Source organism: Panthera pardus, unplaced genomic scaffold (assembly GCF_024362965.1).
Source record: "Panthera pardus isolate Hobbes unplaced genomic scaffold, ASM2436296v1 HiC_scaffold_6, whole genome shotgun sequence".
NCBI classification, from domain to species: domain Eukaryota; kingdom Metazoa; phylum Chordata; class Mammalia; order Carnivora; family Felidae; genus Panthera; species Panthera pardus.
In genome coordinates, this window is record NW_026526991.1 from 32,413,331 (window position 1) to 32,485,419 (window position 72,089).

The window sequence follows — 72,089 nt, forward strand, 5'->3', positions numbered from 1 at the left end:
GCTCAGAGCCTGGAGCCTGCTTCGGATTTGTGTCTCCCTCTCTCTCTGCCCCTCCCCTGCTCACTCTCTCTCTCTTTCTCTCTCTCTTTCAAAAATAAATAAACATTAAAAAAAATTAATTAAAAAAATAAAATGGAAACCAGACTGCTAGAGTTTCTGGAATATTCTGATTATACCAATGAAAAATAAAAGACTACTTTATTTTTTTTTAATTTTTTTAAATGTTTTATTTATTTTTGAAACAGAGAGGGACAGAGCATGAGCAAGGGAGGGGCAGAGAGAGAGGGAGACACAGAATTCGAAGCAGGCTCCAGGCTCCCACCTGTCAGCACAGAGCCCGACGTGGGGCTCGAACTCTCGAACCGTGAGATCATGACCCGAGCTGAAGTTGGACGCTCAACCTACTGAGTCACCCAGGTGCCCCATAAAAGACTACTTTAGATTCAGGTTATACACTTTTAAATCTCAAAGATATTTCTGAATTAATTATGACAAATGACACTAAATACATAGTCACATGACTAAACGAGATCTAGTACTAAATAATACTTAAATATCAGGTATATTTAAATATCCGACTACTTGAGTCTTCAAATATGCCACACACTTTCCTGCCTTGGTGCCTGTTCATTATTCTTTTTTTTTTTTTTTTCCAGTGTTCTCTCCCAGGTAAGCTTATCCTTCAAGGCCCACTTAATTATCAACATTTATCTTAGTCTTTCTGTGATTTTCTTCCCGCAATGAATCGCTTCTGTTTCTCTGCTTCTTTAAAACCTTGTGTTTAACCTCTACTACAACACATTTTACACAGTGTTATAATTATTTCCTTAGGTATTTGTCTCTCCATAAGATTTCATATTTCTTGAAGAGAATGTCTAATTCTGACAGATTTTGAATCCCCAGCTCAAAGCACACAGCCTGCTACATCTTGATTACCTAATGCATATTTGCTGAATGAGTGAATACACAATCAGTCAAGAGAGTCAACCAATCCCAGATTTAAGGCCAGAATGAATGATCACGCTGTGACCTCAGAAGGTTGTTAAGCGAGGTACTGACAAGCCAGGTGGGATTGTTTTGTGGGATGGTAGTTCTTATCTAGCTGTTTGTGGATGTAGTTTATGTGAGCCAACTGGCCTGGCCTGTATATGAAGTTAATACTCCTAACTCTGGCTTTCTTATATGAATCACACTTATGTGCTGCCTAGTGAATGTTCTGAAATACCAGTCCTGACACTTTCTCCAAGTTAATGAAGATAACTCAATGTATAGGATCATGTATTTTATGGTTCTAAATTCATTGATTTAAAACCTAGAATAAAACTATAAAGCATACAACACATAACTATCTTTGTGAGACCCATTGGAATAAACTTATCAGAGGAGGCTGTCAAATGCATAAGTTACTTTTTGAGTATGTCTTTCTCTAAGGTGTTTTAACTCCTATAGGTCTCTAGAAGAGCACTTACTAAATTAATATTATAACCCTTCTGCTCTAATGTATCTCCCAATGAATTTGCTGTATTCTGACACTCTACCTATACCTATGCTATAGTCAGCATGTATAGGTCCAAAATATTCCTTCCCTGAAGGCTTCATTTTTATCTGGATAGAACTGTATTTAGTCAAGATATCCTTGAAAAGCCACTTGGATTTAGAACTCCTAAGGTTTTATATTTTTTGCAGTTACTGAATCTTCACATTGCCCCCAGTCAGTCACATAACTTCTCCATATCTAGATTTATTCTATTGGAGGAGTAGTATAGCATAAAAAAGTCTTTAGATTCACAAATTAAAGGTTTTTACAGAATAAAACCCTCTTTGGTTACTTACACGTAAGAGAAAGATTAGCCCTGCTAATATTACTTAAGTCAGCTCTATATACTTGCCAGCAACCTGAAGCTGGGCCTATCTAGGTGGTTACCTGGCTAACTTTGCTTGTTCTGTTTCAGTTAATGATTTCTGTCTCTATTCTCTGGCATGAGCATACAATGGATACTCAACAAAGAGTTTCTGAATGAAGTAATTAATTCATCACTCATTCATTCATCCAAAAGATACTTAGCAGTGGTAAATATCAAACTGCTGGTGCCAGAATCTTACATTCTATTAATTCTGAGGATTATTTTTTCCCAGCATTTTAAAAGGCAAATTAGTAATTAAATTTTCTGCTAATGTTGAATACTATTGACAAATGTCACAGGGGAAAAGACCTCATGATTTCTAAAAAAATAAGGAAAATATTAAGTGTAGGTGTTGATCATTTGTTACATATAAAACCCCATGGTGAATAATGTATTGATAATATTTCTTCACAAGATGTCTTTATGAGATATTTACAGGTAAAGAAATTAAGATCAGGAGAAGTTAGCAAACTAAGTTCATACAATATGTGATGGTGTTAATATTTGTAAACAGGTAGGTTCTAAGATCTCAATAATCACTGCTGGAAGAGTACTAGTACTTCTGTTACCAGAAATTTTGTTAATATTTGTGTGTGTGTGTGTGTGTGTGTGTGTGTGCACATGCACATGTGTAAGCATTATAGTCATCCTTCCAACTACTAATAAATTGTCAAACAATTAATAGAATATACTTCAACCTGGGTGGTTAATAGACCAGAGCTCTACTCTTAGACAATCTCTTCAAACTTTACCCTTTAGAAAGAAGACTGTAATTATAAATAATTGGACATATTTTTTTTCAAGATTGGAAAAGAGGATTTAATAAAGCAATACCAGGTTAAAGTTAAAGAAATGAGACTTTATTAAAGGTCAAATTAACCAAAGCATTTTTGGGGAATGGAATAGAATATTTTTATTTCTTAGTAAAATTTTATATTGAAGGTGTTGAAATTGATATTTGTTAAAACAAAAAGAGAAATTGTGTTTTCCTTCCAGTGGATTAATATAGAGATGGAGTTAAAGCAGTCCAAATGACTGCTATAGTCCTACAATTAATAGTGTGTATCAGAATAGGTAGTTCTTGCTAAGCTAAAATTCCTCAGATCTTATAGTTTATAACAACAGTAATAATAGAAATAATACAGATTCATTTGTGGTTCATGCTGTGTGTCCATTGATGGTCAGCTATGGATTCTGCTCTACCTTATTCTGACTCAGAAATGCAGGCTGAGGGAGGCTCTATCTCAATGCTTCTGTGATTGCTAAGGCAGGAGGCAAAGGATGAATAAACCACAATTTGGCTTTTAGAGTCTTTTCTGAGAAGGATTGTATATCATTTCCAATCACATTCTTTTGTCCAAAGCAAGAAATACTGCCATTGAAAATTTTAAGAGACATAAATAAGTGAAATATTACTATATACTACTAAAAGAGAAAACTGGGAATGTTTGGGGGACTAGCACACTGAGAAAGAAACCCAGTAAGAATTTTCATGAGGCCAACTGAGGAGAGATGTTCCTTCAGCTAAGTTATCTGGACCACAACCATAGCTGTATTTTATAGTTACTAGAGGATTTGGGATATCAGTTTCTAAAACTTCCTTCCCACTCAGAAGTAAATTTTTATAACAAAAAATTATTATACTTCAATTTTACAAAATTATCAAAGTAACCATCTGCCATTTTTCACTGTTCAGAAATTTTTCCAACACCCCCCACCCCAAGGAACACTCTTCTTTACATTCAGATTTTCATTGTAGAGAAGTGGATGATTTAAGGTAGTCTGCAAATTATAAACAATTTTCAGGGACAAGTTATCATTGCCATTGTATTTTACAACTGATGAATGTACATTAGTTTCTTTGTTTTTATTGAGATATAATTGACATATAACATGAATTTCAGGTGGATAACATAATGATTCAATATTTGTGTATATTACAAAATGATCACCAAAATAAATCTAGTTAATATCCATCTTTATATATAATGGCATTATTTTTTTCATAAGAGACCTTTTAAGATTTATTCTCTTAGCAACTTTCAAATAGATAAGACATTACTATTAAGTATTGTAACCATGCTGTGCATTAAATTCCCATGAGTCATTTATTATATAACTGGAAATTTGTACCTTTTGACCCACTTCACCCATTTTGCCCACCCCAAGCCCCCACCTCTGGCAGCTGTCCATCTGTTTTATGAATGTATGAGCTTTTTGTTGTTGGTTTGTTTCAAATTCCACATATAAATGATACGCAGTATTTGTCTTTTTCTTTCTGACTTATTTCACTTAGCATAAAGACCTCAAAGGCCATCTATTTTGTTGCAAATGGCAAAATTTCTTTCTTTTTTATGGCTGAATAATAGTCCATTGAATCTTGCTCTCTCTTTCTGTCTCATTTTAACCTGATTATCTGTGATGGACACTTAGATTGTTTGTATACTTTGGCTATTGTGAATAATTCTGTAATAAACATAGAGATGCAGATACATTGTTTTGAGTTAGTGTTTTCATTTTCTTAGGTAAATAACCAATGCTAGAATCACTGGTTCATATGGTAGTTCTATTTTTAAGTTTTTGAGGAGCTACCATACTGTTTTCCATAGTGGCTGTACCAATTTGCATTCCCACTAACATTACACAAGAATTCCCTTTTTCCACATCTTCACTAATATTTGTTACTTCTTGTCTTTTTGATAATAGCCACTCCAACAGTGTGAGGTGATATGTCATTGAGGTTTTGATTTGCATTTTCCTGATGATTAGTGATGTTGAGCATTTCTTCATGTACCTGTTGGCCATCTGTATGTCTTCTTTGGAAAAATGTCTATTTAGATATGCCTTTTTTTTTTTAAGTTTATTTATTTTGAAAAAAGAGAGCGAGCACAAACAGGGGAGGGGCAGAAGAGAGAGGGAGACAGAGAGAATCTGAAGCAGACTCCATGCTGTCAGCTCAGAGCCCAATCTGGGGCTTGAACACACCAACTGTGAGACTGTGACCTGAGCTGAAATCAAGAGTTAGGCTGGGTTTCTAACTGACTGAGCCACCCAGGCACCCCTGGATCTGCCCATTTTTAAATTGGATTGTTTTTTGCTATTGAGTTTGTATGAGTTCTTCATATATTTTGGATATTAACCCCTTATCAGATATATGGTTTGCAAATATCTTCTCCCATTCAGTAGGTTGCCTTTTGTTATGTTGACAATTTCCTCTACTATGCAAAAGTTTTTTAGTTTGATGTAGTCCCACTTGTTTATTTTTGTTTTTGTTGCATTGTTCTTTTCCGTTGGTGTTTTCTTGCCTAGGAACTGCTGGTCAATGCAATTCCCACAAGCACAGCTTTTTTTATATATATTTTAATAGTAACATCCTTGAATTCTTTAATCAATATCATGTTTTTGTTTTGTCTTTTTTTGTCTGTGTTTGTGTTATTCTTATTCAAATAATAAAAAAGTGCTAAACTGGACTTTTGCTCTTAGCTACTTGGTGAGTTATGTGAAACAATTACAAACAAATCCATTGATTTTTTTAGCCCTTTTTAAAAAAAATAGTTTTAGGTTTATACAAAAATTGAGAGAAAGTACAGAGAGTTTCTAGATTTGCTCTGTCTGCACAAATTTCTGGCCATACATAATTTCTCCTGTTATTAGTGTCTTGAATTTGTGTGGTATATTTATTATAATCAACAAACCGATATTGATACAGTTATTAATTAAGGACCATAGTTTACATTAAAGTTCATTTGTGTGGTTCTGTGTATAGTTGTATAATGCCATGTATCCACAATTAATGTGTTGGTACAGGCAAAATATTTGTGTATCCTCAAAATTTGTATATTGAAACCCTAAACCCCAGTGTGATGGTATTTAGAAATGCAGCCTTTGGGAAGGCTGGATTAGGTAATAAGGCTGGGGACCTCATGATGGAATTATTGTCCTTATAAAAAGAGGAAGAGACACTCAGAGATTTCTCTTTCTCTACTCCCATGCACCAAGGAAGACCATGTGAGTATATAACCAATATGAGGGCACTCACCAAGAAACCAACCATGTTGGCACCCACATCTGGCTTCCAGAGTCCAGGACTGTGAGAAATAAATGTTTGTTATGTAAGCTATCTAGTCTATGCTAATTTGTTACAGCAGCCAAAGTAAACTAAAGCAAATATCATACACCCTTAGTGTTCCACCTGTTCATCCTGCCCTCCCTCCCTCAAACTCCTAGCAACTGCTGATCTTTTTACTATCTCCATAGTGTTGCTGTTTGAAGGATGTCATGTAGTTGAAATAATCTAGTATGTGGACTTTTCAGATTGTCTCCTTTTATTTAGCAATGTACATTTAAAGTTCACCCATATGGCTTGATAGCTCATTCCTTTATATTGTTCATTAGTATCCTATTGTATGAATACACCACAGTTTATTCATCCACCTATTGAATTCACCTGTTTGCTTACAGTTTATATGGGTTATGAATAACACTACCATAAACATTTATATGTAGTTTTTTTGTGTGTTCTTGTTTGCTTTTCTTTTTCAATGTGGAGATAAATTTTCAAATCAGTTAGATAATATCTAGAAGCATGAATGCTGGATTGTATAGTAAGAGAGTGGGGTGAGGAATGGGCAAAATTGGTGAAAGGGAGAGGGAGATACAGGCTTCCAGTTATGGATTAAATAAATTACAGGATTAAAAGGCACAGCATAGGGAATATCATCAATGATATTATGACAGTATTTGTTGTATGGTGACAGATGGTAGTATAGCATAATGAATAGGGAAGTTGAATCACTGTTATATACCCACAACTATACATTGTGTATCAACTATACTCAAAAAATTGCTTAGACTGTTATAAGGTAGAGGAGGGACAGTAAAGTGTCCTCCAGACAGAGAAGGCCCCCTGCCTTTTATTGTTGTTGTTGTTGTTGTTGAGTATAGTTGACATGCAATGTTACATTAGTTTCAGTAGTACAACTTGGTGACTTGACAAATTCATACATTATGCATGTTCACTACCAGTATAGCTACCATTGGTTCCATTACATTGCTATTACAATATCATTGACTGTATTCCTTCTGCTGTGAGAAGGCAGTTTGAGACTGAAAAAGGAAGCAAGCCACTCGATACCATTCATACGGTTTGATTCAGGGGATCAGGTGGATGGGTAATCCAGGCACTAGGCAGCTATTCTCTGGATTGGACCTTAATCCACAGCTTTTATGGAATTAGACTTGTGTTGAGTCAACATATAGTTATCTAAAGTGGCACCACCTTCCTACATTCCGGTCAGGGCATATATTATAACCACCAAGGGGCCTGGAACTTATAGCCTTGAGAGAGGTCATTGCATGGGCATGAACAGGGTAGAGGGCCAAAGATGGAGTCAATGTTGTCAACACTTCTACAGGTTTGTAGGAAACTGCTAAACTGTTTTCCAAAGCAGCTATAACATTTTGTATTCTCATCAAGAATGAATGAGTCGCTATTGTTCTACATTCTACCAAACTGGTATTGTCACTGTTTTTTGTTTTTTTGTTTTTTTGTTTTTTTTGGAGGTGGGGATGGGATTTGGCCATTCAAGTAGGTGTGTAGTTATATGTCTTTTTGTTTTAATTTACATTTACAGCAAGACAAATGGTGCTGAGCTCTTTTCATATGCTTATATGCCACACACAAATAATCTTTGATATGGTGTTTGTTCAGAACTTTTGTCCATTTTTAACTATTTATTTGCCAACATTTTGTTGACTTTTAAGCGCTCTTCATATATCTAGGATAAAAGCAAAGATTTTCTCTTAATCTGTGGCTTGTCTTTCCTTCTTTTAACTATTTTTTTCACAGAACAGAAAGTTTTAGTTTTAATGAAGTCCAACTTCAAGGTGAGCAGAATATCTCTCTGTTGCTTCTTTTTAAATATTCACCTGGTTAGATGAGGCCCATAATGATAATGTCCTTTATAAACAATGTAAAGTCAAGTAATTAGAAACCTCAATTCTATCTGCAAAATTCCTTCACCTTATCTCATAACCTAATATTAGGATTAATATACCATTATGGTCACAAGTCCTGTTCATGCTCCAGGGGTGGTATTGCACAGAGCATATACACCAGAGGGTAGGAATCCCAGGGACCATCTTAGAATTCTTCCTACCACAGTCCACCCTCTGTCCCTCAACTACCCACAACCTTTCCAAATGCAAAATGCATTCACCCTCTCTCCAGGTTCCCAAGAGTCTCATCCCATTGTGACATCAGCTCACAGTCCAAAGTTTTTTCATCTAAATCTAAATCTCATTAACTCAAAACCTCAAAGTTCAAAATTGTCACTTCTAAAAAGATGTAGGTGAATTTCTTGGGTATAATCCATTAAGTACAGCAATTTAGGGCACAATTTATTTCTCTGCTCATCCTAAGCTATTTATATCATTGAACCAAAGGCACATGGGTTTTCATTTGTTTGGTCTCTCAAAACATTAGTACAGAAACTCAATAATGAAAGGAAGTCAGAAAGTTTCTGAAGTAGAGTATCTGCCTTAATGGAAACTTCTTTGAAAAATGTTGACAATCCATTGAAATAGAAAGTCCACCTTAATGAAAACCTTTGACAAATGTTGACAGAAGAAATATTTCACAAATATTAGTGTCGTTTTCATATACCTTTGAAAAAAAAAAAGGAAAGTTCCATTTCCATACATCATTTAGTATTATTAGAAATTATTGATCCATTGATACTAGAATGAAAAAAGTGGGCCATTTAGTTAAATATGTAATCTGTGTGAGCTTTTATAACAAAGCCCAAATATAGTTTTGACCTTACAGCTTTGTGAGGATATATTTTCATTTTGATGGTGTAGTTTTACGTAGAGGAGTTACTCCCTTTCTTTCTGCGGAGTCTTAAGAATATGTCTGTATATCTACATTGTTTTAAAGTCAAAGTACTGTAAGACTTATGCCAATTAAAAAAACAGGAGACTTACCTTTTCACTCCCTAGGGACAATTATTTTCAGTGCCTACACTTCTTATCTGTGGCATTTGCTTCTGTATTTCTGTAGCTTAACATTTATATATTAGTTTCTTCATTTTAGATAACTATTGAACTTCTGATTCTTTTTTTAATTTTTTTTAACGTTTATTTATTTTTGAGACAGAGAGAGACAGAGCGTGAACAGGGGAGGGGCATAGAGAGAGGGAGACACAGAATCTGAAACAGGCTCCAGGCTCTGAGCTGTCAGCACAGAGCCTGACATGGGGCTCGAACTCACAGACTGTGAGATCATGACCTGAGCTAAAGTCGGACGCTTAACCGACTGAGCCACCCAGGTGCCCCTGAACTTCTGATTCTTAATCCTACTAACCAATAATAGTCTGTGTTGTTTTTACGATACATGATTCTACCTTTTCACATACCCATATTATATTTATATGCTTGGTTTCAAAAGATGGTGTAACTGGATTTTTAGTATATGTCTTAAAAGATTTTCCCATGTTAGTAAGTAATATTCTGGTAAAATTATTTTACTTGATGCATATGAATCAAGCATATGCTTGATCAAGTGCAAGTGCATATGAATCAAGCATATGAATGCTTCATTATTTATTTAAACAACATTCTAGTGTTGGAAATTTACATGTCATTCTAATCAATTCTTTCATTCAATTAGTGACATGTGTCTTATCTGTGGATTACTGGTCTGAAAATTTTAGTTATTTAGGCCATAGCTTAGAAATTGAGCCTTCTCAAAAATGCAACCCCCCCCCACATCATCTCATTCTCCACCCCCCCCCACATCCTCGAATCTGTTAGGACACTTTAAAAAAAAAAAAAAATTAAGAAGGTGGAAACCAGCAGAAACCCACTCAGAGGTTAATTTACCATGAAGTAGAAGAACAACTCTGAGGTTGTTGTGTTCAAAGGATACCCCCAGAAGTAGACACAAAACAGCCAAAACTAAGAAGTAGGAGCCTGACATCAAGGAAGAAGAAAGAAAAGTCTGGAAATCAGAACTCAACATCAGAGTAATCAGAGATTCTTTAACTTAAAATTAAATATTTATACATTCCTGAATAGCCCATCAATGCATCATTAGATTCCAATATGCACATAGAATCTTTTTTTTTTCTTTTCTAATTAGAACCAATTAACCATAAAGGTAGAACTGATTTTGATAGCCACTGTTAAAAAGAATAACAGGGATTTTAAAAAAGGAATGAAGGGAATTATATAATATATCTTAAAGTTCCATATTTAAAAATTCAGGTTTTGGAATATTTTTGACACTTAGGAGATAATATTAATTTCTGAACATTTGATAGTCAACTTTGTGAAATAATAAGAAATAGATACATATTGGTCTCTGCCTCAGGTTCCTGCTAGTATTTTCTGTTTAATCCCATTTCCTGACACAATGTTCTTCAAAAGTATCCTTGTAATTTCCTGAGTGATAGGAATGTCTGATACAAAGCTCCTAAATCCCTTGGAATTCCCTGAGTGATAGAGTTTTGTTCTTTTGTTCTGATGAGGTGACTCTTAGCGTACCTGCTCCTGCATGGGGCTGGTCACCAGAAAAACAACACTGAGTAGAAGTTTGAAACTTTGAGTTCCACCCCCTATTCTCTGGACAAGGGAGAGACACTGGAAATTGAAGTAATAGTTGATCATGCCAATCTGATGAAGCCTCCATAGTAATCCCTAATATACAGGGTTAGAGATCTTCTGTGTTGGTAAGCGCATCCATATGCCAGGAGGGGGCACAGTCTAACTCCAGGAGGATGGAATCTCCTGTGCAAAAGACTCTTCTAGACCTTGCCCCATGTATCTCTTCATCAGGTTATTCATTCATATCCTTTAAAATATCCTTTGTAACAAATTGGCATTAGTAAATATACTGTTTTCTAAGGATTCTGAGAGACACTATAGCAAATTGTCAAACCCAAAGAGAGAGTCTTGGGAACTTAAATTTATAGCCAATTGAACAAAAGTTGTGTGTAACTTAGGTACTGACTAGTTGTGACTGACATCTGAAAGAGAGGTCAATCTTGTGGGACTGAGATCTCAACCTGTGGGGTTTACACTAACTCTGGTTAGTGTCAGAATTGAATTGTAGGATATCTAGCTGATGTCAGAGAATTCGTCAGTGTGGAGAAAGCTTTCTCATAGAACTCACACAGAAGTAGAGAAACACAAGATTATATCTTTATCATGTAAAAAAACAAAACAAACAAACAAACAAAAACAAAAAAACAGAGGCTTTCAATGGCCAGGTCTGTATTTGGATCAAAATCAGCTATGTAACATGGTGCCCATAAATGAATGTCCCCAAATTTCAATCTTTTCAAAATTAGAATGAACGTATTGAGGAATATATCTGTTACACAAAAAATCCTGGCATATAGAAAACATGTAGTAAATGAATCCTATCATAATTATTCACTGACATTAAATTCTTCACACTCTGATAACAATGGAATTAATGTGAAACTGTGACAGAAAAAAAACATTGTTGAAACTTTCTATCTACCTCATAAAATTTTTTAGTTTTAGAATACATGTTAAAAATATTCTTATCAACTTATACTTCAAAATACTTTTAAAAAATTACATGTACATGAAGAAATACTATCTCTTCCTCCAAGGCTGAAGTAAACTGTATTTGACAACATTTGAGCAATTCACAAAACTTTGAAAGTCCCATTTCCTCTTAGCATTTTGTCCTCCACATCAGACAAGTTTATGTTTGTTTCTGTACTGTAGCAATGACGACGTCTCCAATCAATTTACAGTTGCTTTCAGGTTGGATAGTTCACTTCAGTGAATGCTCACATGGGTATTCTGTCCAAACAGCATGAGTGCAAATGCAGCTGGCATATCCACAAGAATATGGTATCATGAAGCTTGTGGTTTAATTATATCAAGTATAGAATTTTAGCCATTCTCTAATTTATTCTAAAGACACATCACTTTAATGGGGTTTCAATGAACTGTGTGCCAAAGGCATGGTTTTAAAAGCAAAATGTGCTGTTTTTTCTTTCCTCTGCAGAACCAAGGGCATTGATCAGGCCTGTGATTAAGTGCTAAGTGAAGAATATATTCCATCAGCATAAGCCCTCATTTATTTCCCTTTGATTACAAAGAAACTATGTGCCAGGCTACTATTTTTGGCTAAGCACTGACATACAGTAAATGTAAGCATGGTCAAGGAGTCTCTGCAGATGAATTGAGAAATTCAGGGAGTATGAACGTGTGTGTGTGTGTGTGTGTGTGTGTGTGCGTGTGCGCGTGTGTGTATCAGCTGTTTTCATCCAGTAATTATATATTGCCTGACATTAATTTTGTCTGTATCAAGTGAGGAATCTGGGTAACTTTATGAATGTGTGTACTGGATGGAGAATGTGAGATATACTGTTATCATTCATTCTTTCATTTATTCAACCATTGGAGCCCTGATCTTATGCTAAAATATGCAGACACTGTGTGAGCACATGAATATATAGGTGTATTTTTCTGAAGCTGAAGTTTATGAGGGAGATGAATCCCAAGAAAGGATCACACACTCGTGGCATTATAGGAGAGTAATATTGAAGAGTTTAATAAAGTCACAGAGCGTAGGATTTCCTAAGACAATAACACTTGAGCTCAAGGAAAATAGCAGTGAACCAAGTAGCAAGACACATGTGTCTACATTTTGGTGACTTGACTTTACTACTCCCTGGGAAAATCACCATTTTAGAGATGACTTCCATGATAAAAGGGGATTATTCTTTTATATGGGGAAGGTCTTTTTAAATTTCCCCTTCCTTGTCTTCTTTGTATCTCCTTCTCGCCTTCAAGAATTTGGATAAATGATTCACTTAAAAGAATATGGAAATAAACTAGTAACGTTCTTAGAAAACCATAAATCCACAGGTAATAACATTAAACTTTGAAATGCTTTCCCCAGAAGCTTTAGCTTCATGTTATGCCTTTGAACTCCTGGCCAGGTAGAAATACAGAACAACATACATAAAGGAACAATCTTTGTAAAGAATAAATGAAAGCAGTTTTCTCTGACAGAAGACTATAATTAACTGAAAATTCAGAAAAAAAAAATCTTCCCTTACAACTTTCTCAACTGGCTTTTGTGTTAAATTTGTGAATCTAGAAGTTTTAGAAGATAGTTTAAATGAATTTTATGAGTTTCTCTAACTACTTACATTTCTCCTTAAATGTTAGATTCATATAGTCTAAAGATCATGCAGATTTATAATTAGACCATATAAAACCTAAAAACATACACCATTTTCTTCATAATCTTCATGAATTTGGAATTGCTATTTGGGAGAACATCAGGAATAATTTGTGTTTATAATATCATTCTATTTAAATATATATTGCATGTTCCTGTATATCTCTGTTACCATGTGATTGCTTTGCATTAACAGGTTCAAATTATAACACTATTTTTTTTAGCTCTTTATGAATTTATGTTTGATTAATTCTTTTCAAATACAAATGTAACTTTGAAAATATCTTATAAGGTTATGTGTTTCATTCTTTTAAACCCTGGAGACTCATCTAAAATTTATAATGTGGTCCTTTGTCTATCTTGTTTCAATTGAAGGTGTAACACCCACTTTTGTCCATGTAACCCTTATTTCCCTAATTCTTAACCAACCTGTCAACACTAATGGGTTTGTAGGGAACCAGATTTGACTGCCATCTTGTCTGTATAATTTAAACAGGCTTTTAAGGATGTCTGGTACTTGGTTGAGGGCATCTGACTTGTGGTCATGAATTTTTGCCAAAGTGACAGACTGGTGAGGCCACAGACAGGATAAGTAAGAAGACCTGTCCTTTCATTGCACTGTGTTGTGTTAGAGATTATCCAAACTGTATGGCTTGTTTCCACATAATTTACAGGATTTTCAATGAAACAGATCTTTCAAATCTAACTCATATTGTCCCTCCACTCTGTAAGGATTATTTGTCAAATATGGGCTGGAACATAAGGCACAACTGAGATAAAGACCCAGTCATATAATCAAAATCACTGTCTCTGATGCGTTCTTTTCCTGGGTTTAGCTTGCTTCCTTGCTTCCTGTTTCCTTAAGAGTCCTTCAAAGATGGGGCGCCTGAGTGGCTCAGTTGTTTGGGTGTCCAACTTCAGCCCAGGTCATGATCTCATGGTTGGTGGGTTCAAGCCCTGCGTCGGGCTCTGTGCTGATAGCTCAGAGCCTGGAGCTTGCTTTGAATTCTGTGTCTCCCTCTCTCTCTACCCCTTCCCTACTAACACTCAAAAATAAATAAGCATTTAAGAGTCCTTCAAAGAGGCTTTGATCTTGCAAGTAAATAAGCTTCTGGTGCGATCACTGCATCAGTTCCCTAGACATACCTAAACATGTTGGAATTCCAGTTGGGACTCAACCTGAGACTTTCACTAAATGCTTACTATGTCTTAACACCATATGTAACCCTAAAAGTTCAGAAATCTGATACGTTGCTCCTATTCTAAAGTAGCTCAAAATCCTACTGGGGATTTTGCAAATAATTTCAATACGGTGTGAAGTCACTACAATAGTTCTTTGAGGGTACATAAAAACTGATGACTAACTTTCCCATAACTATATTCCAGCTTAGTTTTGCTTTTGTTTGTTTTGGTATTTATCTGATAGGTGATCTGCTTCATCTAAGTGTCCCACAGAAGTCTTAAATAATATTGAAGGACCAATTTCTTTGGAAAGACATAGAGATAAACCGATTTATGCAACAACAGCAAACATGTGTGCATGTGTATGTATGTGTGAATGGTATTAGTGTGTGCTGTGTTAAATAGTGTTCCTCCAAATCCACGTCCACCCAGAATCTCAGAATGTGACTTTATTTCGAAATGGGGGCTTTACAGTGTCAAAGAGAGCCAAAGCTATACACTGATTAAAGTAATAAAGATAGGTTTGTTTGTTTCTTCCAAGATTTTATTTAAATTCAAGTTAGTTAACATATATATAGTGTAGTATTGTGTAGTGTAGGTTTCAGGGGTGGAATTTAGTGATTCATTACTTATATATAACACCCAGTGCTCATCATAAGTGCCCTTCTTCATGCCCACCACCTATTTAGCCCATCCCCCCTCCTACTGCCACTCCAGAAACCCTCAGTTCATTCTCTATAGTTAAGAGTCTCTTATGGTTTGCCTCCCTATCTGTTTTTATCTCATTTTATTTTCCCTTCCCTTCTCCTTGTGTTCTTTGTTTTGTTTCTTAATTCCACATATGAATGAAATCATATGGCATTTGTCTCTCTCTGACTGACATATTTTACTTACCATAATACACTCTAGCTTCAGCCACATCGTTGCAAATGGCAAGATTTCATTCTTTTTGATGGCCGAGTAATAGTCCATTGTATGTATGTGTATATGTATATATGTATGTGTATATGTATATAAGCATATACACACCACATCTTCTTTACCCATTCATCAGTAGATAGACATTTGGGTTCTTTCTGTAGTTTGGCTATTGCTGATAGTGCAGCTATAAACATTGGGGTACAGTACCTTCGAATCAGTACTTTTGTATCTTTTGGATAAATACCTAGTAATGCAGTTGCCAGGTTGTAGGGTATTTCTATTTTTAACTTTTTGAGAAAACTCCATACTATTTTCCAGAGAAAAACTGACTGTACCAGTTTGCATTCCCAGCAACAGTGTAAGAAGATTCCCCTTTCTCCACATCCTGGCCAATATCTGTTATTTCTTGTGTTTTTGATTTTAGCCATTCTGACAGGTGTGAGGTGATATCTCATTGTAGTTTTGATTTGTATTTCCCTGATTATGAGTGATGTTGAGCATCTTTTCATGTGTCTGTTAGCTATTGGTATGTCTATTGCAACACAGGGGAAGATACTTTAGTATGGAATAGAGCTCTATTTTGAATATAACAAGTAAGAGTAGGGATATAGAGTTAAGAAGCAGGGTGAGGGAGTCTGAGGGTGGAAAATTGCTAAGAGCATCAAAGGTAAGGGTATTCTTGCTAATCCTGCTTAACAGGATTCTTGCTGAAGGCAGGCCAAGGTGATCAGATATCAAGGATGGGGATGAGGAACATGATCAGATATCAAGGGAGATCATATAACAATGGTATGAGAATGACCTAGCAGGATTTTTTGCTAAGTCTGGGTGGGCAGGCGAAAGAAGGATTTGGATCAATGTTGAAGCCTCATCTAGAAGAGATCTCAGAGGAACCTGACTAAAATTTGGTGGAGAGAGATGTAATTAATTAAGATGAGGTCACACTGGATTGCGGGGGTGGGGCGGGGGAGGCTTAAGTTCAGTATGACTAACAGCAAAGACATGGCCAGACTGGGGAAAATACCATATAATTCTGGGGCAGAGATTAGAGTGACTCACATACAAGCCAGGGAATTCCCAAGGGCAACCAGAAGGTAGACAACAACCAGGAGCTAGAAGAAACGTGAGGGAAGATTCTTTCCTAGAGCCTTCAGAGGAAGCATGACCCTGATAACATCTTGATTTTGGATTTATAGCCACAGAACTGTGAAAGTAAATTTCTGTCATTTTTAACCACCCAGTTTGTGGTACTTTATAATGGCAGCTGTAGGATGCCAACACATAGTGTTATGTTTACGTGAGCCCAAGGAAATGGAGAGTTGAGAAGGATGCACATACAGCACAAACGGTGCTTCTGTTTTGGGAGGGAGGGGGAATGACACTGGAAATGGGGTACAGGAGAGGACTTCACACTGTAAATTTTCTTCTCTCTTTTGGGGGCACACTCTACATTTTCTGTATTTCTTTTATAAGGTGTTTCATCTTTTTTTCAGCTTTGTGTTTTTAGTAGTATGCAAATACAGCATTATGAAGGAAAGAAAGAAAGAAAGAAGGAAAGAAAGAAAGAAAGAAAGAAAGAAAGAAAGAAAGAAAGGAAAAGAATATAGACAATGGACATGGGGAAAGTTTAAAACTTTAGAGGAAGGCTGAGAAAATGTACCTATGCATCAGTTAAGTGAATATCACTGTGTTGGGTTAGGGTTCCTTGGCTTGCCTCTTTACAATTGCCCCGAACAGACCCTGAAGTATCATGAATATACTGATGGGAAGCTTTAGTTTTTTTTTACATTTTCTATATTAATATCTTACTATTTGGGGTTCTATATTTCAAGTGGTTCCTTACATATAAGTACCAATCTGACAATACGTATCAAAAGGGAAAAATGTCAGTGTTCATGCTCACATTTTTGTAACTTATATCTGGTATCTCACCCACTGCAAAATATGCAAGTGCTCTTCATCATTGAAGATCTCTTTTCCATGCTAATGACACTCTGATACTGTACCAGTGAACTGCAAAATTAAATAGGTATGTCCACAAAATGATTTTTAGAATATTTGGACATTTATGTTATAAAGAAACACTATATGGTTGAGCACATATGGTACTGACCTAGAAGTCAAGAGTCTATGTCGGGAGTCATCTCTTTGTCAGGTCTCTTAGTCTCAATATTTATACTTTTAATTGGATATTGTCACCACATATTTTGAATATATGTAAAAAATAAATATTTAAACACTTACCTTCAAAGAAGAAAATATGTACAATCACATGCTCCATGAAGGCAGAGATTGGTATCCATTTTGTTCACTGCTGAATCCTCAGTTCTTTGAACAATATTTTTGCATATGGTTGTGTTCAATAAATATCTATCCATAAATTAATAAATGGACATAATAATGCATATACTAATGCATGACTTAATTTCCACCAGGAATTATTATCTCTGCCTTTTGCCAAGAGTGCTAGGAAAATTATATAAATGACACTGACCCAGATATTCAAACACAAATGAATTCTGCACAATAGCATTCAGGTAAGATCATATTTTCAGTAAACCAAATTTTCGACTAATTTGATTGTTAATTGGTTTTTTACAAGGGTTTTTATTTAACCCATTAGTTTATCTGCCTAGGTAAAATAGAGACCAATTACTATAGTTTGCAAATTTCCAATTACCCTGATTAATTATTAAGGGTGTGATATTCTACAGAGGCATAATTGCACTGACATAATCTCTCAGTGTCCAGAAGACTGTATTTGGTGACTTATAATTTTTCAGCCTTTTAACATACCTATTTCACTGAATATTACTTCCTCTTTATGTTATTGCTCTTACAGCTTGATTATATTTTACTACAAACTATTAGGAATGCTGACATGCTTATTAGACTTATGGAGCTTTAAAAAGCATTTTTTAGATTCATGATGAATGTAAATGCATGTGAAGAAAAACCTTTCGTCTTAACCATTCTTTTCATATGTGTGTGTGTGTGTGTGTGTGTGTGTGTGTGTGTGTGTGTGTGTATGTACGTAAATGGGTTTAGCGATGTCTCATTGCTTACTGGCTGTTACAAAGAAAGCAAACATGATATTTTTCACATAATTCCAGATTTAATAAGTGTCTATATACTTTTTTGTGCTATATTAGAAAATATAGTTGCAGGCTTTTTTGGGTTATATTATATGCCACACTGTCACATTAGAAAATAAATTCCGTCTTTAACATCACTAGAATATGTAATACACAAATTACAGTGCTTAGAATGATTTCTGCCACTGCAGTAAAGATAAGTTCAAAGATAATTAGATAACTTTCATTTCAATGGTTTCTGGATAAAGCTACAGTGAGTTGTTCATGAGAGATCAAATATTAAAAAAACAAACAGATAAACAGAAGCACAGGAAACTCATTGACTTTTCAAGGAAAATAAACATTCATGAATTACTTATTATACCCACAGCATATGGGACCCTCAGGTAAAAGATAACTGAATTGTTTCTGGACTATTTCCCTTTGGACTGAATGGGAAAGTCTTAGCTTATGCACACCATGTGACAGAAGAGTGTTACAACAGTCTAGGGATGAGGCTGGGAACCACACATCCCTCTTGTTGCTGTTGTCACTTAATAGATATTGAGGTCCAAGTGCAGTAGAGAACACATAATTAGGCATGGTTTCAGAGCAGGATATTAACAACTTTTGTTAATGGAAAATGTCTAGACACTAAAACAATTTATTCTCCTTGTCTTTAGCAACCTTAAGGCATATCAGATTAGGTTTCCTATGAGAGATAAGTTTTGTGGAAAGATTGTAAAGTCCAGAGACCTTAAGAATCAGACTTCTTAGAATTACCTTGGTCTCCCCTGTCAAATGTCATTAACACTAAATTATTGCATTCTCTGGATACAAGTTGATTCTATTTTAATTACAGAATATAAATTTCTTCATTGGTTAGCCTCCCTAAAATGTTCAAGCTGTTCCTTGAGCATTTTCAGTAGATATATCTGCCTTTGCCTTAATATATTGGGAAGTACTAATACATAGATGATTAATTACTGTGGACCATCTTATCATATTTTTCTAGTATAGCCAAATGTAATAGAAGGTAGGGTTGACAAAAGAGTAGTCAATGGTGGGGTATTCTTTTGCCATAGAAAACTAATTAACTATATGGACATGAGGAAAAAAAATAATGCAAAAAGATGTAAATAATTGTTGAAAGAAAACTATTTATTAGTATAGTTAAAATTACATTCCTATCTAACATTGAAGACAAAAAACTGTGAAATAAAAATTATTTCATAAGAGATTTTAATAGAAATTTCCTTCTTCATCCACTATGCCCAGGATATGTGCATCTGTGTGTGTGTGTGTGTGTGTACACACACACACATATACATATTTTTTATTATTATAGTGTATATAGATTGTATATTTTTTCTGGAAGGAAATATATGCATATATGTCTATCTATATTTATCTATCTTCCTATTTCCTGGAATAAGATTAAGTTAATCACACCTTCATCAACATGTCATAAGAGGCTGAATGGCCAGTACAGACGTTATTGCAGGTGATAACTGAGTTGAATATGAAATTAAAACATGTATATCATGCAATAGTTGGTTCTCTTAGAATTGGTCCCTCAGACTCCCTTTGTACAACTAATAGATCTTAAAGACATATCTAACTTCCTGCCTTTGTTATTCTAGCTTGAAATTTTACCTAATACATTTTGCATTCTTTAACCAAGAATATGATGTACTGGTTCTAGATAACAGTTTTAATTACTGTTTAGTTTAGAAATAGGAACATAAATCCCAATAGAAATAGAGTAATAGAAATAATTTAGACTCAATTAAATGAAAGCATGTTTTGGACACTTCAGTGATAATACTGGTTGTCTATTGTAATTAGACTTTATTCAGTTCTTCTACTAAATCAAAATTCACTTAAAGATTCTTCAGGAGAATTTCTTTTTTACTAAGCTTACTTTTTGACAACCCATATTGAGAAGAAATATCTATTGTTAGAAAAGGTAAAATTAAACAGCAGAGCCATCATAGTAAGATGGGTTCACAAAATGTAAATAAATATACCACAAAAAGGACTTCACCACAAAAGGGAAAGTATCTTACTTTAACAAAACATTTCTTACATATCAATATGGAGTAGGTGGAAAAATCTAAGATGAGGTGAGAATATATTGAAGACTAGATTACCAGTGTGACATACTTCAGTCCACAAATGCACTATTTTTCTTAGTTTCTAGAATTTAAGAGAAGAATTAATGTTCAATGAGAACTTATAATTTTCTAGATAGTGTGTTACACGATTTCCTTAGGGTGACTGTGGTGGTCCTCTTTTTAAAAATGTCAAGTGTACCTGGTAGTGACAACACAATCTAAGTAATTATCAGATCTCTTTTCCTTAGACCGGAGACTTGGTGGAGCGGAGTTCCCTGGGGAGGAAAATGGGGGAAATGAATAAAGAAATAAAAGGCACACTCAGACAGATTTTGAGCTTGAATCTCACAGGTTAAGTGGGTAAGAATCTAGATTCTCTGTCAATGAAGAAAATTCCTCATGAATATATGAGTGTTATTTTCAGCAGTATTACTAGAAGATGAGGGAAGCTTCTGAACGATGTTAATTTCTGATTACATGATACATATTTCACTCATCATTTTCTTTTATTATTCTTCAAATTATGTACCTTTTTTCATTTTTGCCATCTTAGGAGGCGTTAAAATATACAAGAATTTCGTTTTAGGTGTGGAATCTTTCCCAGCAATGTGGGACCTAATAGATTGGATTCCAAGAATAGGCAAACTGCAAAATAAAGCCCACTTGTGTCAATGGCTGGAGAGACAGAATAACAACCCAAATATCTAATCCACATAGGTCATTTGTGGAGACTAAAGAAATCAAAGAAAATATGTCCAAAGAAAGTATGTCCATGGTTGACGAATGAGGAAAAATAAGTTCTGGGTAATGAGTAGAAGGTGGGTTGAGGTTATCCTTTTGTAAGATGCCATTAGTTCATTGTATCCTCTGTATTGTTAAAAGCATAGTCAAAAAAGGTTGAGTTGACTTTGTGACTCTTTCAAGTTCTAGAAATGTTTTTATGTGCATATATTTGTTCTGATATACATCCCTGGGCAAATGTTTTCAGCCTTTCCAAAAATGAGATTATTAATCTGTAAAACAGGGACATACCACTTAGTGTTCTTAACAGGATTATATAAATGCTGATAAAGTGTTCAACATAGTGTCTGGAACCTAGGAAAGAAAAGAAATTTGTTAACTGTTATTTATGGTTATTAAGTCACATAATAAACTGTTCAATTCCCTATAATCTAGTTCTATAATCAGATTTAATTTGTATAACAACATTTTATTTGAAATCTGTTAGTTTCAGGTACACTGAGATCTGTGTTGGCTTTATGAACAATTTAACTATAATTTGCTTCTGTCTCCAAATAATAAGTTTGCTTTTCTTTTTCTGTTTTTAGATAATACATTTAACTGAATATTTATGTTAGCATTAATGGGCTTAAATTGATATACTAAAGGAAAGAAGATAGACAACAAAAATATTTCCCTTTAATATTAGCAGGAAATGTCATTAAACAGCACTTGTCATATACATGTGAGACTTTATTTTAGCTAGAATGATGGGTTATGTTACTTATGTCTTTTTGTTTCTTCCTTAGAATGAGTCATCAGAGCTTTTTGGTTATAGTTCAATATTAGCAGAAACTGAAAAATGATACCATAGAGGTTAGATACCTAGAACTGTGGGTCTACAGATGGATTATCAAAATGTTCACAAGTTTCTATTAGGCACCTTCCCCAAAAAACAAAATTTGAATTAATGTATCACTTGCCAATTAACTACTGACAAACAGTAATATTAAAACCACTCTTTGGGTACCTGGGTGACTCAGTTGGTTAAGCATCGGACTCTTGGTTAGGGCTCAGATCATGATATCAGGGTTTGTGAGTTTGAGCCCTGCTTCTGGCTGTGCACTGGTAGCCTCCAGCTTGCTTGGGATTCTCTTTCTCCCTCCCTCTTTCTGCTTCTCCCCGCCCCACCCCCCACTTCCCAAAATAAATATATGAACATAAAAAAATAAAAAAAATGAAAGAAAACCACTTGAGGTGTCAAGGGGAGGGAGTTTTCTATGATTCATTCCAGCAAATAGATCAGTAAAAAGGTATAGTCTTTATGCAAAGGTTTGTAGTTAGCCAGGAGACAAAGGAAACATTCTGGCTAGTTATTATGGAACTGCTTTAAAATTGCAGATGCCCTAAATTTATAGCTTCTGCTGTTTTCTATATCACTTTGCAGTTTGCAGTTTAAGAGAAAATGCCATTGCTTAATGACAGAGAGTTATGTTCGGGTTACACTTTCCTTTGTGGAACAGAATTAGCACTCTAGGAAATACAAAATTATGTTTGCTCAGCCTGGTAGCTTCAAAGATGTAGAAAAAACATATAGAATGAAGGTACAAAGGAAAGGTAATGTGGGAAAAATAACAGGTTTGTAAATAAGTAAACCTTTACAAACTTAGGATGTCTATTTCAAGATGTTTTTATATGTCTATGAAGTGACTGCTTGAATAAGCTGCTTACAACACCTCTTCACCTAGGTGTCTGTCACCTTATTGAAAACCAAGACTTTAAAACATGTCTTTAAAAAACACATTGAGTCTTCTAAAGAACTCATTTCTGAGCCTCATTTTAGGGTTGTTTTTAATCTATGTGATACATATTTTTATTCTCTGACATTTTTATAGAAATTTCATTAGCAATGTTATGTGTACTTTTCCTCAATGATCTGTTTCCTTTTTATTTCAGTCAATTTTAATATGGAAGTTTTCTCTAAAAGAAATGTATGCTCATTTTTCATTGCACAAAAATTGAAAATAAACTCACAAAAATTGAAAAGCCAACGTGGCCTGCAAGATTATTATATTGCGGACTGTTTTACTTCCGATGTTTCAGAAAATATCAATCTAGAGCAGAGGTTGGCTAACTTGAGATGTTCAAATGTCAAATAGAAGTATTTTAGGGGTGTCTGAGTGGCTCAGTTGGTTAAGCGTCCAACCCTTGGTCTCAGCACAAGTCATGATCTTGTGGTCCATGGGTTTGAGCCCAGTGTTAGGCTCTGCTCTGGCAGTGTAGAGCCTGTTTGGGATTCTGTCTCTCCTCTCCCCCTACCCTGCTCATGCTCTCTCTCTAAAGATAAATAAACTTTAAAAAAAAAGAAGTATTTTAGACTTTATGTGCCATGTGGTCTGTTTCCATGACTTGACTCTGCTGCTGTAGTACAAAAGGAGTCCTAGACAATATATACATAGTAGGTGTGGCTATGTTACAATTAACATTTATTTACAAAAACAGTCCATAATTTTGTCTGATCTATAGAATAAGGGACTTATCCTAGGTATCAGAACTTGCCTCATTAATATTTTCAGTATCTTCTTCAAGTCACTTTTTCTTGAATAGGAGTAGGTAGATATGGATAATGGATAATTGTATGTGTGTGTATGTGTGTGTGTTTGGCCTGTATCTAAATTTTCTGTTTGTATTATCTTCCACTTTACGAATATTGGGATTTACATCCTACTATAGGAAAGTGAGATACTCACTTTCCCACACTCTCTTACAGATAAAACTAGTATTTTAAATTAGGCATACCTGACAATATAATTGAATATACAAAATTATGTAAATAATTATGTTTCAGGCTGGGGGTGATAGCAGAGACCACGGCAGGACATGCATTAAGTTCCCAGGTGCAGTTGCTTGCAGAGACCAGGACTGTCATAGCGGGCAGTGGGCAGTGTAATCTGGATTGCGCTCTGTGCATTGTTAAGCATTGGAAGATTAATGTATTCATCGGATGAGCATTTTGCTAAAGCCTTGCTTGTTTCTGACTGTTTGCCAGTTCTTATGCTTGTAGGTTTTCTTGTACGTGTGCTCTCTTACCAAATATCCTTTTAATGAATTACTTGTGGAGGTGTTCAACGGGAGGTCTTATTGCTTGAAACTGACATCTCTGATACAGAAATTTGTATTTGGAGAGATCGTGGTGAACTGAGGGAATGTTAGATTGAGGAGTTGGAACCAAAGGTAGTAAAAATAATGCTAATAAACTGAGAAATAGTCTCTGGAATTCCAGAGCTTTCAAGATTGTAACTGGTTAAATTATTACCGAATGTGACTAATATGAAGTGACCATCAAAGACAAAGCTTATCAAGAACTTGTAGCTGCTCTTATAGAACAAAATAAAGTTAAGAATAATTCAGAATTGGTGTGGTAGGAGTTATCACTAACTCCACTACACAATCTGAAGAGAAGAATGACAACATGAGTTTCCAATTTCAATTTTTTATCCTCTGGCACAGACTTTCTCTTATGACACTAAGTAATCTCTTGTAAATAATGTTGAAACACCATAATATCACTTTTGAGAAAAACACCAAAGTTTGATTCTGTAGGCTTCCTTATTGCAATATTAGTGAAACCACAGCCTTATCAAGTATCTTAAATGAAGGTTAGGGCATTGAAGAAAAAAAGAGTGGGACCCAAGGAATAAGAATGTGAATATTTGGAAAGATTGGAGGACTCAGGTTCATCTGAATTCCTAAACCCAATGAGCTTTCCTTGTAAACTGAATAAATTGTCACATTTTTGTCTACTGTGACAGTCCCTTCTTAAAAATGCTGAATGTCTTTGTCTAAGGAATTTTTTTACATGAAGGAGCCAATGTGCTTAATGCACCCATGTCAACAACATGTTGTTTTAGCCCAACTTCTAAACTGAATCAGTTTCCAGCAAGTGCTTGAGGCCACTCAATTGGAGTGTCAAATTGGCAATACAAAACATTCACATGATTTGGCTTACATGATTCATACTTTTGAATACGTATTAGTTTATTTTATTGAATACTTTATTATTTTAAAGAACTATTTGTTCCTCCTTGAGAGGATTATACATCAATATCCTAGCCATGTCTCTTCAACTTATTATTAGGCATAGACACTTTTTTTATTTTGGCCAATGGAAAGTAGGAAAACCTAAATTGTGTTAAATATAAGTAGAAGCTATTAATGTTATTCTGTGATTGAACCTCACACTTTACACTCTGCCCCCTTCCATAAGAACAAATGGTCCCAGATAATAAGTCCTCCTTTAGCCTTGGCCCTAGAATGAGATTATACATAAGCTAGAGACACAGGTGACCCAAAGTCCATGAAGAATATAAATAATGTTTCTGATCGTAAAAAATAAATGTTCTGTTGTAAGCCATTGAGACTTGGTGATTTTTTTGATACTGGAGTAGCATTGGTGAAAATATGAGGAATAGATTTGGTAACAGATTCTAAAGCTGTTTCCAGTGACAAAATTATGGAATGTTAATTTGGACAGAAACCACCAATATACATACATTTCCTACTTATTCTATATTCAGTCTTTTCTAGAAGAGCAAATAATTTGAATTGTTAAACTCATAGGTTTAAAGCACTTAAGTAAATAAGACCGTTCAAATACATTGATCATGTGTAACCTGTCAACCTACTTCTAAATATGTCTCCTGAGAGGGCCCAGAAGACAGTGCTTTCTCTAAGAATACACTAGGGAGGTCATCACTAGCATTCATTATATCCATATTCATATCTTTAATGCATAATATATATTATCTTCAAGGAATATGGGACACAAAGGTGAAATGTGCTTTCTGATTTCAAAAGATACTAGGGTCTCAAGGTGACAGAAGACAAATGGTAATTTAACTTTGGTGGCAAGGTGGGGAGGGTTACCATGACAGGTAACTTAGCCAAAATTTACCCAGTGGTACAGAGATGAGCATGTTGTTAATGTCTTAATGCTTTCTATAAACAAAAACGCTGTACCTAATCCGAGCACTTTTACAGAGTCATGGAACCCTATTTACTTTCCAGTTCTGAGTTTGTCAAAGTCTTAGAGCACCTTGAAAGAAGAAATGTGATGTACCAAATATATAACAAAGCACACAGGAAGCAACTGATAGGATACAGAGTATAAGATGATTAGGTACTTCACATTTCTAGAAGGGTGGTAGAGGAGAAAAGTTATATAACTTTAAATTTCTGGAGATGGGGAAAGCTGGAACAACAGGAATGAATCGGTTTGAATATTCAGGGAAGATAGTACAAGCAATAATTTGCAATCATTAAATTATAAGCTTCAAGAGTAATAAAATATATTTTCAAAAACCTAAACTTATTTATATTAAGAGTTTTGTCCATTTGTCTACCAGGTTTTTAGTAAATTGAAATAATTACTACAATGAGAACAACAAATTTAATTAGTAATGGATGACATTAATTTGCCTTAGACTACATAGATAATTTTAAAAATTCTGAGTGTTGATGTGAATATTGAATGATTCATATCATTACATTGATTTAATTACTTTTTAATTATTAAAGTCCATAAAGCAATCACATTTTTAATCTTCTTAAATTAATAAATTCCCATTTAATTTAGAGAAATAATTTTGAAGATATATTTTTTCTGGCTATGACTGAGATTTATGAATTGCTGCTTTAGGCATTTTACTTAAAGAACTACTAGAAAAAGGACATTTTTTTTCTGGTATCAGCTTTAAAAAAATATTGTGTTTGTATCTTGCGATATGTTTTAATTTTAAATCCAGTGAATGGTTTCGACTTTGCTAAAGTTGCAGGAATCCCTTTGATTGGGTGGAAACAATATCACATGATGGGTAACAACATTAAATATGGGGACAGATTGTCTAGGTTTGCACCCCAGCTCCAACCTTACTATTCCCTAATATATTTACGTGTAATTTCCTCTTAATGTTGTTGTTATAATGAAATGAATAATGCATCTAAAATATTTGCAGAAGTGCTCAGTACATATTAAAGAGTGCCTATGTGTTAGATAAATCTTAATCTTGACAAAAATGATATGTGGAATTCAGATATACTTGAAAAATTCAGGTATTAAAGTTTACATTTATATAAAGAAATACTTGACTGGCATCAAAATACCCAGATGATTCCTATGGTATGTAGAAAGGTCTTGTTAGGATACATGAATTATCATGACCTTATTGTTTACATGCTTTGTAATTTCAAGGAAGCAAAAGTCATTCTTTAAAGCAAAAACAATAATATTGAGCTTAAACCATAGGACTGAGATAATTTAATGGAATAGCTTCACTCATGTGTCTTACGAATTTCTGATGGGAGTCCACAGATCAGTTTCTGTAGATGGGATTCTAATAATTAGGGCTAGATATGATAATGAGTGGGCCTGGCCCATACTCTCAGGACAAAAAGCCCATGTAGGATTTTAAGGTCAGTTTTCAAGCCACAAATGCAGGACAGGCCAGTGGAGAGAAAGAACACAATCATAATAGGTGGCTCTGCAAAGGACAGGCAAAGTGAAAGATACAGGTTCAAAAAATAGTCTGGAGAGACTGAGAAATGGAAGGCTTTTTAAAGCCCATGAATGGCAAGAAAGTGCTTTACTATACTAAATTAGATTAGCCAGCACACTGGAAAGTACCATCTAAGTTTATAAGTCATAAGTATTAAACAGCAACCTCCACCCACTGCTGTCCCAGGTAGACATTATTGTTCTCTTCACAGAGTTTTAATTAAAGCAACCACTGTGGTCCCCCATTAATTCACTGTTATGAAAGACTCATTACTTTAAGATAGGGAGTTTTCCTAAGCTCTATGTTGTAGATCCCTTGTTTTTTGGTGCTGATTCCTCTTCAGGGACCTTAAGTTGCAAAAGAAGCAGAAGAAGTAGTATGTGGCATTGATTCTGGATAATTTCTCATCATAGCAACTATCAAAATCTTCCTGGATCCAAGTCACTTTCAATTAGTGGCTTCCTTCACTGACCTATTGTTGATCCTGATCCCCTGATTTCTCCTTTAGACTAGGTTGCATTCATATTAATTATTTTTTCTTTCAGCATTTGTCTTTCCACTTTCGACCTTAAGGCAGATGATATTTTCTAAAGGTGTGCACACCGATATATATCCTACTTGTTCTTCTAATTTTATGTTGACACCCTTCTTTTGAGAGATGGAGGTCTGTATTTTCTATCCTTGGAATTGGTGACCAATATATTATGAAAGTGATGCTATGTGACTTCTGAGGCTTCTGTCTGCCTCTCTCTTGAGCAAGTATTTGAGGAGCCTGGGTTGGCATATACTAAATCAGGTTACACTGAAATCACTATCCTGGGGGGACCACATGAAGAAGCCACATAGAGACAGAGAGAGCTGCCTAAGGAAATCCAGATGTTCCACACTTCATGTATTCTGTATGTTCTCAGCGTGCCCTTAAATGATTCTAGCCCCATTCTCCAAGCCACTTGAGGTGACGCTCAGTAAAACAGAGATAAGCTGCCGTAAGCAAAGGAAATATTGTTGTTTTAAACTACTATGTTATTGAGTAATTTGTTATATACCTCTAATGACTGGGACAGGGCCCTTCAGAAATTGGTATGTGAGTCTAATGAAAGTCTATATATGTGACAGCATAACACTGTGTTCTCCATTCCATTTTGGCTCTCTCCTATGTGTCATTGAAGAAAAAGACCTAACTATTAAAGCTTCTTCAGTTTAAGGTCATATTTGAACATTACAATTTTCATCTTATATCTAAACTTTGTTCTCTCCATTCTATGACCAATGCATGGAGAGGTGTCATCCGTGCATGTTTAAATTTTTCATATATGTTTCTCACAGACCTAGTAGAAATTTTTTAGGTTATTGAATGTTGTGAATAGTACCACTGGATCATAAGATACTTTTGTTCAAATCATTTAACCTGAACATGAGGACAGCTTGTCCAGCTATTAAAACATTAATGTACCTTAAATAATACCATGCATAAGGAAATGATGTATTTAGCTTGACTTGCATTTTTTTTTCTGGATAAGGTCCAGTTTTCAGTTTATCAGTTGCCTTCTGGCTTGCTGTGTATAGTGCAATTGAACAACTCTGCAATATTCCAAAGGCAAAACCTGAAAATAATATAATATAATTCAGTCTGCAGTATGTCATTTTTATTAAAGAATAAGCTGTTAAAAATAAATTCAAAATTATATGTTAAATATTCGTTTTTATTTTCTACATATTTTCCTGGTTATATTAAAACATGTTTTAAATCTGTAAGACAGATTTATATATTTTATTTGATAAAATATTATACTAATCTCTCAAATAATAAAGTATGAGGTTGTTTATGCTTTGGCAAAAAATCAAATAGAGAGATAAAGGGGATAAGGACGATTTGTAGAAATCTGCCTGATACAGTCTAGGGTGAACTTTCTCCTGGTCAATTATATGTTATTAATTGGAACTTGGCAAAGGGATGTAAGATGTAGGCATCTTTATATCTGGACACAGATATGTTTCTTTTGAAAAGCAGAAGTTGGATGAGGTCATACTGTCAACAGAAGAGAAAATCAATTCTTATCCTTATTTAACTTGTGATAAGTATTGAACAGTGTGTTGGACTCTTAAATTCAACTTCAAAAAGAATATAAGGTATATGTAAATATATAACATTTTTATAGTTAAAATTTTAAAACATATACTCTCCTAAGAAATATTATTTGGTTTCAATGTCAGAAAAACTCATTTCTTATTTGGTTGAGTGGTAGAATGGTAGCAATACTATAGTATAGGATTTCTCTTATTTTTAAAATATCTATGTATCTATCATCTATCATTTGATTCATTTATGTGTGTATGTACATATAATATGTTTGCATGTATCTATTATTTAATATTCAAAAGAGAAATAACTTTCATAAGAGAAATAATTCACTGATATAAAATCCTTTTCAATTTCTTCAAGTCTCATTTTATCATTAAATTAAATAGTGAAATCAAAACTGATAAAGTGGTATTATAAGTATTTAACATAGAAAATTAAAATTCAGAGGAATTAAATAACTTTGCCAAATTTACATAAATCCTGATTGCAAAGTCCAGTATTTGAACAAGTGTTTTAATTCAATATTTATTCATTCATTTATTCAGTTAATGCTTATTGTGATCCTGGAGAATATATTTGCAAGACACGTAATCAAAATAGATTAATATCAAAAATATATCAGGATGTTATACAAATAACCAAGAAAAGCATAAACAATCCACAGGAAAAAAATGGCATAAATAGGTATCTCAAAAACAAACAAACATGATATATTATAGACAATAATATAGGAAGAGATGTTCAACTTCACTAGTGTTCAAGGAAATAAAAATCACAAGCCATGATGGGATAATATTGTATATCCACTTTATTGGCAAGAATAATAGATTATATTGAAAAATAATTCTGACAATAAATGTTGAAGAGGATATAGACCACTGCGATCCATTCATAGTGGGAGTGACAGGATATATCCACTTTCAAAAAGTTTGGTGTGACAGTTTAGCATCTCATAATTATAAATTTATACATGTACTTCTCTCTAGCAATTTAAGCGAAAAGTATCTGCTCAAGAGAAATAATTTCCCTTGTGTTTCCTGAGACATGTGCAAGGATGTTTATAGCTCAGTATTATCAAAAGCAAACTCCTAGAAAAAGAATCAAGTATTCATTGACAAGAAAATAAAAAAAAAACAGGTGTGCATTTATACGATTAAATATCATATATCATTCAAAATGAACAAAAATATAGATGATTCTTAGCAAATAAAATGAATAATTCTCTAACAAATACATAGAAAATTATGCCTTTTTCTGACATTTTCATACTTCATTTTTCATTTTTAATTAGTTATTATGCAAACATAATGTCTCTTGACTAAATCCTAAAATAGATTCAAGATACAATTAGAGGAAATGTAGATTGTATTTATGTGCATGTCTATATGTCAAAACCTTAAAAATATAGCTATAAGAAACTGTTATCTTGCTAGCTATTCCAATTGTTTTAAAAACATTCCAAAGAAATTCCACATATTCCAAATTAATGGATCCACATATACCCATTACCTAAAAATAACTCGCAAGCATTTGCCCCAGTTATTTTTACTTCTTTTTTAGTGTTGTAGAGTTTTTATACATAAGCAGTTTAAAGGAAATTCCAGGTACCATGTCATTTCACCTCTACATAATTTATATACATATTAATTCAATTCTAATACATAAGAACCATAAACAGCTTCTTATGTAATATAGTGCATTATAATAATAATTTGTAATTTTTGGTATAAATTTTCAAATTTTCTATTTTCAGATTTTCCCACTTTTCTCAAAAGTTAGTTGTTAACACTTTTTCTTTTCCAAAATCAGGATCCAAATGAATATTACACATTACATTTGGCTTTTATGTCATTTAAGAGTCTTACTTTTTCTTTTTTTTTTTATTATTTTTTTTAATCTTTATTTTTGAGAGAGAGACAGCGTGTGAGCAGGGCAGGCACAGAGAGAGAGGGAGACACAGAATCAGAAGCAGGCTCCAGCCTCCGAGCTGTCAGCACAGAGCCTGACGCGGGGCTCGAACTCATGAGCGGTGAGATCATGACCTGAGCAGAAGTTGGATGCTTAACCAACTGAGCCACCCAGGCGCCCCAAGAGTCTTCCTTTTTCTTATGTTTAGGTATACATATGGCAGGATAAAGACAAAAAACAATTTAGGATAATTTCAATAGAGGCGGAACAACTTATTTAATATAGTTCACTAAAACTTTATAAAAAAACTGTCAGCAAATCAATAATAGAAGGAAAATTCCTCAAAGTAATAATGTAGCTATAAAAATCCTACAGCTAACATCAGAAATAATATGGGGTCATAAAATCATGAAAAAGAAAAACAAATCTATTCTCATTAATTCTATTTTATATATTTTTGGAGACCCTTGCCAATACAATAGGCAAGAAAAAGAAAGTAAACAAAGTTTGAAAAAGAAGTAAAACACACTATATTCATGAATAGTATGGGCATAATGCATACTCAAAAATCTGAATAAATCTAGAAAGGCTTATTAGAAATAATAAGTGAGCTTAGCAGGTTGTAGAATGGAAGATCAATACTGACATATTGTCTGTGTGTGTGTTAGTAATAAACAATTAGAAAAATAACTTAAAAAATTAAATTGACAAGTATAAATCGCTGCTGAGAAAAAAAAATGCCTAAAGAAATGAAGAGGAGAACGATGCTTTTAAACTGGATAACTCAATATTATTAAAATATTATGAGCTTGTATATGTATATCTGTTATCCCCATGATGAACTATAGATTTGATGCAATTCCAATTAAAATACCAGCACGTGATTCATCTTCTGGTAGTGACCAAGTAACTGGCACTATCCACTACTGAAATCAACTGTAGCACTGGACAAGATCTGAGGTAACAGTTTCCAGGCACTAAACAGTATGTATCAGAATATTTTTACTTTTAAAAGAAGGGAAACACGTAAGATAAGCCCAAGGTAGCCTCTTGATCACTTTGTCTCTTCCTTGAGACATTTTCATACAGTAGAATAGAGGGTGGGAAGTGAGACATTCCACTTCCTGATATACATGCCCTAGTGAGAGCTACCCTCCCTTCATCCTTACCTAAGAGAACTGCTTTTATTGAATAGAAAGTGGCAAATGTGGTGATGTCATTTCTGTGATTAGGTTAGAATAACTTCTATCTTCCTAGCCAACTCTCTATAGCCTTGTTGGCTTGAGTTTGATGAAACAAGCTGCATGTTGGGAATACCCATGGCGCAAGAAACTGATGGCAGCCTCTGGCCAAAAACCAGCACAGAACTCTGGCCCTCACTCTCACTGCCAACAATCACATGGGCTTGGATGTGCCTTCTTCCCCAGTTGAGACTTTAGATGACTATAGCCAAATGACATTTTGATTGTAGCCTGTGAGAGACCCTGAAATAGAAGACTCTGAAAAGCTTTGCCTGGATACCTGACCCACAGGAACTATGACAAGCATATGTGTTGTTTTAAGTTTCTTGATAATTTGTTATGCACCAATTTATAACTAATATACCTCTCAAGTACACATGGGACATTTTCTAAGATATATCATACTCTGATATTCTCACCATAACGCAAACCTCATAAAATTTTAAAGAATAGAAATCATACCAAGTATGTTTAGAGAAGGTAACAAAAATAAATTAGAAATCAGTAGCAGAAAAAGGTATGATAAATGCTCAAGTATTTGGAAATTAAGGAACATATGGAACAAAGGAAATATGCAGGGCAGTTAAGCATATTTTGAATTAAATGAAAATGAAAATTAAGGTATAAAAAATTGTGAGATACAGTTATAAAGTCATGTTAAAATTGGTGGCATTAAATACATATGTATATATATATAGAAACATAAAGAATTTATTGAATTCAAGTTCAACAATGAATGAATGAATGAATGAATGCAATAAATATCATCAAAAGTCCTGAAATCATTCTTCATAAGGGAGACAAATGACTAATGAACACTTGAAAAGGTGATCAAATTTATTACTGATAAGAGTAAAGTCAAATAAAACACACATAAGATCCCACTAGACACCCATGTGAATGGTTAATACAAGAATGATCATCTCAAATAATACAATCACTTTGGGAAAATGTTGTCAATTCCTTATAAAATTGTATGTATTATATCTACTCCTATTTTTCACAACTGTAATGGAAACATATACCCACACACAAAAACTTTTACAAAAATAATTAAAGCAACTTTACTTTCAATACTCAAAAGCTGAAAAAAAATCCTAATTTTATTCATTCTCCAGCAAGAGAATCTTCAGCAAGTCGAGCAAAGTTTAACAGTGAAATAGAGAAAGGAAAAGAAGGGAGGAAGATGGAGGGAGGGAGGAAGGAATGAAGGAAGAATAAACGGATATTAAAGGAAGAATAAATGAATATGAACAATATAAAGGAAGAATAAGTGAATATTGTTTTATAAAAGAATAAATTCATTATAAAATTTTATTCATTTTATATTCATTCGATGGATTATTATTCAGCAATACAGTGAAACTACTGAAATGCTTACATCATAGTTTTGCCTCACAGATACTATGCTGAGTGAAGGGAGGCAGACACAAAAAATTACTGCATTATTTTTTTTAAAAAAGTGCTACTCCATATATGTGAAATTCTAGAATAGAGAAAAATCAATTGTAGTGAAAAAAGCCATAAAAGTGGTTATCTTTAAGGCAGCTTGACTGAATGGGAGCATTAGGGAACTTTCTGGAATGATTCTTTATCTAGACATGTCTACATGCATGTATGGAGATTTTTCAAATGTCAGCACATTGTACATTTAAGATCTGTGCATTTTCTTTATGTAAATTTTACGTAAGCAAAAGAGAAGTATAAACAAATATTGAATTCTAGTTAGTCATGAATGCTTTTTTGCAGTAATACAGCTTAGAAATTCTGAAATTACCTTCTTGGTATTTTAGGATTGATAACAGGAGCTAGGTTTATAACTTGGAGATGGGTATTGCAAAGATGGAAAAGGATAAAATTAGAATTTACCCTGAGCTATAATACTGATAGCAGCATGAACTCAAAGTATTTAACATAGATGATAGATGAGAGATGAGAGAAATAGAACTAGAGTGGTAGAGAAGTACAGAAAGAAATGAGATGGATATTGCTGTGCTTTAGGAAGAGGCTTCTGTGTAGGGGTTGTGGGTACATTACTAGAAAGCTCTGTTTTATGTTGTTATCTCAAAAATTTTAAACATATGGCTAGTCTGAATAGCCATCTCCACTATTCTCTGATGTGCCTTCTCTGGAATTCTCTACCACCAAATAACTGAATCTACCTCCATTGTATCTTACCTGTACAATTTGGTTATATATCGTAGTTTTTCTTTTCAAAGCATCTATATCCCAATGACCCCGTTTATTCTTCCTCCCTCCCTCCCTCCCTCCATCACTCCCTCCTTCCCTCTCTCCCTCCCTCCATCTTCCTCCCTTCTTTTCCTTTCTCCATTTCACTGTTAAACTTCTCAACTTGCTGGAGATTCTCTTAGTGTGATTTTTGTGGCTGATTTTTCTCACCCTGGGATTTTAGGAACGTCTGAATTTTCTTTATTTTCCCTCTGCTATCTATCTCTGACCAGCTTTTAATTTTGTATAGAACCTAACTTTTTTTCTCCCCAAACATTCTTTTCTAACACTTTCAGGATAATTTTCCACCTACTTTTGTTAAAGATGTTGTTACTGATTTTTTTTTTTTTTCTTAGCTGGCTGTATTCTGTCTCTTTTTAAGATGAGTTTGGGGGTGTACTAAAAACTCTGCCCCAGTCATAAAATTTCATGACTAGATCTGATATTATAAATTTAAGGAAATTAACCCTCACACAGAAGATATTCAAAATAATGTTAACTTATTTTGAAGGTCAACGGGTGGTTGCACAATATGGGCTGTATAAATAGCTAAGTTATTTTCTACATTTGGGTTTTTATTTTGACTTCTAATGTGTTTGTGTGTTCCTATTACATTATTAGAAATAAGAAAAATGTAATCATAAGTGAATAAATGGTGAAATTATTCTTTGATCCAGTGTTTGTGACAAATCTTATGTGATGAAAATTTTAAAAATATTCCTTAAAAATAAAGACAACTTTATTTATTTATTTATTTACTTACTTACTTACCTACTTACCTACTTACTAACTTAAGTAGACTCCACACCCAGCTCAGAGCCCAATACAGGGCTTAAACTCACAACCCTGAGATCAAGACCTCAGCTGAGATGGAGTCAGATGTTTAATGAGCTGAGCCACCCAGGTTCCCAAACCATATTTATTTTTGTAAGATATATTAGATGGCCAAGATGGACTTGTTCTAGGCATTAGGGATACAGTGGTAGACAAATGTTTCTGTCTTTTTGTAAGTTAAATTTTAGTGGGAAAGAGACACACAGCAAATGATCCAATAAAAGATTAATTTTCCTCAATCTTTAGCAAAAATATATGCAGAAGAATATATAAAGTTGGGTATAGAAAATTAAAGTTTGGTATGGGTGGTTGGGGAGTCTTATTAAATAGACTCTTTTCTAACTTGGCCAGGTTCTGAGGCAATGAAACTTAAAGCAGAGATTTTTCTGGAGTCAGTTAATTAGCATGCAAAGATATTGGAGGAGTATTTTGGGAGCAGGTACACCAAGTACTAAGAACATAAGGCAGAAAGCAATTTGGTGTTTTAGAGGCATAGAGAAAAATGCAAGATTTCCACAGCATAGCAAGTGGGAGGGCTGCTGGAAAGTTAATAGGATTAGGCTTCTTCCTAATGATAAACTGATCATGTAAGGCCCTCTAATCCATTTGGATTTTATCTCCCAGGTAAATATCTGGATTTTATTATGAGATGGAGAGAAACCTTTAAGCAGGGGAGTGATAGGTATGATTTTAATTTACAAAATATCACACTAGTTGCCTTTTAGACTTATTAGAATTAGAGAAAATGGTTAGGAAATTTTTGCATTAACCTAGGCATAGGGTAACTTGTACAGGAGAGGCAGTGATGAATGGTTGTATCTGATAAATATTTTAAAGGTAGCAGCCATAGATCTTGCTGATTGAATGTAGTAATGGATGAACGAATGGAGAAAATGACTTATAAGTTTTAGGCTTGAGCAAATGAGTTAATAGAAATGACGTTTAGTGATCTAGGAAAGATAGGGTAGTAAAGCTTGAGAGAGATACAAATTACTCATTTTGCTTGGATTATGTTAAATCTGAGCCATTTATTAAGAGACCAAGTAGCCTCCATATCAACTAGTTAGTTGGATGTAGATTTCTACCATTTAGGGAAGATGTCATCGGTAAAGATGTTTATTTCAAAGACACCAATAGGTGACATGTCACGACAGAAATTCTCCACACTAGCAACCAAGTAAAGAAAAAAAAAAAAACAAAAGAATGGAGATCTGAGAAGTGGGTTCTGAGACACTCCAACATTTAGAAGTTGGAAGAGGAGATAGGGATGGAGATGAAAAAGGAGCCGCAATGAAATAGAGAAAAAAATGGGGGACTTTGCTGTCCCTGTGGCCAAGAGCATAGAAGTATTTAAAGAAGAATGGAGTGAGCTACTATTTCAAAATTCAAATTCTCTGTACTTTACAATTATATTAGTAAAAAAAGATAAATGTGTTTACATGTGTTCCACTGCTGCTCTCTTCCACTTATTTGTGTTTGTTTTGTGTTTGTTTCTTGTTAGTGGACAGTATTTTTTCTTTGCTTTCATTATCACTTAATTAGATAATTATAATAACACTTTAGTTGGACACCCTGCTGTGGAATAGCCAGAAAAGGGCTTTTTTTTTTTTTTTTTTTGGAATGAAGGATTTGAAAATTATTGTTTATATGCATGGCTGAATTCCACAAATGCATTTGAATGTGGGACTGCCAAGGAAGAAACATTATATAAAGATATCATTTGAAATTGCCCCATCCACGCAAAGGCATCCATAGGAGCTCAGCTTAGAGTAAAGGCACAAATTGGAGCGGGATCACAGCATTTGAAATGGGTAATACATTCACTTTTATTTAGTCTTTCTGTGCAGTAAAAACAATTTGTTTTGATATATTTCCAGGTATGATGATAGTGTATAAAAAAGGAGATAAATCAGCCTCAGTTCTAGTCCTGAAATAGTAGTAAATTTTATATTTGATACATCTGAAAATATTGGAAATATGACTTGAACTGCCTAGAGAAAGCTTGTTATTATACTTACAGTTTTTCTTCTTCTATTAATGTGAATTTATTAGGTGCCTAATTAATGTTTCATGTTGAGTGAATCATACTGAAATATACTTAGTGTACAATTTGTCTATTTCTAAACATAAATGAGAGACACTATATGTCTAGAAGTAGCTGAATTACTGCAGAAGTTATACATTAAAATTGTCAAATATCTTTAAACTGTTTTCTATGATTATCTGGCACAAACTAGGAAATATGAGCAACTTTAGACTGATAATGAAGAGGATCAGAGAGACACTGCCTAACAAGTTTTAGATCCAGTTACATTAACTGAGACATTTAAATGTGGACCGATAGAACAGTTCTTTTTTTTTTTTAATTATTTTTTAAAATTCTATTTTTTTAAGTTTACATCCAAATTAGTTAGCATATATTGCAACAATGATTTCAGAAGTAGATTCCTTAATGCCCCTACCCACTTAGCCTATACCCCCTTCCACAACCCCTCCAGTACTCGTCTGTTTGTTCTCCATATTTAAGAGTCTCTTCTGTTTTGTCCCCTCCCTGTTTTTATATTATTTTTGCTTCCCTTCCCTTATGTTCATCTGTTCTGTGTCTTAAAGTCATCATATGAGTAAAGTCATATGATATTTGTCTTTGACTGACTAATTTTGCTTAACATAATACCCTCAAGTTCCATCCATGTAGTTGCGAATGGCAAGATTTCATTCTTTTGATTGCTGAGTAATACTCTGTTGTATATATATACCACATCTTCTTTATCCATTCATCCATTGATGGATATTTGGGCTCTTTCCACTTTGGCTATTGTGGATAGTATTTCTATAAACATTGGGGTGCGTGCAACCTTTTGAAACAGCATACCTGTATCCCTTCGATGACTACCTAGTAGTGCAATTGCTGGGTTGTAGGGTAATTCTATTTTTGATTTTTTGAGGAAGCTCCATACTATTTACCAGAGTGGCTGCACCAGTTTGCATTCCCACCAGCAATGCAAAAGAGATCCTCTTTCTCCGCATCCTCACAAACATCTGTTGTTGCCTGAGTTATTAATGTAGCTATTCTGACTGGTGTGAGGTGATATCTCATTGTGGTTTTGATTTGTATTTCCCTGATGATGAGTGATGTTGAGCATTTTTTTCATGTGTTGGTTGGCCATCTGGATGTTCTTTGGAGAAGTGTCTATTCATGTCTTTGGCCCATTTCTTCGTTGGATTATTTGTTTTTTGGGTGTTGAGTTTGATAAATTCTTTATAGATTTTGGATACTAACCCTTTATCTGATATGTTGTTTGCAAATACCGTCTTCCATTCTGTCACTTGCCTTTTAGTTTTACTGATTGTTTCTTTTGCTGTGCAGAAGCTTTTTATTTTGATGAGGTCCCAATAGTTAATTTTTGCTTTTGTTTCCCTTGCGTCCAGAGACGTGTTGAATAAGAAGTTGCTGCAGCCAAGCAATTTTGATGGCTTCCTGTCTTACATTTAGGTCTTTAATCCATTTCGAGTTTATTTTTGTGTATGGTGTAAGAAAGTGGTCCAGGTTCATATTCTGCATGCCACTGTCCAGTTTTCCCAGCACCACTTGCTAAAGAGACTGTCTTTATTCCATTGGATATTCTTTCCTGCTTTGTCAAAGATTAGTTGGCCATACATTTGTGGGTCCATTTCTGGGTTCTCTATTCTGTTCCATTGATCTGAGTGTCTGTTTTTGTGCCAGTACCATACTGTCTTGATGATTACAGCTTTGTATTGTAGCTAGAAGTCCGGGATTGTGATGCCTCCTGCTTTGGTTTTCTTTTTCCAGATTGCTTTGGCTATTTGGGGTCTTTTCTGGTTCCATACAAATTTTAGGATAATTTGTTCTAGCTCTGTGAAGAATGCTGGTGTTATTTTGATAGAGATTGCACTGAATATGTAGATTGCTTTGGGTAGTATCGACATTTTAACAATACTTTTTCTTCCTATCCAGGAGAATGGTATCTTTTTCCATTTTTTTGTGTCTTCTACAATTTCTTTCATAAGCTTTCTATAGTTTTCAGTGTATAGATATTTCACCTCTTTGGTTATTTTACCAAATACTCCTAGGTATTTTGTGGTTTTTGGTGCAATTGTAAATGGGATCAATTCCTTGATTTCTCTTTCTGTCACTTCATTGTTGGTGTATGGAATGCAACCAATTTCTGTGCATTGATTTTATAACCTGCAACTTTTCTGAATTCATGAATCTGTTCTAACAGTTTTTTGGTGGAATCTATAGGGTTTTCCATATAGAGTAACATGTCATCTCCACAGAGTGAAAGTTTGACCTCATCCTGGCCAACTTGGATGCATTTTATTTCTTTGTGTTGTCTGATTGCAGAAGCTAAGACTTCCAATAATATGTTGAATAACAGTGGTGAGAGTGGATATCCCTGTCTTGTTCCTGACCTTAGGGGAAAAGCTCTGTTTTTCTCCATTGAGGATGATATTAGCATTGGGTCGTTCATATATGGCTTTTATGATCTTGAGGTAAGATCCTTCTATCCCTACTTTCTTGAGGGTTTTTATCAAGAAAGGATGCTGTATTTTATTAAATGCTTTCTCTGCATGTATTAAGAGGATTATATGGTTCTTGTCCTTTCTTTTATTGGTGTGATGAATCACATTAATTGTTTTCCAGATATTGAACCATCCTTGCCTCCCAGGTAAAAATCCCACTTGGTTGTGGTGAACAACTTTTTAATGTATTGTTGGCTAACATCTTGTTAATGATTTTTGCATCCATGTTTATCAGGGAAATCCTTTTTAGTGGTGTCTCTGTCTGGTTTTGAAATCAGGGTAATGCTGGCTTCATGCTAGCTTCATAGAAAGAGTTTGGAAGTTTTCCTTCCATTTCTATTTATTGGAACACCTTCAAGAGAATAGATGTTAACTCTTCCTTAAATGTTTGGTAGAATTCCCTTGCAAAGCCATCTGACCATGGTCTCTTGTTTTTTGGGAGATTTTTGATTACTAATTTGATTTCTTTACTGGATATGGGTCTGTTCAAATTTTCTATTTCTTCCTGTTTCAGTTTTGGTAGTGTATATGTATCTAGGACTTGTCCATTTCTTCCAGATTGCCCATTTTATTGGCATATAATTGCTTATAATATTCTCTTATTATTGTTTTTATTTCTGCTGTGTCAGTTGTGATCTCTCCTCTTTCATTCTTCATTTTATTTATTTGGGTCCTTTCCTTTTTCTTTTTGATCAAACTGGCTAGTGATTTATCAATTTTGTTAATTATTTCAAAGAGCCGGTTTTTGGTGTCATTGATCTGTTCTACTGTTTGTTTGTTTGTTTGTTTGTTTGTTTTTTCGTTTAAATAGCATTAATTTCTGCTCTAATCTGTATTATTCATGTCTTCTGCTGGTTTGGGGTTTTATTTGCTGTACTTTTTCTAGCTCTTTAAGGCGTAAGGTTAGGTTGTGTATCTGAGACCTTTCTTCCTTCTTTAGGAAGTCCTGGATTGCTATATACTTCCCTCTTATGACCACTTTTGCTGCGTCCCAGAGGTTTTGGGTTGTGGTGTTATCAATTTCTTTGACTTCCATATACTTTTTAATTTCCTACTTAACTGCTTTGTTAGCCCATTTATTCTTTAGTAGGATGTTCTTTAGTCTCCAAGGATTTGTTACCTTTCTAATTTATTTCTTGTGGTTGATTTCGAGTTTCATAGCATTGTGGTCTGAAAATATGCACGGTATGATCTTGATCCATTTGTGCTTGTTGAGGACTGATTTGTGTACCAGTATGTTGTCTATTCTGGTGAACATTCCATGTGCACTGGTGAAGAATGTATATTCCGCTGCTTTAGGACGAAATGTTCTGAATATATCTGTTAAGTCCTTCTGGTCCAGTGTGTTTTTCAATGCCATTGTTTCCTTGTTGATTTTTTGATTAGATGTGTCCATTGCTGTGAGTGGGGTGTTGAAGTCCCCTGCTATTATGGTATTACTATCAATGGGTTTCTTTATGTTTGTGATTAATTGGTTGATATATATGTGGGTGCTTCTACATTTAGCACATATTTACAATTGTTAGATCTTCTTGGTGGATAGACCCCTTAATTATGATATAATTTTCTTCTGCATCTCTTGATACAGCCTTTATTTTAAAGTCTAAATTGTCTGATATAAGTTTGGCTACTACAGCTTTCTTTTGTTGACCATTATGATAGATGGTTCCCCATCCCCTTACTTTCAATCTGAAGGTGTCCTTAGGTCTAAAGTGGGTCTCTTGTAAACAGCATAGAGATGGATCTTGTTTTCTTATCCATTCTGTTACCCTGTGTCTTTTGATTGGAGCATTGAGTCCATTGATGTTTAGAGTGTGTACTGAAAGATATGAATTTATTGCCGTTCTGTTGGTTGTAGAGTTGGAGTTTCTGGTGGTGTTCTCTCATCCTTTCTAGTCTTTGTTGCTTCGGTATTTGTTTGTTTATTATTTTCATCTTTTCTCCCTCAGAGAGTCCCCTTAAAATTTCTTGTAGGACTGGTCACAAACTCCTTTAATTTTTGTCTGGGAAAGTTTTAATCTCTCCTTCTATTTTGAATGACAATCTTGCTGGATAAAGAATTCTTGACTGCATATTTTCCTGATTCAGCACATTGAATATATCCTGCCACTGCTTTCTATCCCACCTAGTTTCTGTGGATAGGTCTGCTGCAAACCTGGTCTGTCTTCCCATGTAGGTTAGGGACTTTTTTTTCCCTTGCTGCTTTCATGATTCTCTCCTTGCCTGAGTATTTTGTGAATTTGACTATGATATGCCTTGTTGATGGTCAACTTTCGTTTAATCTAATGGGAGTCCTCTGTGCTTCCTGGCTTTTGATGTCTGTCTTTCCCCATGTTAGGAAAGTTTTTCAGTATATATTGCTCACATAACCCTTCTACCCCTATTTCTCTCTCTTCCTTTTCTGGGAACCCTATGATTCTGACGTTGTTCCTTTTTAATGAGTCACTAATTTCTGTAATTCTTAAATTGTGTTCTTTTGCCTTAATCTCCCTCTTTTTTTCTGCTTCCTTATTCTCCATAAGTGTGTCTTCTATACTGCTGATTCTCTGTTCTGCCTCATCTATCCTTGCCGCCGTGGCACTATTCAAGTTTGAAGACCAGTTATAGCATTTTTTATTTCATCCTGACTGGCTTTTACTTCTTTTATCTCCACAAAAGGGATTGTAATCTATTTTTGGCTCCAGCTAGTAGTCTTATTGTCGTGATTCTGAATTCTGTTTCAGACATCTTGCTTGTATCTGTGTTGGTTAAGTCCTTGGCTATTATTTCTTCCTGCTCTTTCTTTTGGGTTGATTTCCTTCATTTTGTCATTTTGAAGGGAGAAAAGGAATCGATGAGGTAAAAAAAATTAAAATAATTAATTTAAAACATATATTAAAATTAAAAAATTGAAAACAAACACACACACACACAAAGATCGAATAAATGATGCTATGTCATAGGTGTGTTTTGGTCTAGGTGTTGAAAGGGGCTTGATAGATTAGAGAAAAAAAGGGCAAAGAAAAAAGAGAAAGTCTTTTCAAAATTTTTAAGAAATGAATACACTGAAGTAGACTAAAATAAAATGACGGAAGTAAAATAGAATTTTTTACTTGTTTACACAAAAGTAAAAAATACAGTGGAAAAAATTAAAGACAAATTTTTGTAATAATAATTGAAAATAAAAATGAATTTTTTTGTCTCTGTGTTTTCACAAAAAAAAATGAAAAAGAAAGAAAAGAACAAAAAAAAACACAAAGAAAGTTGAATATATGGACTGGTAAAGAGAATGAAATATGACTGAAATTACTTCGTTTTCCCCTAGAAGTCAAAGTATGAAACACTTTATTCCATAAACTAAGCAGGCACAGAGACTTGTGTTCCTGAAGAGAGAGATTGGCCCAGTTGGGCAGGGCTTAGTGTAATGGCTCCATTGTCCACTAGATGGTACTGCTTAGCTTACTGGGGTGGATTTTTGTGATGCTTGTAGGTGCATATGCACATGCGTGGGAGCGGTGAAAATGGACTTACCCAGCTATCCAGTCTCTAGTATCAGAACTGTGTTCTCACTGATCAGCAGTCATGTGCTTGTCCTTTGTCTTTGGGTTCTGTCCACTCCCCACTTTTACACAGTGCATGACCAAGCCCCAGGCAGCACCTCCCTTCTGAGCTTTGCCTCATATATGGCTTTTTTTCCTGACCCCTTACTTCTGAAGGACTGTGGCTTTGGCCCATTCTGCCCCTCTGCAGGAGGGTCTCACTGAGCAGTGTCCAGGCCTGACTGTACCAAGGAATGTTTGCGGGACCGTGCTCCTACCAATGCCCAGAGACTGCGGCTGGGTGCCAGCCTGCCCCATGAAAAGTTCATAAGGTAGTGTAGCAGCAGCATTTCAGGGATTATGGAAAATCACAATACACATCTGGCACCAGGCTTCACCCTTAACGACCTTGTTCCAGTACCAGCGAATGTGGTTGTTCTCCGAGGTCCCCTGGGTCCTTGCCTTTGGGGGACCCACACAGCGTCTACCATGTGTCCTCCCAGCAGGGGAACCACCTCTCCCTGTGTGGCCTGAAGAGCCCCAACTCCTCTCTGATCCTGGGGATTCACCCTTCCCACCAGAGCACTGCCAGGTATTGAGCTGCGGAGTTGCAGCCTTTGCGTTCCTGTTGTTTACAGTCTTAATGGAATTTAAACCCTCTCCTTTCTCCTTTCTTCCTTCTCCCTTTTTAGTTCAGTCCCTGTGGCTGTGTCCACTTTTCCACTTTCTCTCCAGCTGCTTTTTAGGGAGGGTACTTTTCCTGTACTCCTGCCCCCCCCATTTCTGTCCTCTCTCCACACGCAAAAGTGGCTCCCTGCCTTCCATGCTTCTCTCTCCCCCAGTTCACCTCTCTGCGCTGCCTACCTACTGAATTCTGTGATTCAGGTTGTGCAGATTGTTGTGTTAATCCTCAGATCAGTTTTCTCGGTGTGCAGAATGGTTTAGTGTTGGTCTGGTTGTATTTCATGGATACGAGACACACAAAAAACTTCCATGCTGTTCTGTCATCTTTGCTCCCCTACTGCCACACCAGTTCTAATGCCTAGGACATTAAAGCACTTAAGGTTTTTATTATCACATTATTATTTTGAGTTCTTAGGTTCAGCACCTTGGAGGTTCCATATATTTTCAGGAAATAGATTCATAATACATATTTTTAATATTTATACTTATATTTTATATTCATATTATATTTATATTTATACTTATATTTTATATTCATATTATATTTATATTTATACTTATATTTTATATTCATATTATATTTATACTTATATTTTATATTCATATTATATTTATATTTATACTTATATTTTATATTCATATTGTGTATATTTATATTTATATTTATATTTATATTTATATTTAAATGTAATGTTTGTTGTTGTTTACCAACATCTTTACCAATAGAGAAGAATAAAATAGGTGAGGTTTTGACCCAAATAGTAGAGTTCAGCTTAGATATGTCATGTGGTGTTTGGTTTCTACTGTGTAATTAACCCAGTTTTTCTCTTATTAAATATTATTCTAATTTATTTTCACTTTTAACCAACATATAAGTGATATTGTTGTGTGACTTAAGGTACAAACTAATCTGCTGTGAAAGAGTCCTTGGGATGATTGGAGCAAGTAAGTTGAAGAAGTAGATTAGGTGTGGCCTTTCATGAGACAGGATGGGGGTGTTGTAAATGGGCTCTGTACCATGATGTCTGCAGAATTTTCCAAAGTGGTTTTACCAATATTATATTTTTATCAGCAATTTATGAAGTTCTAGTTTCTTTGATATTTTTTTATCTTATCTCACAGCAAGTGGGGTGTTAACCTCCATCATCACATTAACATTTTAGCAGCCTGGAATAGAAACATGTGAAATGGAGAGCAAGATAGTTTTTTATACAGAGCAATAGGGAAATTGTTCACCTCATGCTTCTTATATTGCATTGATTGTGCTTAGTCACATGGCTATGCCTTATCTGAAGGGAATCTAGGAAGTATCTGTTGTGGTTTGGAAGTCATGTGCATTAAAAAATTATTTTACTATTGGAGAAGGGGAGAATGGATTTTGTGGGGACCAAACAGAAAAATGCCACAAAGAACTAGACAGGATGATGATAACTTGGAAACTTTTCAGCTCCCAACACACTACCCCTTAAGTCCAGGAGAGTGCATACTACTGTTAAAAGAACATAATTAACTTAGGTTATTTCTTCAAGATTTGAGGACATTAACTTTCAATAGACATAGCATTCAGAGATAGAGATTACAGAATATTTTTTATTAAATTTAAATTTTTATTTAGAAATGACAGTTACAAAATTTTGTTTTAAAAATTCTTTAAGAAATATTTTTAATGTTTTTTAAATTTATTTTTAAGAGGGAGAGAGAGACAGAGAGAGTGCAAACATGGGAGGGGCAGAGAGAGGGAGGCACAGAATCTGAAGCAGGCTACAGGCTCCGAGCTGTCAGCACAGAGCCCGACATGGAGCTCAAACCCACAAACCAGGAGATCATGACCTGAGTTGAAGTCAGACGCTTAACCGACTGAGCCACCCAGGCACCCCAGATTTAAAATTCTTATTCCAAATTGTTCGAACTTTCTATTTTTGTAGCATCTTGTCATTTTAGCATTTAAAATCCCATTTCTAGGTATTTCTGAATATGACTAGAATGCAAGATAAGAACTCAAGTTCTTACCTCCATGTAAATATTATATATTTTATAATATACCTGTATATAACATGGCATATGAAGCTGGCAAAATTCCATTTATCCATACCTCACCACAAAAAAATCTTTGAGGAATGGGGGTGGGGGGGGGCAGAAAAAAAACTTCACCTTATGCATGTCAGATCCATCTTATGTGGACTGAATATGTGAGAAAACTTTCCATTTGCGATCCCTTGTATCATTCTTTGGTGTTCATGGTTCCTCCTCTGTGATAGTTAGTGTTACAGTAGGTGATCACTTCAGTTGTGTAATGACCTAATATAAGTATTCTAAATTCTTTTTTTTTTATTTTTAAAAAAAAATTTTTTTTTAATGTTTATTTATTTTTGAAGGAGAGAGAGACAGAGCGTGAGTGGGGGAGGGGCAGAGAGAGAGGGAGACACAGAATCTGAAGCAGGCTCCAGGCTCTGAGCTGTCAGCACAGAGCCTGACGCGGGGCTCGAACTCACAAACTGCGAGATCATGACCTGAGCCGAAGTCGGACGCTTAACCAACTGAGCCACCCAGGCGCCCCAAGTATTCTAAATTCTAAGTTCACATGGCACCACTCAATTTAGAACCTTTCTTTAAAAATGGAGATCACAATCTCTTAATTCTCCCTTGAACTCACCCTTATTTTCTTTCCAGTCTTTTTTTCTCTTTTATCCTTCACAAACATCTCCCCTGAAAATTCTCCTAAAGTATCTTCTTATAGTGTGTACCTGGCTTCTGCCCACTTATACAATCAAGTTACACTATTTAATAGTAGTATGGAATATAATCAAATATTAAAATACAAAGATCAAATTAAATTTAAAAATATAATTTGAAGATAAAATCTGCTACTATACTTCTTATGCCATTAACCCCATTGCATTATAATTGATATGTACCCACACATACTGATTATTTCCATGATAAATACTTACTATTACAATTACTAATTATTATTTAATATGTTTCCATTCACCCCCCTAATGATAATATAGAAATACCTACTCTGATGACTTTTTAATATTATAGTTTTGAATATTATAGTTTATATTTGATTATAGTTTATGAATATTATAGTTTGAATTTATAGTTTATGTAAAAGTTAACTTGAAATAGAATACTGTATCAGTTTACTAAACCTGCTGTAACAAAGAACTGAAAACAGATGCTTAAACAATAGAAATGAATTGTTTCGCATTTCCAGGCACTTAAAATTCAAGATCAAGGTGTGGCAAGGTCATGCTCCCTCTGAAGATGCTAGAGAAGGATCTGTTCCAGGTCTTTCTTCTAGCTTCGGATCATTTCTTGGCTTATGCCAACATAATTTCAATCTTCACACAGACTTTTCCCTTCTGTACATAATGTCTATCTGTCCAAATTACTCCTTTTTTATAAGGATGCCAGTCAGATCAGGACCCATCCTAATGACCTCATTTTAATATAATAAATTACAACTGAAACAACTCTATTTCCAAAGAAGGTCACATTCTGAGGTACTGGTAGTTGATTTCAACATAGGAATTTGGGGGTGACAGAGTTCAACCCATAACAAATATTGCTTTGTTTTCTTCAAGTTTTGTAACTGATTTCTAATGCATAGATTCTGACATAAAATTTCTATTGAGGACCATCCTAACCTTTGCATTTGGGTTGGTATTTGATTACATTATATACTTTTTAGAGTGTTGAAGATTTCGTCCATCACTAACTAAAGTAAATATTTTCACCTTCATAGTATTATCCTCCTAATTAAAGAATTAATACATTGAAAAATGCAAATGCTCCTGGGAAGAAATGTGAGGTAAAATCTTACTATATGGATGGCGTTGCTGAGACCGTGAGAGTATTGACATTGACAAAAGACAGAGATCTCTGTGTCACCAAAGAGAAATGGTCCAGACGTGGGGCAGTTTGGGATCCTGAAGACAAGTTTCTCTCTACAATGTTTTGAGGCCACAGTTTATCTACTGATGTTCTGCAGGGCTTTTCACTTCCTGCCAAGTTAATCTTTAGCTGTCTCCATTCTTTCTGTCTTGCTTAAGCCTGAAGTAAAATTCACGTAATTCTATGCTTTCATTCATTTTGCTGTTTCTATGCAGGACTTCTTTTTTTATGAACCGATATTCCGGGTCATTTCATAGGAAGTTGATATGGCTACTTGTCAGAGTTTGGTCTTTTCCAAATCAAATCAGACCCTTGTTATCCTTTAAAACTCTACTTAAACCACAGAACTGCATTAGATAATCTTATAAACTCTTCATTTTGAATTGCTCATACCTAAAAATAATGAAGTTTTCAAAGCAGAAGTTAGGAACAATGAGCGAAGTGAAATATCTAGTATGTTAAAATATACAAGGAAAGTTAAAATATAAACAGAGTGGCCACAGGGAATGCAGTAAAAGTGAGAATTCAGAAATCCTGGCTATAGAGAAGATGATATTCAAGCCAAGTCTCATTAAATTTTAAAGGGCGGAATGAATTGAACAAGCTGGAATATTTGGGGAGCATCCAGGGAGCTGACATCAAAGCTCTCTGATGGCGTCCAAGGATGTTTAATTAATTGTTTGTATGTTAAAACAAAGTATCATGAATTTACAGGTTACACAAATGATTGCAAAGCTTTTTAAATTGGGAATAAAATAAAATAAATTGTAAGGGGCAGACCCTATATTTCATGTGTTTCAGGCATTAGATTAAGGGATTTATATGTGATTTCTTATGTAATCACCACAAAAATTATTATTCAACTTAACAATGAAAAAGTGAGTTTTCTAGTGGAGACTTAGAGGATATACAATCAGTATTGGTGTGAAGTATAATGTGAATTCAGTTTACTGAGAAAATTCTGAAATCAGTAGTTGTTTTAAAACTACTGTGACTTGCATTTTCCTTCTATTTGTTTGCCTAGGCCAGGTGGCCAATCAGCTGAATCCCCTCTGAAGACATAGGCCATTTCTTTAGCTGTTTGTTGATGCGTAGCATGGAACAGAGAAGTTAACATAGATGTACAGCTCACTGCAAATTCATGAAATATACAGTGTGTCTCATACCTAGATCGGGGAACACGGGAACATAGAAGTTCTTTTCGTTTCCCTTGCCAGGTATGAACCCCTCAAAGAGAAGTTTACCTTGACTTATAATACTTCAGATTACTTGCTACATAAATGGATGAACACAGCATAATTCTTTTCTGTCTTCCTACGTTTGTTATTATATTTGTGAGACTCAGCCATATATTTATGTTCTAAACTGTAGCTTGTTCTTGCCTGTTTTATGCTATTCTGGTGTGTGAATAGACTTTACACAATTTATCCATTCTATAGTTGGATTAACATTTGCTATTTAAATAGTTTGCATTTGGCATCAATTATAGTGTTGTTTTGAAAATTCATGTCTTCGGGTGAACACATGTATGCCTTTCTGTTTTATATACACTAAGAAATAGAATTGCTGGGGCACAGGGTATATTTATATTTAGCTGTGGTCCACACAGAAAATTCTCCGAGTGGTTTTGCCAATATTACACTCATAATATATGACAGTTCCAATGCTGTTCATCCTCACTAACAGTTGGTATCTTTTTCTTTCATTTTAACCATTCTGGTGGGTGTATACCTGTTGTAATTTTTTGCAGATATTCTATTGAGTTTTCTATTTATTTGTTTGTTTATAGAAGATTCTTTTACATATGTGTGATATATAACATATATTATGAATACTAATCACATTCAAATTTATGTAATGTGATATATTGTGTTTTTATATATTGCTGAATTTAATTTATTTGTATTTCCTTAAGAATTTTTGCATTTATATCCATGGGGGCTATTGTTCTCTAATTTTATGTCCTTGTAAGATCCTTTGCTGGTTTTATAATCAAGGTTATACTTTCTTCATAGAAAAAATTTCCTCTATTTCTAAAAACTGTAAGGGTGTAGTATATTTATGTATTTATTCATTACTTATTCATTCATTCATTCATTCATTCTGGAGAAAGAGAGAATGTGAACAGGGAGAGGGGCAGAGGGAGAGAGAGGAGGAGGGAGAGAGAAGCTTAGGCAGGTTCCATGCTCAGCACAGAGCCCAACATGGGGCTCAATCCCATGACCCTGGAATCATGACCTGAGCTGAAATTAAGAGTTGGAAGCTCAACTGACTGAACCACCCAGGTGCCCAGGATGTAGAATTTGTAGTGGGATCTCCTTTACATTGCTGCTCTTGACAGTTTTAATATTTTCCTATTTTATTTTGCTAAATCTTCCTAGGGGTATTTGATTTTTAATATACTCAATTAAAAATTCTGTTTCCTATTTAATTTTACTCTTTTATCAGTAATTTTATGTGTACATTTATTAGGCTTAAATATGTATTCTGAAATACAAGCTTTAAATCACTGATTTAGCCTTCCTAAGTTTCTAGCATACATAACTAGACTCTAAATTTCTCTGTAGCATATCTCTTGCTGCTTCTCACAAATTCCTACCTTAATGTTTTTTTTTTTTTTTGAGAGAGCGAGAATGCACAAACACAAGTGGGGGAGGGGCGGAGAGAAAGGGGGACAGAGGATCTGAAGTTGGCTCTGTGCTGACAGCATAGAGCCTGACACATGGCTTGAACTCATGAATCACAAGATCATGTCCTAAGCCAAAGTAGGACACTTAACTGGCTGAGCCACCCACGCGCCCCTGCTTCTCCCAAGTTCTAATACACTGTATTTTTATTTTCTTTCACTTAAAATTCACTTACAATTTTCTGATTTTCAGTTTTAGTTCTTTGATACATATACTTTTAAGCCCTTGGTTTGATTTCTAATTAAATGGGGATTCTTTAGTTATCTTGTTATTGTATTCTAGTTTAATTCAATTTTGTCATAAATTGTACTCTGAATAATATAAATATATTAAAGTCTGCCAATCTAATTGTCGATTTTTAGATTTCTTCTTTTAGTTTTGTCAATTATTACTTTATGTATTTTGAAGTTATATTGCTGGTGTATACATGTAAGGTTTGTGAGGTATTTCTTTTGGATTTTTCCCTTTGTATTACGATACATAACATTTCTGTACTCATTACTTTCTCAAAGTCTAGAATCTCTTCAATTCTATTCATTTTTAAAAATGTTACTTTTTTCACAATTTGCTTTTTAAGGCAGCAACTATTGTCTTTACTAATTTTCTTAATAGTTTTGTCTCCACTCTAATTTTTTTTTATTATTTTATATCTTCTTTCTTGAGTTTTATCATAGTATTTGTTAGTTTATCTCATTAAATAATACAGTGGGGGTCTTTTTCATGTATTTTGTCACTTTCTAATTACTTTGTGGAAGTTTTGAAATATTAGTTTATATTTTTCATCAGTTTTATGGGCAGATTTTCAATAATTTAAATTTTTTTTCTATAGACATTATTCAACTTATTACAGTTTTTTATCTTATAAGAAATTCTTGGGAAGTTTGCCTGTGATACTGTTCTTGCTTATTTTTATATGAAATTAATTTGTCTGAATTGTTATAAGAGAGAAATGGTTACAAACTGCTTTTCTGTCTTATAATGATTAAAAAGGCATGACTTTATATTCTCTGAGGTCTCCTGATTCTTTTTTCCTTTCCCTACACCTAGAATTTTTTCTTCTCTCATTTTTATTTATTTGTCTCAAATTTGAAATCAATAACTTCTAGATTTTTTTTTTCAGTATGGGGCTTTGTTCTGGAAAATAGCTTCAGTGGCTTGTTGTGCTTCAGCCCTGAGGTGGACAGAGAGGGCATGTGGCCTGCCATAATCCCTATGTCATGGTACCTGTACTGTTGTGTAATCCATTTTTTTCTAACCTATAGACGATAGCAAAAAGGATGATATGCTATTCCTTCTATCATGTTACGTTATTTAAAACCACACTTTACTATTTGTAGACTTGTTTTAGAGACTTTCTCTCTTACCTGGCTTTAAGGAAGTAAGAGATTGTTCCTAGAGGTTTACATTGCAGGAAAATTGGGGTATCCTCCAGGAGATAGCCAGCAAGAAACCAGGGTAATCAGTTTTAAATTTGCAAGGAAATTGATTTTGCCAACAACTTGAATAAGCTTAGCAGTGATTCTTCCCCAGTAGAGGTGTCAGATGGGAATGCAGACCCATCAACATTTTGATAGCAGTCTTCAGAGACCATTAAATAGAGGACCTGTGTAAGTCATGTCCCCAGATTCCTGACACACAGAAACTGTGAGATAATAAACGTGTGTTATTTTAAGCTACCAAGGTCACGGTCATTTGTTATGAAGGAGTAGATATTTAATACAGTGCCTTCAGACCTTGCTTTAGAACACTTTTAATTACTTGTGGAGATGCAAAACTCTTCCAATTTCAGCTACAATTCTCCAATAATTGGCTTTCTGCCCTCTTTAGTAAGGACCTTTGACTGTATTCTTTTGTTCTCAGCTCTGGCAGACACACTTCTCTTCCCCCTGCTGATGCAATGTTTGGTTTGAAGCTATAGGTGATTTTTCTCCATTTCTTGTGTTTTGGGGTTCGTGGGGAAACATTTTCACATTTTCAGTTTTATTTTTAATTTCTTTTTTTACATTTATTCATTTTTGAGAGACAGAGGCAGAGCACAAGTGGGGGAGGGGCAGAGAGAGAGGGAGACATAGAATCCCAAGCAGGCTCCAGGCTCTGAGCTGTCAGCACAGAGCCAGACGTGGGGCTCAAACTCAGGGAGTGCAAGATCATGACCTGAGCCGAAGTTGGATGCTTAACCGACAGAGCCACCCAGGCGCCCCAGTCCTTTGGCATTTGGTTTTTAGTTCAAAAAATTGTGAAATCTTAGCAGTTACCTTTTGGAATACCCTCCTTCCCCTTTTTAAACTTTTAGAAACAGTGCTGTTTCGATTCTAACAGTACCTATCTCATTTGCAGATGTGCAAGAATTTCTCTTCTTCTATTCTTAAAAAAGAATTGCTGGTTTATAGGCTATTTGAATGTTCAGCTTTATAAGAGGATGTGAAATTATTTCTTAAAGAAAATATTTTAATTTACACTTGCACCAAGGTAATATATAAGATAAGCCACTGTATCTAGAGTGACACCTGGCATTGTCAAACGTCATAATTTTTACCAATAAAAGATTTACACAGGTCAAAATGTTTTAAAATTATGTTTAAAGTTTGCTGTGGCTTTCGTATGAGATAGCCAAAGCAACTACAAGATTTTCAAACTTAACCAGTTTATTTACTTCTCTCCTCATGAAGGATTTATATATGTATAAGTAATACATGATCACTTTAGTATTTTTTATATAAAAATGTATATCAAAATTTACTTCCTTGAACTGAGTTTGAGATTTCACATTGATTATTACATGACTCCAGTGGGCAGCATAGAATGAATGATGTCACTAAGAATTTTATATATCTTGTCAGTTGCCACCCTTACTACATTTCCAATTCCTTGTCCCAGAATAATAACAAGGGAACAGATTGATCATAATACTTTAATGAATTGTCTAAGGTCACACAATTAGTGTGTGACAGAATGGTTTGTCTCATAATGGTTAACACCATATTTCTTTGGAATTGATATTTTTACCCATCCTAAAGAGATGTAATGTGTTCAATAAGAATTTGTTTTTCTCTGTTTGAAAAACTATTCATGTTTTTCGTCATTTGCTAAAATGGTACCTTGAACTCTCAGGATTGTAGGGCTATTTGGTTTAAATATAGCACATACTCAAATGCTAGTAATGGCCAATCTCAGGAAACCACTTATTAAGTAGAAATTTATTTTATCTCATACAATGTAAAATTAGGAAAACTTTTGGAAACTGTTTTATTAAAACTTCAAAGCAGCATATAAAAACATTAAACATTTCACATAATCTCACGGGGAAAAAAAGTAATGGAGAAAAGACTTTATGAACATCCCTTTTATACATTTTTTTCTTCATAAAGTGATTAAGTCTAGTCTGAAGGAAATTTGATTTTCATTCCACATAAATCTACATTAGTACCTTGGTTCCAAAGTTTGATGGTAATTATTTTTTTTTCTTTCTGCTATTCTAGTAATAGATCAATAGTTTCTTTGAGGAATTATGAAATGTATTGTCTTATGAAAAGTACATCAATTTGATGCTCAGTTTAATTTTTTTATAGTCTTAGGCTAACTTAGTATGAATAAACTTGACTATTTTAATATTGAGACTCCATTGTAATAGGAATAATTATAGGACATGAAGTCTTGTTCATGTGTCATTTATTTCAAAACTCATAGACACCTTTCAAAAATGTAATAAATAATTTTAGAACATTAAAATGGAAACAAAGTATAAAATTGATTTAACACAGATAATTTTATAAATAACATGTTCATTCACAATGGAGCTGCTTAAAAGTTTTAAAACATTGATCAACACTCATGTTGTGTCTTTGTTTTTCAGAACTCTTCCTCTTCTATATTCAAAGATATAGTAGTCCTTGTTTTGGATTACATATTTGTCAATTTCATATTTGTGTCTTTAGCACTTTCTTACATTTTGACGTGACAAGATACTCCAGGCTTATCTCTAAATATCCTACCCCAAGTATAGAATTGGCCATTTCTCTGAGCCTTGTTCTTTTATTTGAGAATAGAATTAGAAAGCTAGATCATTCTGGTGGCTGCTCTTATTGCCACTGAACCTTCTTTGCTTCTAGGCCCTCTCAGCTGACAGAGCAAGGAAATTTGTGTGTATGCTGACCAGGGATAAACACATATCTGTAAATATTTCCATAGGTTACCATCTGTCTGTATTAAGCCAACATAATACCAGTGCCTCCAACTCCAATCCACTACTACATGGATTATTCTAGCCTCCTTCCCTTGCTTATCAGAAACTACCACTCTGTGATACACCTTACTTCTACCATCTACCCTCCGTTTACTTAATTGTTCAATTCCAGAAACCATGTATAGCAGTGTGAGAATTGCTAACCCCATACAACATGGGGAACAATTGTAACTGTGGTGATTATGTGAGGTTTTTGTTGGTGGTGGCTTTGTTTTTTGTTTTTTTGTTTTTTGGGTTTTTTTTTGCATTTAGTCTTTCAGATTCTATTCACTTTTAAATGCCTAGAGCACCACAAATGTCCCCTAAACACTGCAGTGAAGGTATTTCATACATTTATAACAGAGTAAGGTTGATTTGTCACATTCTTCATTCTATCCTGGAATCCTCCAACTTTCAAAATGATTTTTTAGAATTTGCATACATTAAAGTTCACTCTTTATGTTATAAAGGTCTATGGGAAAGACACTGTATATGATTATATAACCATTGTTACAGTATCATAGAGGGTAGTATCACTGTGTTAAAAATATCCCCTGAAATGCACTCATTGCACCTATTCAAGCCTTCCTTTCTTACCCCAAGCCCTTGGCAACCACTAATCTTTTCATCATCTATATAGTTTTACTTTTTCCAGAATGTTATATTCTAGTTGGAGTCATACAGTGTGTAGCATTTAGAGTTTTGCTTCTTTCATTTGGAAATATTCATTTAAGTTCCTTCCATGCCTTTTTGTGCCTTGCTACAAAGCTCATCTTTTGTCCCTCAGTAATAACCCATTAAATGAATGCAGCACAGTTGTTCATCATGGTTGCTTCACATTTTCTTCAGAAAACCAAGAGGGACTCAATATATTCTATATGTTAAATATTTTCATGCAAGGAAAGTGGTGCTTTCACAATCCTTGGTAGAGCAAAGGAAGCTATCAGCCACCATAATTAAGCTTATGGTGGCAAAATTCATGTTCTACCATATCTTGTGAAAGTCCACTTCATGTCTAAAGACTTTCTAAGAAGCTCTTGACAACTCTTAAATTGCATGTGGTTCTCAAATCCTTACCGGGAAGCTCTTGTGAATCTTATCCCTGACCAAAGGTAAACTTACTACTACCATTGGATAACATTTGGACCCTTCTTTTTTAATGCCTTCCAAATGTCTGGGCATTTCCTTTCCTTGGAGAATGAATCTAGGTCCATATTAGAAAGTAGATTCTTGTAAATTTAGTTTCTCACTCTCTTGTATAATTTAATAAGAACATAAAAGGGGTGATGTTGAGTTGGTGACCGTTAATCCAGTACAAGAAGCTTAAAATGTAGAGTTACTAAAGGAAAATTGTGATAAACTACTTAATCTTAGATCCGCCATTTTTGTTTCTCATGCATTATTATTTCCTCTGTGTTTTCCTTGATATTTCTGTTTCTCTGTTAATTGAATAGTGCTTTTCCAAAAGGTTATGCACTTCCCATTGATATTTCACTTCATTTTGTTTTAGGGCGTTGCACTTTCCTTTGAAATTAGGATATATATTTGTAGGTCCTCACCTATCATTGTTCACCTGTGTATAACTGATGTCATTTTCAGTTTTTTCTAATAATACATATATATGAGGTATATATATAGGATATCGAAGAGGACGTTATCATGTTTTTGAGATATCCTGTATTCAATATGCCAAAACACCCATTACTATATGGAAAGTTTTACATTGCTAATCAGTTTGTTCTATAGATTAAAAAATACAAAGAATATACAAAGAGACAAAAATCACTAGATAATGTACAAAAGCAATCAAGATTTTTGCCTTTTAAATTCTCTGAAAATAGCTTAAAATTGCTGATTATGAGACATGGATTATTTTCTTGAATATAGATCCTTAATTGTGAAGGTATGAAGAAATTATTCCCACACAAAGAAATGTCTAGACTAGGTAAATTTGGAAAGTACCTTAATTTCTGTATAGTTTTTGAAACCATTACCTACCTAATCTATATTACCTACCACTACCATTTTGTTTGGCACTGTGTTTTTCCATAAAGTCTCCTGCAGACCTCTCTGCCCTTACTGTATTATCCTGGCAGTTGGAAGAGATGGAAGCATATCACTGTGCCAGTAACATACACATAATTTAAAATAATTGAGGAAACAACAAATTATTAGAGTGAACATTCAGATAAGACAAGCAAATGCAGATGTAGAATATCCTGATATAATTTTAATCTCACACTAGACAGACTTAAAGGGATGATAATTATGTTTTGTTTCATTTTTGTATTCTCAAGTCAAACATATTTCTCTGAAACATTTAGGTATTCATTCAATACTTGGTCAATGAATCAATGTAGTGACTAAGACTTGTTTGTTGGTAACATACATTTAACAGATTCTTCCAGCCTCTCTGTTAGGGGAAGATTTTTTGTATTGCAGGATTTGGGCTGAGGATTGGAATACTTTATCAGATCTCCTATGGACTATAGAGGATAAACTGAGTATTCTGAACACAGGTCTAAATGATCAATAGGCTGTTATCTACTCTCTAATATAACTTTATTTTGAAGTGTTAAGTTTAAATAATATTAGTGAATTTTTTTCTTTTGATTTGATATTTTATTTCTAGTTTTTCTATTCATTTTAAGATCTCTTTTTTTATGTACTCTTTCCTTGTTCATGAATTTTGAGGCTGCTTTAAATATATGAATGAGGAAATGAAATAGTAAGATATTCGAAAAGATAGTGAGCATAAACTGATGAGAACAAAGTGTTGGAATGGTGTGAAATGGACTGGTACCAAATGAAATTGGTATAGGGAGGAGTGAGAGCCACCCTGAGTCCTGGAAAGGAAGTGAAGCATGATGGAAGTTGATGGAAGGTAATGGAGAAAAGAAGGGCATTAGCCAAACATTACCAAGGTGATTACCACACTCTGGTGGAAAATCATTCAGTGGAAACACTTTTCCCCATCTATTTCAATTTTCCATTCAATTGGTCATCTGACAGCTACAGTATAGCTTCCCAAGTTCCTTACTAAAGAGGGCTTTCTGAATGATTTCAAAAGTATATTAGAAAGGGTCAAGGAACAAGAAATTAAAATTGCTTTGCTATTAATCTGTAGAGAATGATAGACAAGCATGCATAATCTCTACTTAAATTTAAAGCTGTGTCTTTGCTCATTTTAGGGTCTGTGTCCAGCCTTGGGATTATATTTGGAGTCATCTGCCTAAATAGTCTGGATAAAGTGCCACAATTTAAAGTGAAAACTAAAATATTTACAAAGCATTATCAATTTTGTAAAAATCATAGAGAGAAATTGTGAAAGCTGCTTCCAAGCAAGAGCATCTGATAGATTGGCTTTGCAGAACAGGGGCTGGATTTACCTTTCACATAATATTTTCAATGAAGTGTGAAGTTATAAAGGGAGTTTTGTACACTAAAGCCATAGACAATAACTGTGCCCCATTACCCCTAGAATGGGCCACATACGATGAATAATTACTTAGGCTATAAATATTGTCATCTACTACTTGGTACCTGGCTGGATCAGATAATACTATAAAAAGATGTTTTCAGACTAATATTGATAACCTCCAATTTTTATATTATACAAGATTTTTGGCAAGCATACATATATGTAAACTTTGAATAGTCTTATTTGGAAATATCACTTTAGGTAGAAATATCTCTTTATGTGCAAATAAACTACAAGAGGAAATATGGGAAGAACCCAACTATAAATTAATTTTTGAAAAGTCTCCAAAGTGAGAGTATTCAGTTTTAGTCACAGAGGCAATAAAGGGTTTTTGAATTACTGAAGTATTTCCCCTTTCCTAGTCACCTGAAAACTGTATGGACTATAGCATACAATGTCAATTTTTAATAGTGGAGAATTTTGATGTGGTTGGTCGGTAGTCACTCTGCTACTTTGAGCCTGAATGCAGGGTTATTTACCACCCAACTTGAGCACATTTGGAATGGAGAGATGCGCATAAAAATATTAAACTACATGTAACAATGCCAATAGCCATTGAAGAAAATGCTAAAAGTTCCATTATTAGTATATAGAAAATGTGTAAATTATTGAAATCCATAGAAATTTTATAAACTATAATTTAGCTATTAAGTTTAGAACTATTTTTTCTTTGTTTACAGAAAAAAGGGCAAAAATATGCCAAATGCAGAAAATAATATATATTTTTTAGTTATTTAAAAATCAACAGTATGTAATCAATAAAGAACATTTAGAAAATACAAATTAAAAAAAAGAAAAAAATTACAAATTTTACCATGGCCAGTAATTTATAATATCCATTTATTACAAGAGTTGAATCTTACTGAAAATACCTGGGGTTATTCCTTTGTATATTTATGAGGATATCCATAATGAATCAATACATAGTAAGACTATATAAGAAATATTTATGTTTCTGCCAGATAGGTTTTTACTTTTTTTCCTCTGAGTAAAATTTACTAAAACGTGGGACCTGAGCTGAGAGAGAAGTCTTGGAAGTTATACTATGACTGACTTAATATCTATTCCATGAGAACTCCATGGAGAGTTGCTACTCCAGAGGTATGTGTTTATATTTCAAGTAGGGATGAGACCTGAAACCATGTGGACATACCCGAGGATGTAAAGTTTGAGACACTAGTTAATAATTTAGATTGAGATTTAGATTCTGCCAGATTTAGATAAACTTTTCTCCCTGGTGCCTCTCTTGACTTCCACCTCCACCTTGGTGGACTTCCACCACCTCCCTGGTGCCTCTCTTGCTTCCATGTTGGGCAGCAGATTTGCATTACAATGTGTGTCAGACAATGCCTTTCTTTTGCTCCAAAATCTCCAGTGGTTCTCAATCAGAATTATGTTCAAGTTCCTTAACATAGCCTTTAGTGTCCTAGAAAATCTGGCCTTTTGTTATTCCTATATCCAATTTCCTTTTCTCCTTTCATTCACTTTCCAGCACTACTGACTTTGTTGCTCTTTTTTGATCACCCCAACTGTTTTCCTACTCTGCAGCAATTGTACCTATCATTTCCTCTGCCTGGAATAAACTGTGTGTGATCCACTCACTTCCTTTGAAATTTTTGTGTTCCAGTATTAGCTTAACAGAGATACTTTCAATGTCTACCTTCTAAGAGATATCTATTGCACTCTTGAATTTTTTTTATCCACTTATACTCTTTTATTTCTTTTCAAAGAATCTCTCATAATCTGTCATTGTTATGTACCTTGTTTGTTTGTTTACTTATTTATTTCTCATTTTCACCCAAACATAAGCTCTATAAAATAAGGAACATTACCTATTTTGTTCATTGCCTATAAAGTACATATGGTTTGTGTGAATGAATGGATTTACATATATGAACAAAAACGATAAAGGTGCATAAAACAAAATATGCCTAGCATGACAAAACCCCAAGCATTTGTCTTGATTGAAAGAGCAACAGTGATTTTATTACATATAATAATGAAAGTAATATGGATGAAACTGTCAAAAGCTAATTGTAGATTAATGTCACTCTTATGTTATTTTTATTAATATTTCTAATTGACCATAGAGAACACTGAATGTATGATATTCAAAGTGGCACACATTTAGAATATAAACTTGTATAACTATGCTAATGCAATAGTTAATACATGAGTTAGGGAAGCCAAGTCCTCACAAAGTCTTATGTTAGAGCATTTGGAAAAATGCCTATGATTTTCATATGAAGATAATTTGATACATTTCATAGGTGATCATACATGGCTTTTTGCAATGTATTAAGTCACACATATTAAAAGTAATGTACAGTCTAAATGAGTGTTTTACTCCTGTTGCTCTGTTTGTTTCTTTTTAATGGCATTAATATTTATTAGTTAATCTAGCCTACATTTTTTATTTCTCAAGTGATATGAAGAGTCTTTAATTTTCCTTTGAAGTTTGGAAAGAGACAATTAAGAACCACAGGAATCAAGTGCATTGCTCTCCAAGAATAGTAAAGAAGAACTGTAATTTGACAAGTAGGGAAGGCTGGTTAAGGACATCCCACAGATTTGATTAAAACTTTCAAGATCAAATCTGTTTTTGTCTCTTTATGAAATTGGCATGGAAGAAAGAGCTGCTTTTCCTAGGCTATGATTTTACAAAGATTTATATAATTTTATATGCCATTCAAATATTGTGATTCAATAATACATTTTTTGATCAAAGGAAAAAAATGTGCACTGTGGAGCATGTAGGATAAATATTCTCTGTATAATTAATAGCCTGTCCTGAGATCAGGGATCAGGATGCACACTGATATTTCAATCCCAAATACTCTATATGAAAGATGGACTGCTCAATATATCTTTCATGTAAGAAGTTTATGAGGTTTCCTTAATAACTTATCAGGTAGTATAAGACCTTACTGTGTGAAATATATCTGGCAATATTTCATTTCAGATATACAACTATGGCCCTGTAACACAGTGTGGCTAGGAAAGGAACTGTGGCAGTTAGGTTCATACTCTCACTAGATCTTGTGCAAGGAAAAGTAATTACTTCTATTGTATCTTTGACCCTTTGTCCTGGTTAGTATTTGACTCTCCAGTAAATGAAGTGGTATATCTTGGAATAAACTGTAATAACTGGTATAATAATGCCTTTTTAATCTTGAGTTACACAACCATTAGTGTTCAGCAAGTGAATTTAATGAAATTTATCTGAAGGATTCAACTCAATTAGATACATCATAATCCATCTTCCAAAGCAATCAACTTAAGACATTATTATAATTATGCAACTATAATATCAAATTACTGAAAACTCTGTGTATCCAACCGAAACATTATGTAATAAGGTCTCCTTCATTTTATAAATTTTCTATTCCTCTGTTAAAAGGACAATGACATTGACCTTCTAACAGTAGAGTACACGTATTTTTTTTTTTTAATATTGGAGTAGTGACCAATTTTCATTGCTTATTTGCAGTTATCGAGATAACAGAACTAGACATGTTCTCAAATAAAATTCTCAGGTCAGATTTCCTTTATTCACCTCTACTACTCTACTTCTCAACCCAAGATAACTCTTTCTTTAAATTTTTTTTAATGTTTATTTTTGAGAGATAGACATAATGTGAGCAGGAGAGGGGCAGAGAGAGAGGGAGACACAGAATCCAAAGCAGGCTCCAGGCTCTGAGGTGTCAGCACAGCTGTCAGCACATGGTGCTCGAACTCACCAGTCATGACATCGTGACCTGAGCTGAAGTTGGATGCTCAACCGACTGAGCCATGCAGGCGTGTCCCAAGATAGCTCTTTCAATCAGATGGTGTTCTTTCCTGTGATGCTATATTCCTTCCTGCCCAGGACATATGTGTATATTTTCCCTCTTCTAAATACGAGTTCTGACCTAAGTAGTAGTGAGTTGTGATTTTTTTCAATAGAGAATTTTGACAAATAAATTTGAAAAATTGATGAAAAATGAAGAAATTGCAAAGATAATTTGACTTAGCTGAGCAGAAATAAGGTCAAATTAAAATATATGTTGTAAAGAAAGCTGTTAAATGGGTAAAGCATCTTATAGAATTGTATGTTCTCTTTTGCTTTCGGAAAAAAAAAATACCTGTTAGCTTATAATACATTCAATAACTGAGTGTTTTCCTTATATTCCCTTGCTATAACTTTCATTTTTGTATAATTAGGTTAATGTTACATAACAAATAGGTAGTAAAAGTAAAATTATCAAGTGCCTTTTATACCCATCATAATCAGAAGGAAGGGAAGGAAAATAAGACCTTGATCATTCAGGAAAAATCTGTCCAGAAATATCTCTGTGTAGTCTTCTGAGGAAAGACAACTACTGAAAACGTGAATAGTCAAATAATAGCGCACAGTTATGAAAACTGCTGAATTCAGTGGTAACTGCAGAAATGTATAGAAGAAACTATAAGGAATGAAACCAATGGATTCCAGTATGTTGGATATTGTATTAGGTAAGAGGTGATGGCTCTTATTTACAGTTATTTATGCATTATGTAGCCATTGTTCACATAAGGGATTTAGCATTGTAAGAGAAATTGTCTAGTTTCCAGCCTAGGGGAGTATGTGAAATTGCTCTCCCTCAAGTATTCTTAAAATTCTCTTCTGTATCTTCTTTCTTCTGGTCTGTTTCTTTCTGCCTGAATAGCATTCTTTAGAAGTGTCTTTTGTTAAGGTGTTTTGGTAATAACCAAAATTATTAAAAACCAAAAAATTGGTTTTTTTCTTTAACCAATTTTTTTCATCAATTTCTTTTTCATACTTTACTTCCATTTTTGAATGTTTAGCTGCATATCTAATGCTAGATAGATATTTATTTCCACTTGGTGCTTTTAAGTTATTATTACTGTCTTTTGGCTTGTGGCTAATGAAAAGTCTATATAGATCTTGCTTTGTATGTAATCTGTATAGGGAATTTGTATAGGTCTTTCTTTTAATGTAATGTCTTTTTTTTTGTCATTGTTTTCAATCCATTTGCATGATTAACATTTTGTAATTAGACCATAGTGGTAAATATTCTCAACAAGTACCTAGGAATGCAATATTTGCTTGTTCACAATTTTGCTATGCACTGGCAGGCAGCTCAGTGGTTTTCCACTTGGATCTTCTTACATGTCTGTATTCTGTGTCTAAGAGCCAGCTATCCACTCAGCCAATTGCTTTGTAAGGCTATGTTCAACTGTGCATTCAGGAACTGAAGGAAAATTGAAGGATGTGTTCACAGATCATCTGGACCCGTGGTTAAATGGATTCAGCTCACAGCACCATCAGTCATTTGACCTTCATAATTTTTCTCTCTGACAGTAGACCACCATGGTGTTTGGGGTACTTAGGGATTATTGTAAATGTATAACCCATGACCAGACATCCCTGTTTTGTCTTGGATTTTCTCCTGGTATAATCACCACATTAAATGCTACAAATTCCTTTAGGAAAGTTGAGGAGAAATAGTTAAAGCACACACATGTTGCAGTGCTGCAATAGCCTTCCTAAGAGGATTCATTCCTTACATTATTCAGGGGAGTCTGCATGTGTGAACTGGCTCAAGTCTGGAAATTCAGTGTGGGACACTGATTTTCCATTATGTTGTTTCATGTTATATGTCTTCCACCAGATCTAGATTTAAAACTTTTTAGTAAACAGATTAAGCAATATTGTACTTGACCGTTCACTGACGATGCCAATAGGTACTATCGCTGAATGCCACAATTTGCTCTGCTGTCTAATTATTGTAATCTGCCTGCCTTGTCTCTGGTTTGTATGTGTTGTCACTTGAACTTTATGACTCAAGGGTCTCATCACCTCCCCCCAAATCCTAGAAAACTCATTTCAATGTTGATATCTATACCATGATCTTTAGTTTTCATGATATAGCCACTATAGAGTTTTCTATGAATGCTAAAGCTCTAGTGTTTTAGGAATACTCAAATTTACATTGTTAGAGTATGGCTGAGCCTTTCACACATGAAAACACTCAAATTCCTACCCTACTAAGATTTTGAATAAATTCTTTTACATTATTGCCTTGTATCTTCATTTATTCAAAGCCACTATCATAAATTCATCTTGATTAGTGTTGTGGTATGTCTTCCCTGTTCTAACACTCTTAGAATACATTCTCATCCAAAATCCTAATTTTACCACCCTTCTTCAAGGAACTAACTGTCACAGTTGAGTCTTTATTGAGTATTCAAGTACAGAGAGGCTAACCTCCACAAAGAGAGAAGGAAAGCTTGCTTTTGTTGACAAGGGGACTCAATGTATTTTGAGAGTTCAAATTATTGAAAACCATTATAATCTCAAATATTCTCATTCCAACGTTCAGTCTCCCATTTTCTCTAGGAAAAAAAGTTCTGATTTTAAAATAAGAGGACCAGTGATACTTTGAATTCAACATGTATAGTAATTCTGCAAACCAGAAGGTCAAAGTTTAGGTCTGTTTTTCAAATCATTCGTCTTGTGGTTATATAGATAAGATATCTTACCTAGTTAGTAAAGAAATTCTCTGGTCTCTGATTTGTGTGTATCAGATCTTGAGTTGGTTACTATCTTCTGTACACTCTAGTGCCATAAGACTGGGTCACCAAACTTGTGCTTATTTTCGTTATTTTTTCCATCGCATTCCAATACAAAAGCCAGTTTGTTTCTCAAAATGCTGCCTTGAAAGGTGATACATTAAATAAATTGTTTCATTACTGAAGCTACATGCCATGAACTACCAGAGTCCCATTAATTATTGGCAACATATTTATTATGCTTTCTAATCTAACCCAATTAAGCAAATAATCTCAGATTTCTATTTTGAGGTTAAGTTTCTAGAGAACTATTTCTTATACTAAATACTATATCATTTATGAATTAGAAAAACAAACACCAATGTAGAGGGTTTAAACAAAAAGAGACTACAAAGAAAGTAGAGGCTTTCACATGTGTTGGAAGGGCTAGAACCTGCTTCTTAGGATCTGTAATGGCTGATAAGAGGGTCCCAAGAGATGTAGGAAGACTTAACCTCCATAACTTCATGTTCCAAATAATTTTCTTTAATTATGTGGATCTATCTAGAACCCTGATAGAAAGGGATATGAGAAATGCAGTTAAGGGCAGTAATAAAATTAGTTCATGTTTTACCACCATCCTTTTCAAGTCCCTATGTGATTCTGACTGAGACAATTTATGTTTGTCTCAAGAGACTGCGTATATATAAGTGTGTGTGTGTGTGTGTGTGTGTGTGTGTGTGTGTGTGTGTGCGCGCGCGCGCGCGCATATATATATTATATATAGGCAGCCTCTCTCTCTCTCTCTCTTTCTCACTTTCCTCTCCCTTTTTCTTTCCCTCTGCTTTCCCTCTGTCCTTTTTCTCTCCCTCTGCCATCTCACATCTATTTATTGTTAGAAGATAAATGGAGACATTAAAATTTTTTTAAGTTTATTTATTTTGAGGGAGAAGAAAGAAGAGAGAGAGACAGAGACAGAGAGAGAATTCATGGGCCACGGAGGGCCAGAAAGAGAAGGAGAGAGAATCCCAAGCAGGCTCCACAGTGTCAGCACTCAGTCTCAGGAACCCTGAGATCGTGACCTCGGCCGAAATCAAGAGTTGGATGCTTAACCAACTGAGCCACCCAAGTGCCCCTAAATTTTTTAAGAATATCTTTCAAATATCTTACCAGGTTTCAGCAGGGACAAACAGTAAATATTCCTGACACTATAAGACAACCCTAAAGACATAAAAGTCAGCCCCAAGGAGGGTACAAAAGACACTACCCTCTCAAGATCCAGAGCCACTCCCAAAGATAACCACAAGTAAGACTTAGACAATTCCCCCTGAGAGCTGGCAAAAGCCTGTAGGACTCTAGCTACAGATGGAGTACAATCCACATTTCTGTCCAGGCACTTTTTTGGGGCCCCAATCTGACGTTTGAGCTGCCTGTACACACATGAACCTGCATGTTCACTCAGACAGAAAACCCAGTGAGCTTCTCAGGACACAAAGTGAGACAAATCAAGAAATCAGTAGTTGTTCCCAGGAGAGAAATGATCAACAACCAATGGGTACACGAATGCACATTCATGAATCATTTTTGAAGATCCAAGTCTTACAGATGTTTTTACCTACAATATGAAAGATAGGGACAATGTGAAATTACACCTTTCTCTCATACCCAGGCATCACAAACAGATTTGAGACAGCTGACTTTGGTAAACATTTTTACGCTTTGCCAGCTTCTGCCAGTTTTCCCAGGATTCTGTCTGTGGGCTCTGGAGTCAGCAGGTGTCCCAGCAAGTCTCATCCTGGTCAATAGGAATGTAGAAGAGAGAGAGAGAAAAAAAAAGTTTTAATCTACCCTTCATAGTGAGACCCCCTTTCCTCTAGGACACCTCAGAAATGGATGAACTTACCTTGGTTAAAATGTCTTTTCTCTGTCCACTGTAATGCAAAATGATCTTTGGCAAGTTAATCCTGCTTGTTCAGCCTTAAAACCAAATTTTATTTACCTGAGTCCTCAGAGCAGACAAGTGCGGCTTCAGTCACACCCAGTCCAACTCCCATCCTGATCCAGTTGTTATGTTGTATCCAGTCTGACCCTGCACCCCAGTCCAGTTTTTTTTTCCTTAAAAATTTTTTTATAATGCTTATTTATTTTTGATAAAGAGAGGGAGACACAGAATATGAAGCAGGCTCCAGGCTCTTAGCTGTCTGCACAGATCTCGACGCAGGGCTTGAACCCACAAACCATGAGATCATGACCTGAGCCAAAAGTTGGACACTTAACCAACTGAGCCACCCAGGCTCAGGCGCCCCTTAAATTTTTTTTTAATGCTTATTTTTTATTTTTGAGAGACAGAAAGAGACAGAGCACGAGTGGGGGAGGGGCAGAGGGAGAGAGAGAGAGGGAGACACAGAATCCAAAGCAGGCTCCAGGCTCTGAACTGTCAGCACAGAGCCTGACACAGGTTGGAACCCACGCACCTTGAGATCATGTCCTGAGCTGAAGTTGGACACTTAACTGAGCCACCGAGGAGCCCCACCCGGTCCAGTTTCTAAGTTGGACCCTGTACCCAGCCAGGTGTTTAAATTGGACCTAGTGGGACCTGCCAGAGAACAAAATGCTCAAATAGTCTGAGAGCTCATAATGCAAAAGCTTCAGAGGATCCTTCTAGCACTCACCCACCATCTCCTGAGGCAGCAAGAAAGCAGGGAGCTCCACGAGCTCAAAAGGTACCCACCCACATCTGGTTGCTTGTTGCTCCTGGGGGCTGGTGGACTGGGGTGAATCTCCTTAGGTTCCCTCTTCTTAGCCTTACTAACAGAACTGTTTAAATGATAAACTGAGGCATACTAAAATTTTAAAGAGCTTTTGGGAGCAAAACTCAATTTGAATTGAACAGCATCCAGTTTAGCATATAGGAGCTCTAAGGAGCTATAGAAAAAAGGCTTCATGGGCAAAAGGTTGAGAAGGGAACAGGAAGTTAAACTAGGCAAAAAAGCGTATTGGTTATTATAGTTACTTTCCTTTAGGGAATGGCATGGGTCTATCGGGCAGATAGATGCTTCACTAATACTGATGAGGTCATTCCTGATTGACTGGTTTACTATTCCATTTCTGGGAAAGCTGAAAATGTATTTAAGTCTTGATTTGGTGACATGGGGCTTAGCATAAGCCGCATTTGGAGACTGTTATCTTGTTTTTAACACTATCAACATGTATTCAAGCATTTTTAAACTAGTTATAGCTATGCATTTTCTATGTTACCTTGGTCTGGGATCTATAATCAAAAGTATTTCATTTATTTTCCTATGAGTGAATTAAAATGTTTATTAAAATTCCTATTTGGGGAATACGTTTTGCATAGGGTTCAAATCAATTAATTAAAAAAAATTTTTTTTAATGTTTATTTATTTTTGAGAGAGACAGAGACAGAATGTGAGTGGGTTAGGGGCAGAGAGAGAGGGAGACACAGAATCTGAAGCAGGCTCCAGGCTCTGAGCTGTCAGCACAGAGCCTGACGTCGAACTCAGGAGCTGTGAAATCATGACCTGAGCTGAAGTCAGACGCTTAACCGACTGAGCCACCCAGGCGTCTCTCAAATCAATTAATTTTATCAGTAAATATCTAATCAAGACCCATCATCTGGTTCCAAGCCCAGGGCTCCTTTCATACTCAGTAGCCACAATAATGGCAATAGTATCAGTTATCTCCAGGTTTAAGCATACTCTAGATACTTACATAAAGGAAATAAAATCTGTTTCTGTATCTTTCATTCCTTCCTTCAGTAATAATCTTTGTGCCAGTTTGCCTGATTCTGTAGAATATAAAGAAGAAATAACGACCTGAAAGCGTTTACATTCAGTTGTGTGACATAAATAAGTACGTGATTATTTTAAAACAAAATAAAATATGAGGACAAGATCATGTTCAGAGTGAAGAGTGGAAAGGTTCCTGACCTAGATGATGTTGGCTTCGGAAGAGGTTAGAGATGACCTTTCAGGAATTTATATAGGAGCTGAATTTTAAAAATGTATTAGGCCAAGTAAAGAGAGAGGGTTGTGGTAAGTGAAACTACAGAACGTGGAATATAGTTGGCAGCTCCAGCTGACAGCTCCAGGTCTCCGTGGATCTACTACCAAGTCCCTACCAAAGACATATTTCCCTTGTGGCTGTTCCCAGCAGGTGGTTGAGCACAGCAGGGTCTCTAGTATTGGTCCTTTTCTGCCAGATGTGGAGTTCCTGAAATGAGTTAAGATATGCACAAGGACTCCACACTGCTTTAGCTGAGACATTCTTACAGTTTTGCTGTAGTCTAAATTACTTCCTGCCCAATTCTTCCTTTGTCTCTCTCCTTTCACAAGTATCCTTTTTATGCTGTGACCTGAAGTCTCTTCACTCTTCTCATTTTTTTCTCATTTATTAATTTTTTTTTAATTTAGTTTGAAAGAGAGAGAGAAAGAGCATGAGTGGGGGAGGGGCAAAGAATGAGGGAGAGAGAGAATCCCAAGCAGGCTCCATGCTGTCAGCACAGAGCTGGAGGCGGGGCTTGATCCCATAAGCCACTAGATCTTGAGTTGATGTTAAGAGTCAGACGCTCAACCAACTAAGCCACCCAGGTACCCCTTATAGTTTATTCTTTATAGGCCTTTCCATCAGAACTATCCAGTTTATTTATTCCTGTCTTGGTACTGGCTTGCAGACAACCCAAAATGGCATGGCTGGTTCTGTGAATGTTTAGAGAAAGGGAGGTTAAGAAGGGCTGATTTATGTGTGATGCAGTTGTCCATAACCCAGGTGAATGTGGGACGTGGATAATCTCTGCCACATGATGGTGGCCCAACTGCTAACCGTTTCACAATTTGGTGACCTGTAAAAACATCTTGGTTGGTGGACACCTTGCCAGGGCGATCATTCCAGCATAGGAAACATGTGGGGAACAATGCTGGCCAGGAAAATGAACACCTAATGAAAGGAAATTGAAAAAAGAATGAGGTAGATTAGTTAAGGACTATGTATGAAATCCAGATGGTCTTTTTTTGTACCTATTATATTAATATGTATCTGTCTTTCAGATATCAGCTATTCTTAGCCAGCTGTGAGTACAGAGTGCACAGAATTTATTATGTCCAATCAAAAATATCCTTGAGTATAAATAATTTGTATTGGAAAAGTAAGAGTGAGAATATTTAACTGCCTGATGAAAAACATTTTGTGGAATTTTGTTACAATCTTTATGTATTTTGCTTCTTATATAATCTGTATATAGACGGGGTGTGTGTGTGTGTGTGTGTATGTATGTGTGTGTGTGTGTGTGTGTGTATGCATGAGCATACATTCTCACATGCATACACGTGTATATAATATTTTTTCTTAAAATAACTTAGATTAAGTTCCCCCAAATCTTCTGTAAATGTTTGGTTACAAATCCAGCATTCTATATTACATATTATGAAAAGTTTGCTAGGTCCAGAAACAAAATCAACTGAAACCACTCATGCCCAATCTAGCTCTTCTTTAGAACTTTAATCAGATGCATCCAGAGCATATGAGTCTTCCCATCTCCAGTTTAAAACCTCAAGTGTTTCTCTCTTAGTATGAGAGAGCAACCAAATTCTGTGAATTTTTCTCTGTGAAGTCTTTTGACTCTGCCTTAAACTTTGTAGTTCCTAAAAGTGTCAAGATTACCCAGGATGTATTAAAGGCTCAGTGTAGTATGGCCTGTAACTTTCTGGTAAGAATTTGTTTGGACATATGTCTCAACTTCTATGATAATGCTATATTTTTTTAAGTTTATGTATTTATTTTGAAAGAGATAGCGCGAGTGGGGGAGGGGCAAAGAGAGAAGGGGAGAGAGAATCCCAAGCAATCTCCACACTGTCAGCACAGAGCCCAACATGGGGTTCAAACTCATGAAACTGCAGAATCATGACCTGAGCCGAAACCAAGAGTTGGACACTTAACCGACTGAGCCACCCAGGTGCCCCGATAATGCTGTATTTTAATGTTAGCTGTATTATCAGTTGTTTTCTGTGTAAGAAAGTACTCTAAGATTTAATAAATCACCAATTGCAGTTGGACAGTTTGGGCTCAGAATAAATGGGAGTACTTTTGTTATTGATGGACTAGATTGATAGGTTGGATGGGGTTGCTAATTCACAACTGGCATGAGCAGGGCTTCTCTACACAGACCAGCCTCTAGCCAATTAACCTAGGCTTGTTCACATAAATGTCACAAGGTTCCAAATGAGCAAGTGCAAGTTTGCTTGATATATAGGCTCAGAACTGACCCATAGTCTCTTATATCACATTCTATTTGCAAGATTCAAGGAGAGCAGCAGAGAAGGTTCCCTTCTTTCTTGTGGCTGAATAACATTCTACTGTATGTATAAACCACATTTTCTTCCCATTCAACCATTCATCTGTTAATGGACATTTAGGTGTTTCCATATCTTGGCTATCAGGAATATTGTCAATGAACATGGGAGTGCAGAGATCTCTTTGAAATTCCATTTTCATTTCCTTTGGAT